This window comes from Saimiri boliviensis, chromosome 8 (assembly GCF_048565385.1).
Source record: "Saimiri boliviensis isolate mSaiBol1 chromosome 8, mSaiBol1.pri, whole genome shotgun sequence".
NCBI lineage: Eukaryota > Metazoa > Chordata > Mammalia > Primates > Cebidae > Saimiri > Saimiri boliviensis.
Genome location: NC_133456.1, coordinates 8,405,176 through 8,477,264, shown reverse-complemented (window position 1 = coordinate 8,477,264; position 72,089 = coordinate 8,405,176). Strand labels below are relative to the sequence as shown.

The following is a 72,089-nucleotide window of genomic DNA, read 5'->3' as shown; positions in this document are numbered from 1 at the left end:
TCCTGGTCAACATGGTGAAACCCCGTCTCTACTAAAAATACAAAACATTAACTGGGCATGGTGGTGCGTGCCTGTAATCCCAGCTACTCAGGAGGCTGAGGCAGGAGAATTGCCTGAACCCAGGAGGTGGAGGTTGCAGTGAGCTGAGATCACGCCATTGCACTCCAGCCTGGCTAACAAGAGCAAGACTCCGTCTCAAAAAAAAAAAAAAAAAAAAAAAAAAAAAAAAAAATAATAATAATAATAATAATAAATAAAATAAAATTAAATAAATAAATAAAAATCGTTTTTTTCAGCTGGGCACGATGGGTCATGCCTGTAATCCCAGCACTTTGGGAGGCCAAGGCGGGCAGATAATGAGCTCAAGAGATCAAGACCATCCTGGCCAACATGGTGAAATCCCATCTCTACTAAAAATACAAAAATTAGCTGGGTGTGGTGTCATGTACCTGTAGTCTCAGCTACTCAGGAGGCTGAGGTGGGAGAATCGCTTGAACCTGGGAGGTGGAGATTGCATTGAGCTGAGATGGTGCCACTGCACCCAGCCTGGAGACAGAGGGAGACTAGGTCTCAAAACAAAACAAAACAAAACAAAACAAAACACACACACACACACACAAACTTTTTTCTTTGAGATGGAGTCAGTCACCCACTGTCACCCGGGCTGGAGTGCAGTGGAGTGATTATGGCCCCCTGCATCGTCAGCCTCCTGGGCTCAAGTGATCCTTCTGCCTCAGCCTCAAAAGTAACTGTGACTATTGGTGCATACTACCACGCCCGCCTAATTTTTGTCTATTTTGTAGAGATGGGATCTCACCATGTTACTCAGGCAGGTCTGGAACTCCTAAGCTCAAGCCATCCGCCCACCTCTGCCTCCCAAAGTGTCTGGATTACAGGCATGAGCCCTGGTGCCCAGCCACTCTGGGCTTTAGAGACCTGCACAGGGGATGGGGATTATTGAAAATGAGAATGAGATAGTGGTAACAACAACAATGCCAGGTGGTGATAACTGAGAAATTACTAGGGAAGACCCTTTACAAATTATTAGGGCCTAGAAACACTGCCAACTCTTAGGGAGGTTATTGGGTTTGCTTCCAGGTCTGAAGGGACAGGGGCACCCACCACTACTGTTACCACACCGCATGGTCCCCAGAGGAATGAGGCTCCCCAGAGTGGGAATAGGGAGGGGCCTTTCGTCACAGACACCGTCTCACTCAATCCGCCCACCACACTTGGCCAGTAAGGTCCATACTGCCTACAATGCCTATTTTACAGAGGAAGAAGCTACATTTGACAGAGGAGAGATAAAGGCAAGACCCTCAATGGGTGGCTGGGCAGGGGGCTAAAACCCTGAGAGTGCCAAGAGGCACCAGTGCCAAGAGGACACCACCCTGTGTCCTCTGTGTCCTCCCTGCATTGCCCATACTCAGAGAGCTCTGGGTCATGAGACAATGGCCTGAATTTGAGTGAGTCCCCAGCTTGCCTCCAGGTGCTCGTCTGCTGGCCTGGCCCCCAGATGCCCAATCAGATCGTAAGTATGGCATCCCATAGTGCCTGGCTCCTGCTGGCCCAGCCTGCAGAGACTGCCCTATGGTGTCTGGCTGGTGAGGACTCTGGGCTACGATTGGAATGAGGAGGGCCCAAGGGTGTGCCACCCTCAGAGGCCTGGCAAGTGCCACCTCTGTCCTCAGTCTGCTCACTGGTAAAAGGGCAAACCCTTGAAATCTTTTGAAAGCCCTGTGCCTTCCAACTCTGTGGCCCTTAGGCCAGTGGCTCCCTAAGGGAGTGGCCTCAATTTCCCCACCTGCCTAAAGGGACTCATCCTTATCACTCTGCAACCCCTCTGGTCTCTGACAGTGGCACAGGGCTCACCATGGCTCTGGGCACCTAGAAGTAATGGAAAGAAAATTGTCCTCTCCCCACCACCTGAGGCTCCAGGGACCTCAGAGCAGCTTCCTCTCCTCTTGGGGTTCTACATGAATGGGGCCTGTGACATTATGATATACATATATAGGTTCCTGGCTTAGAAATCCGCCCCTCCCCCAGCCCTTGTTATACCATTGGGGTGCTTTAGGCATCAGAAGCAGACCTCAGAAACAGTCTCTCAAGCCTTCTCCTACCTGCTCTTTTCCCCATGGCAGGATCTCCTCCTGGCGGTCTGTCTTGGAGCTGGCCATAAATCAATTCTCTCACATACCTGGTGTAATTGTAGGTCATTAGATCCCCATGAGAAGGGGTTCTGTCCCATACCCATGTGGAGGGAAGACCAGAGTGGGTGCAGAGTGATAAGGATGAGTCCGGTTAGGCAGGTGGGGAAATTGAGGCCACTCCCTTAGGGAGCCACTGTTCTAAGGGCCACAGAGTTGGAAGGCACAGAGCTTTCAAAGGATTTCAAGGGTTTGCCCTTTTACCCGATAGTGAGCTTCCCAGAGAGGCCAAGAAGAGTCAGGACACGCAGGTCTTGCTGGGTTTCCCCACTCAGTCAATTAGTATTAGATCATATACTTTTGGTCTAATCACGTTTCCCCAAGATTGTCAATCATCTCTATCCAGGAGCTTCTGGACAGGGTTCAGCAGCTTCTGGACAGAACACGTGGAGGCTCACAGGAAGGTGAACAAGAACTCATCCATGTGCTGGGACAGTGCACATTCCAGCTCTGTGGAAACAATGGCTCCTTCACCAGGGACCTTCCCTATGTGTCTCTTTGCCTAGCTGTTTATTTGTATCTCTTTGCCTAGCTGTTTATTTTGTATCCTTTAAGATAGCCTTTGTAACTAACCCATAAATGTATCTCTGCCTATGTGTCTCTTTGCCTAGCTGTTTATTTGTATCTCTTTGCCTAGCTGTTTATTTTGTATCCTTTAAGATAGCCTTTGTAACTAACCCATAAATGTATCTCTGCCTATGTGTCTCTTTGCCTAGCTGTTTATTTGTATCTCTTTGCCTAGCTGTTTATTTTGTATCCTTTAAGATATCCTTTGTAACTAATCCATAAATGTATCTCTGCCTATGTGTCTCTTTGCCTAGCTGTTTATTTGTATCTCTTTGCCTAGCTGTTTATTTTGTATCCTTTAAGATAGCCTTTGTAACTAATCCATAAATGTATCTCTGCCTATGTGTCTCTTTGCCTAGCTGTTTATTTGTATCCTTTAAGATAGCCTTTGTAACTAACCAGTAAGCGGTGCTTTCCTGAGTTTTGAGAGCTGCTCTAGAAAATTAATTGAACACAAAGAGGGAGTGGTGGGAACCCCAACCTGAAGCTGGTCAGTCCCAATCTTGCGACTCATGCGCAGGAGGAGGTGGTATTGGGGGACTGAACCCACAAAACTGTGGCTTCTCAGACTATCTTCAGGTAATTTGCATCAGAATGGAATGGAGTTGGAGGGCACCCAGCTGGTGTCATTGCAGAATTGATTGCTTGCTGGGTGTGTGGGGAGAAACCCCCACGAATTTGATCACAGGAACCTTTTGTGTGGATTGTTGTGGTGTGAGCACAGAGGAAAAACAGAGTTTGAGGGTTTTCCCTTTCTCAGCGCCCAAGGGTTTAGCCTTATTTTAAGAACTCTTGGTCTACCTGAAGGTCAGCTTCAGAACCAGAATCCTGGGCTAGCTGGAGGTGTTACCAGCACCCAGTTTGATCAGGGTGGTTCTTTTGTCCCCATGTCCCAGGGTCTTTATTCAAACACACACACCTCAGAAGTCATATGGCACTTGGGAGAAAGCCCTGGGATCCTGTCTGGCTTCCAGCTAATATCTGGCTCCCTGCTGCCCTCATGCCCCATCTCCTCCCAGCCTCCTATTCGCCCTCCCCATGGCTGCCAGAGAACTGTTCCTCCCCAGCTTAACTCCCACATTGTTCTTCTTCCACCCTTTGAATAAAATTCAGGTTCCCCAGCCCCACTCATCTCAGCCACACTGACCTTGCATTCCTTACAAAACACCAAGCCCACTCCCTCCTAAAGGTGTTGCACAGGCTGCCCCCTGAGCCAGCAGAACCCTTCCTGAGGCTCCTCACGTGGCCTGGATGTAGAGCCATGCTTCCCGTCACACTGCCTGTCCTGGTCTCTGCAGGGCTATCTGCCTATCTACATGATCTGTCAGCTCCAGGAGAGCCAGGATGCAGTCTCTTGTCCCTGGCTCTATCCCCAGGGACTACAATTGGGTCTGATATACAATAGGTCCTCAATGAATGCCTGCAGAATGAAAGCATGAATGTCAAGTGGTGTGCCTGAGGACACACAGCCAGCAAGTGCTAGTGCCCTTCATTCTGGCCTTTCTAGAAACAGAGACACAAAGGTGCTCTGTTGGAGGGTAGGAAGTGGCACAAATGTCCCGCTGCCGGCATCAGGTGCCAGCAGAGGCCACAGTGACCTCAGAGCAGAGCCACATGCTGGAATCTGAGCTGTCCCCCAGGACCTGTGCAGCACTAGGCAGAAGGGCACCTTCAGAGGATCCGGGATAGTGCGAGTTCCCACAAAGAGTTACCCACAGCCACTCCCCAGAGATCTCCAGGATCACTAAAAGGGACCTGAGGGGGGTCGGGGTCCTGAGGGGTGCCATGCCACCCAGTATTGTTACTGGACGATGGCTTTGATCACTGAGACAGGGCTGATGGATTGTAGTGGCTGCCTAGAATGGAATGTGGAGCAGAGAGTTCTGAATTGCCTTTCAGCCTGAAATGCCCTGGCGTGGGAGACTGGCCGTGTCAGGAAGTCCTGTTCCACCTCTTCGTGTCCCCTGTGTTTTGGGAACCCAGAGGGGGCTGCACTAAAGTCAGGAAAGAGGAACCCCAGGTTGCAGGAACTGTTTGACACTCACACTCACAGACAATGCTCACACACCCCTCACATGTTTGTTGTTGTTAAGAGACCCGCTGACGGTCGACTTTTATAATCAGGAAAATAGCAAAGTAGGCTGGGCGTGGGCTCACGCCTGTAGGCTCAGCACTTTGGGAGGCCAAGGCAGGCGGATCACTTGAGGTCAGAAGTTCCAGACCAGCCTGGCCGACATGGTGAAACCCCGTCTCTACTAAAAATACAAAAATGAGCCTGGCGTTTCGGTGGGGTCCTGTAATCCCAGCTACTTGGGAGGCTGAGGCAGGAGAATCACTTGAACCTGGGAGGCGGAGGTTGCAGTGAGGCAAAATCACTCCACTGTGTTCCAACCTGGGAGACAAAACTAGACTCCGTCTCAAACAAACAAACAAAACAAAACAAAAAAAGAAAAAGAAAATTCTATCTTGAAAAAGTAGCTAGTGAAGTTGGGGCTGAGTTGCATTTTTTCTGGACACACATTTTCTTTTCGTTTCCTATGATTATGTAAAGCTGCTCCTGTGTTTCATAAGCCAGGCTGCTGCCCTGGATGTTTTTGGGTTGGGAGCAAAGCCCCAGGCGGTGGGAGCTTGATGGTGCCTCTTCTGTCCTTGCTTTGCTATCCACATAAAACTCAGGGCAAAGCCATCCTGATGTGCTCCTGCATGCTCACCAAGTGGTCACTGATGAGGCATGAATGGGCCCTGGGCAGCTGCGTTCCTGAGTGACAGCACTGGGCATTGCTTTGGCAGGGCTGGGCCCACGAGTGTGCTCCCGGGGCATGCCTGGGCCAGCCTCTGGAAGCCCCAAGCCAGCACAGGGCTTGCAAAGGAACCAACATCCAGCTCTGGGTCCTCAGGACACTGTCTTTGATTCATATCCAGGGTTGGCCTCCTGCAGGGGCCTGGGAGGAGTCCTCGTGGGGTGAGTGGCAAGCTCGTGCCCTCCTGTGCTGAGTAGACAGCCTTGCTCCTGAGTACCCAAAAGGGGCATGTAGGTTGACTGAGTTTTATTACATCTATCTCTCCTCTCAATGCCTGAAATTTTCTTCTGGAGATATTTTTGGGGAAATGCCTCTTTTGATAATGTTGCTCCCAGGAAGATGAGAACACAAATGGTTCAGTTCATCCACGGAATGTCTGATTTCTCTTGCACTCAATTAATTTTTGCTTTTTAAAAATTCTTAATTCTTCTTCTTCCTCCTCCGCCTCCTCCTCCTTCCTCTTCTTTTTTGAGACGGTCTAGCTCTGTCCTCCAGGCTATAGTTTAGTAGCTCCATCTCAGCTCACTAGAACCTCCACCTCCCGAGTTCACGTGATTTTCCTGCTTCAGCCTCCCAAGTAGCTGGGACTACAGGCATATGCCACTGGGCCCAGCTAATTTTTGTATTTTTTTTTTTTTTTCCCTTGTTTGAGACAGAGTCTCACTCTGTCTCCCAGGCTGGAGTGCAGTGGCATGATCTCAGCTCACTGCAACCTCTGCCTCCCAGGTTCAAGTGATTCTCCTGCCTCAGCCTCCCGAGTAGCTAGGATTACAGGTGCACACCACTGCACCCAGCCAATTTTTGTGTTTTTAGTAGAGACGGGGTTTCACCATGTTGGCCAGGCTGTTCTCCAACTCCTGACCTCAGGTGATCCACCCACCTTGGTCTCCCAAAGTGCTGGGATTATACCTGTGAGCCACCATGCCCAGCCTAAAAACATTTCTGATTATCGAAGTCGGAAAAACCTGAAAGTACAGATTTTTTTTTTTTTTTTTTCCCCCAGACTGAGTCTTGCTCTTTCATCTAGGTTAGAGTGCAGTGGCACAATCTCGGCTCACTGCAATCTCCATCTCCTGGGCTCAGAGGGATTCTCCCACCTCAGCCTCCTGAGTATCTGGGACTACAGGCACACATCACCATGCCCAGCTCATTTTTTTTGTATTTTTGGTAGAGATGGTGTTTTGCCATGTTGCCCAGGCTGGTCTCTAACTCCTGGGCTCAAGCAATCCTCCCACCTCAGTCTCCCAAAGTGCTGGTATTATAGGCATAAACCATCATGGTTGGTCCAGAAAATTTCAAAGTGAACTGAAATCATGCACTATTCCACTCAAAGGGGACTACTGTTAAAATTGCTTGCTCATGGCCAGGCGCAGTGGCTCACGCCTGTAATCCCAGCACTTTGAGAGGCTGAGGCAGGAGGATCACAAGGTCAGAAGTTCAAGACCAGCCTGACCAACATGATGAAACCCCATCTCTACTAAAAATACAAAAATTAGCTGGTGTGGTGGTGCGTGCCTGTAATCCCAGCTACTCAGGAGGCTGAGGCAGAAGAATCACTTCAACCTGGGAGGCAGAGGTTACAATGAGCTGAGAGCGCACCACTGCAGGCCAGCCTGGGTGACAAGAGCAAGACTCTGTCTCAAAAAAAAAAAAAAAAAAAAAAATTGCTTGCTCATTTGACAAATATTGATTTATATTTGTTATGAAGAAAATAGGCTGGGCACGGTGACTCATACACACCTGTAATCTCAGCACTTTGGGAGGCTAAGGCAGAAAGATTGCTTGAGGCCAGGAGCATGAGACCAGCCTGGACAACCCTGTCTCTACAAATTAAAAATTAAAACATTAGGCCAGGCGTGGTGGCTCACACCTGTAATCCCAGCACTCTGGGATTATTCTGGATCACCTGAGATCAGGATTTCCAGACCAGCCTAGTTAACATGGCAAAACCTCGTCTCTACTAAAACACAAAAATTAGCCGGGTGTGGTGGTGCACGCTTGTAGTCCCAGCTACTCAGGAGGCTGAGGCAGGAGAATTGCTTGAACCCAGGAGGCAGAGGTTGCAGTGAGCTGAGATCCTGCTACTGCACTCCAGCCTGGACAACAGAGCGAGACTCCAACTAAAAAAAAAAAAAAAAATTAAAAATTAGCCGGGCATGGTGGCATGTGCCTGTGGTCCCAGCTACATGGGAGGTTGAGGTTGGAGGCTTGGTTGAGTCCAGGAGTTTGAGGCTGCAGTGACCCATGATTGTGCCAGTGCATTCTTGCCTTGGTGACAGAGCCAGATCTTGTCTCAAAAAAATAAAATAAGGCCGGGCGTGGTGGCTCAAGCCTGTAATCCCAGCACTTTGGGAGGCCGAGGCGGGTGGATCACGAGGTCGAAAGATCGAGACCATCCTGGTCAACATGGTGAAACCCCGTCTCTACTAAAAATATAAAAAAACTAGCTGGGCGTGGTGGTGCATGCCTGTAATCCCAGCTACTTAGGAGGCTGAGGCAGGAGAATTGCCTGAGCCCAGGAGGCGGAGGTTGCGGTGAGCCGAGATCGCGCCATTGCACTCCAGCCTGGGTAACAAGAGCGAAACTCCGTCTCAAAAAAAAAAAAAAAATAAAATAAAATAAAATAAAATAAAATAAAATAAATAAATAAATAAAACCGGGTCGGTGTCAGGGGCTGGAGATGGGCTGCAAAGCAGGGGATGGATATGTACCTCAGGTTGTGAGACAAAGCTGAAACAGTCATTGCTCAGTAGGTTTGCTACTGTGAATTCCTTTTTTTTTTTTGAGACGGAGTTTCGCTCTTGTTACCCAGGCTGGAGTGCAATGGCACGATCTCGGCTCACCGCAACCTCCGCCTCCTGGGTTCAGGCAATTCTCCTGCCTCAGCCTCCTGAGTAGCTGGGATTACAGGCACGTGCCACCATGCCCAGCTGATTTTTTGTATTTTTAGTAGAGACGGGGTTTCACTATGTTGACCAGGATGGTCTCAATCTCTTTGACCTCATGATCCACCCGCCTTGGCCTCCCAAAGTGCTGGGATTACAGGCATGAGCCACCACGCCCGGCTGTGAATTCCTTTTTTTTTTTTTTTTTAAATGCATTGTTGGCCAGGTGCAGTGGCTCATGCCTGTAATCTTAGCATGTTGGGAGGCTGAGGCTAATGGGTAACTGAGGTCAGGAGTTCAAGACCAGCCTGGCCAACATGGAAACCCCACCTCTATTAAAAATACAAAAATTAACCAGTTGTGGTGGCGGGCACCTATAATCCCAGCTACTTGAGAAGGCGAGGCAGGAGAATTGCTTGAACCTGGAGGCAAAGGTTGCAGTGAGCTGAGATCTCACTGTTTCACTCCAGCCTTAAAGAAAGAGCAAAACTCCATCTCAAAAAAAAAAAAAAAAAAAAAGCATTGCCAGGATTATGTAAAACCATCTTCCTCCTATACTTTCTCATTAGCATTTCAAAATTCTTCCAAGACGTCCTTTTTACTAGCTGTGCATTGTCCCATCATAGGGCCGTGTCCTCATCTAACCATCCCTTAGGGCTGAGCGTTCAGGCCCTTCCGGCAGTTCATCATTGGGTATTGCCCCGCAGTTAACGTTTTGATGCCTAAACCCTTTTCCTCCTGGTGAGTTATCTCCTGAACCAGAGTCCTCAGCGGGCCTTGAGGAGGGTGGCAACTTTGCCAGAGCTCTGGATACATATTTGGCAGAGAGCTGGTCAGCAAGTCTGGTTCTGCCACTTATCACCTTTGCTTCCAACTGGCAAGGTCCCATTGTGGAATTGACAGAGTGGGAGGAGAGATGAGCCCACGACCTGCATGGCCTTCGGTGGAGCCCTTCCTCTGGGCCTGTTTCCTCACATCTGTAAAATAGGCTTATTCTTGCCGTACACAGAGGTTGAATTCTCTCCTTGTGCTGGGCCCCGTGTGCAAAGTCAGAGTTCCTTGGGGCCATTCTCTGTCTGGGAAAACAAATCCAACTAGGTTCAGTAGGGCTGGAGGACTGCCAATAGTTTTCAGGTCATAGACCCATAAACTTCTCTGGGCAATTGTGTGTAGGGGGTGGGAAGGTGTTGGGCCTCTCGGGCCAGTAGCAAAGGGAAGTGTAATGAGAGGAGAGAATGCTGACATGAGTTTTGCAAATCACTTTCTCCAGGATGTCTGCAAACTCCAGAGTTCTGGGACTGGGCAAGAGCCCTATGAAAGGGAGACAAAGGTGAGGAAAGGGAGCCTGGAGACGGGGGAAAAATGCACCGGCTCCTTGACTCTGCTGGGCGCCAGCCCAGCCAAGCACACATGACTTTCCCCTCTCTTTTCTTTCACATATATTGCCTCTTTTTTTTTTTTTTTTTTTTTTTTTGAGACAGGGTCTCACTCTATTACCCAGGCTGTTACCCAGGCGGGAGTGCAGTCATCTGATCTCAGCTCACTGGAACCTCCACCTCCCGGGTTCAAGTGATCCTCCTGCCTCAGCCTCCTGAGTAGCTGGGACCACAGGTGTGTGCCATTATGCTGTACTAATTTTTTTTGTAGAGACGGGGTTTTGCTGTGTTGCCCAGGCTGGTCTCAAACTCCTGGGCTCAAGCAATCCACCCACCTCAGACTCCCAAAGTGCTGGGATTACAGGTATGAGCTACTGTACCTAGTCGCTTTTTTTTTTTTTAATCACAGTTGTTTTTTCTTTTTCTTTTTTTTTGAGACGGAGTTTCACTCTTGTTACCCAGGCTGGAGTGCAATGGCGTGATCTCGGCTCACTGCAACCTCTGCCTCCCGAGTTCAGGCAATTCTCCTGCCTCAGCCTCCTGAGTAGCTGGGATTACAGGCACGTGCCACCATGCCCAGCTAATTTTTTTGTATTTTTAGTAGAGACGGGGTTTCACCATGTTGACCAGGATGGTCTCGATCTCTTGACCTCGTGATCCACCTGCCTCGGTCTCCCAAAGTGCTGGGATTACAGGCGTGAGACACCGCGCCCGGCCCTTATCACAGTTTTTAATCTCATTTTGAGATAAAATGAACATGCCCTGAAATCTATCCTCCCTTAAAATTGTATAATTCGATGATTTTGGTATTGAGGGATAGAGAAAAAAAAAAAATCAAAGTGTGTGTGTGTGTTTTTTTTTTGTTTGTTTTGTTTTGTTTTTTAATTCTCGGATAGTCACTACAGCACAGAACACTTCTGTGACCCCTGGTCAACAAAATGTGTAAGGATTTCTCCGCACTAAGCAATCCTGCAGTGGACACCAGCTGTGTGTCTTCTAACCCCACTCAATTCTGACACTGCCTATCTGGAGATAGTGTTAGATCCCACAGACTGAGAGCTCAGTCTCATAAGACTATCTACTTCAGATACCAATCACAAGTCTTGGCCTCGCAACTTCCAAGGAACTTACTATAAATTGAGATTCCCAAGATCCCTTCCCCAGGTTCAATTAACATGGTAGAGTGGCTCACAGAACTCAGGGAAACATTTTACTTATATTGACCAGCTTATTATAAAGGATATTACAAAGGAATCAGAGAAATAGCCAGATGAAGAGCTGGATAGGGTTAGGTATGTGGGGCGAGGGGGCTGAATGTTCCAGACCTCTAATCCTCTAATTACTTGGTCTTTCCAGGGACTGTCCCATCATGAGCCTACCTAGGGGCTCCACCTACGCAGGAGCTGAGGTGGGAGAATTGCTTGAGCCCAGCAGTCTGAGGCTGCAGTGAGCTATGACTGTACCACTGCATTCCAGCTTGGATAACAGATAGATCAAGTCACTGTTAGCACAAACTCAGGTGTGATCAAAGAGTGGCTTATGAGGAGCAAAAGACACTCCTTTTGCTAAGGAAATTCCAAGGGTTTTTAGCTCTGTGACAGGAACTAGGGGCAAAGGCCAAATATATTTCATCAAGATATGGAGGCAGGCTGGGTGTGGTGGCTCATGCCTGTAATCCCAGCAGGAGGCAGAGCCAGGCAGATCACTTGAGGTCAGGAGTTCAAGATCGGCCCAGCCAATAGGGCAAAATCCCATCTCTAAGAAAAATACAAAAAATCAGCTGGGTGTGGTGATGTGTGCCTGTAATCCTAGCTACCTGGGGGGCTGAGGCACAAGAATCCCTTGAGCCTGGGAGGCAGAGGTTGCAATGAGCCAAGATCATGCCACTATACTCCAGCCTGGGTGACAGAGCAAGACCCTCTTTCAAAAAAAAAAAAAAGAAAGAAAAAGAAAAAAAAAAAAAAAAAGATGTGGAAGTAACCTAAGCATCCTTCAATGAATGCAAAGATAAAGAAAATTTGATACATAACACAAATGGAGTACTATTCAGCCATAAAAAAGAATGAGAGCCTATCATTTGCAGCAGCACAGATGGAACTGGAGATCATTATGTTAAGTAAAATAAGCCAGGCACAGAAGGACAAATACCGAATGTTCTCACTGATATGGGAGAGCTAAAACAGTGGATCTCATGGAGGTAGAGTAGAATGGTAATTACCAGAAGCTGGGAAGGGTAGTGGGGGTGTGGTAGATAAAGAGGGGTTGGTTAAGGGGCACAAAACAGTTAGAATAAGGCCCAGTGTTCAGTAACACAATAGGGCAAATACAGTTAGCAATAATTTACTGTATATTTCAAAATAATTAGAAGAGTGGAATTTACTTTATTTTTTTTTGAGACAGGATCTTATTCTGTCACTCAGGCTGGAGCCCGGTGGCATGATCAGAGCTCACTGTTGCCTTGACCTCCTGGGCTCAAATGATCCTCCTACCTCAGCCTCCTGAGTAGCTGGGAGTGTGTGCCACCACACTGGGTTAATTTTAATATTTTTTTGTAGATAAGGGTTTGGCCATGTTGCCCAGGCTGGTCTCAAACTCCTGAGCTCAAGCAATCTGTCTGCTTCAGCCTCCCAAAGTGCTGCGATTACAGGCGTGAGCCACTGCGCCTGGCGGTGGCTCACACCTGTAATCTCAGCACTTTGGGAAGCCAAGGTAGGCGGATCACAAGGTCGGGAGTTCAAGACAAGCCTGGCCAACATGGTGAAATACCGTCTCTATTTAAAAAAACCCTCAGCTGGGTGCGGTGGCTCAAGCCTGTAATCCCAGCACTTTGGGAGGCCAAGGCGGGTGGATCACGAGGTCAATAGATCGAGACCATCCTGGTCAACATAGTGAAACCCCCGTCTCTACTAAAAATACAAAAAAATTAGCTGGGCATGGTGGCGCGTGCCTGTAATCCCAGCTAATCAGGAGGCTGAGGCAGGAGAATCGCCTGAACCCAGGAGGCGGAGGTTGCGGTGAGCCGAGATCGCGCCATTGCACTCTAGCCTGGGTAACAAGAGTAAAACTCCGTCTCAAAAAAAAAAAAAAAGAAAAGAAAAGAGATGGGGTTTCACCATGTTGGCTAGGCTGGTCTTGAACTCCTGACCTCAGGTGATCCACCCACCTCGGCCTCCCAGAGTGCTGGGATTACAGGCATGAACCACTGTGCCCGGCCAGAAATTCTGTTATTTCAAAACTGGCTGTCCATGGTCACCCTACCTTGGAGCCTTCCCTGATCTACAAACTCAGCAGGCAATTCTTTGTACAAATCACAGGACAGCATGGCATAAACGCTTGCTGCTGGGGCATCCAGCACTGTGCCTGGCACACACACCCTGGAAAATGAATTGATGAGTGTCAGAGGATCAGTGACGGCAAACACTTCCCTGCCCTGCTCAGGCGGCCAGCAGCAGCTCCACTTTTCTCTTTTGCACAGTGGCACAGAGTGAATGCTTTTTTAATGCCTGTCCAAGTCACTAGAACCGGATGTCTGACTGGGTGCCCTTGGTAATTCTGGAGGCAAGGATGGGAAGAGAGTGTGTAAAAGTCATGTGTTTGGGGCCAAGGAACCCTGGCTTGGGACTTCACATATCTCCTCAGTCACCTTCTCAGACCACCTTACAAGGGAGGCACCCTTGATGGTTTCGAGTTTTCCAGGAGGAGCCGTGGCTTGCAGTGCTTAAGCAACCCCTCTGTAAACCGCTCTTCGGAGCTTTTTAGTCCTACTCTAAGAAGCCAGTTTCACTCTCAGCTATTCAACAACCAGCCCAGGAGAAAATCCGCTTAATCTCCTCACAACACAAAATAAAAGCTTTAATCTTTGATACTCATCAGAACAAAATAGCTCCCTCCACCACCCCAGCCTTGCTCAGGGAAACCCAGGAGGTACCAGAAAGAGGGGACAAGGGGCTGGGCACGGTGGCTCATGCCTGTAATCCCAGCACTTTTGGGAGGCCAAGGCGGGTGGATCATGAGGTCACGAGATCGAGACTATCCTGGCCAACACGGTGAAACCTCATCTCTACTAAAAATACAAAAATTAGCTGGATGTGCCGGTGCATGCCTGTAATCCTGGCTACTCAGGAGGCTGAGGCAGGAGAATCACTTGAATCTGGGAGGCAGGGGTTGCAGTGAGCCGATATTGCACCACTGCACTCCAGCCTGATGACAGAGTGAGACTCCATCTCAAAAAAAAAAAAAAAAAAAAAAAGGAAGAAGAAGAAAAGGGGACAAGGATGAAGATCTCTCCCTGCTTCATCAGGAGGGGTCCCTAAGGGCATCCTGTCTGTCACCTGCACGGCCCCTGCCTAGCCCTGCCTGTCCAGTGCCCCTGGGCAGGAGTCAACAGGAGCTGTAGGGCGTTGCCGGAAAGCAGCTCCCTGCTCCTCACACTGGGAGGTACTGAGGGCCCGACCGCACTACTCAGAAAGTGCAAGTTGCAATGACTCGGCATCTTTTCTTTATGCATGAGGAAAGCAGGCCTGGCAGGGCCTGGCTGGCCTCACACTGGCACTTAGCTCCAAGGAGTTCCAGGCCTCTCCAGTCCCTGGCCTTCTAGAGTGAGTCAGAGGGCCGAAGATCCAGTCTGGCCCTGGGATTGGCCAAGGACGAGCAGGGTCATGTTGCCGGAGCGACCAGAAAAAAAGCCCTCTCTCCTTGAGGGACAGTGCTGGATGGAGGGAAAGCACAAGTATTGTTTGTTGCAGTATAATAGCAGAAGCATTGCAAACATCCAACCAAAGGCGAACAGTGGTTGACCCTCCTCTGTGCCAGTGGTAATCCCAGTGTAGGAAAGAATGTGGACTCACGTGGGGAAAGATGTGCAGCCTGTGGAGCATTAACATCTGTATTTAAAATATTGATGGAGACTGGTGCATCACCTGAGGCCAGGAGTTCAGACCAGCCTGGCCAACATGGCAAAAACCCCTTCTCTACTAAAAATACAAAAATCAGCTGGGCATGGTGGCAGGCACCTGTAATCCCAGCTACTTGGGAGGCTGAGGCAGGAGAATCACTTGAACCTGGGAGGTGGAGGTTGCAGTGAGCCAAGATCATGTCACTGCATTCCAAGCTAGGCAACAGAGTGAGACTCCATCTCCAAAATAAAATAAAATATTGATGGGCTGGGCGCAGTGGCTCACACCTGTAATCCCAGCACCTTGGGAGGTCGAGGCAGGTGGATCACTTGAGCTCAAGAGTTTGAGACCGGCCTGGGCAAAATAGCAAGAACCCCATCTCTACCAAAAATACAAAAAATTAGCCAGGCATAGTGGCACGTACCTGTAATCCCAGCTACTCGGGAGGCTGAGGCAGGAGAATTGCCTGAACCCAGGAGGCGGAGGTTGCGGTGAGCCGAGATTGTGCCATTGCATTCAAGCCTGGGTACAAGAGCCTCCATCTCAAAAAAAAAAAATTAAGTACCTGGGTGTGGCAAAACACGCCTGTAGTCCCAGCTACTCAGGAGGCTGAGACTGGAGGATGGCTTGAGTCCAGGAGTTTAAGGCTGTAGTAAGCTAGGGTTATACCACTGCACTCCAGCCAGGATGACAGAGTGAGACTCCATCTCAATCAATCAATCAAAAAACACTATCTACAAAACACTATCATAGAAACACCGCGCCCGGCCCTTTTTTTTTTTTTTTTTTTTTGGAGACAGAGTTTCGTTCTTGTTGCCCAGGCTGGAGTGCAGTGGCGTGATCTCGGCTCACCGCAACCTCCACCTCCTGGGTTCAAGTGATTCTCCTGCCTCGGCCTCCCAAGTAGCTGGAATTACAGGCATGTGCCACCATGCCCGGTGAATTTTGTATTTTTAGTAGAGATGGGGTTTCTCCATGTTAGTCAGACTGGTCTTGAACTCCTGACCTTAGGTGACCCACCAACTTTGGCCTCCCAAGATAACAGTTTTCTTTGTTTTTTGTGGGTCAGACAGGCAATGTCCCGACATTGTAACGTTTCAGGATGCCACGTCTCGTGTGTGTATATGTGTGTGTGTGTGTGTGTGTGTGTGTGAACACCTAATGGTCATGCTTATGAATTATAGAAGATCTGTTAACGGTTTTGTCAATTTTGTTTTTTCGCCTCATCCCATCTCACCAGTGTGGAGCTCTGCCAAAGTGTAGCAGCAACTCATTCAAAAGTCCCTATTCTTACAAATTAAATAAAAACACAATTAAATTTTAGTAGGTGCTAAAACTTGGTTTTGAAATTTTATTAAAAAAATATATTTGCAAACATATAAAATTTAGGATGAAAAACGATCATTTTAAAACATGTAATAACTTAATATTTGCAAACATACACAGATGGTATAAAATCCATACCATTAAAAATGTTAATGATACAGTATTGCGCTCATGAAACAAAAACGTTGCTGTAATTCCAGAGCTTCTCATCCCCACGTTTCAGGGAGCTGAGAATCTGGTACAATGAAAGTCATGAGAGCCACACGGCCAAAGCAGTAATACAGAATAAAAAACCATTTAGAACACATATACTTTGAAGTGACTGATATTGCATCTTAGCATTCTAAATGAAGATGTCAAATACAAAACCGAGGGAAAACATTGCACATACCTGCTGAACTTGCCGAAAAACGGGCTCCTCGAGGCCCTGATCCACTGGGAAGTGTTCTCAAGCACAGCTGTAAAAAAGCCTGGTGGAAGCTGCTTGACTTTGTTCAGATCTTAACATTTCAGACACTTGAAAACACAGGGCACTACGGTTCCAGAAGGTACAGTGAACACAACTGAAGAAAACCGAAGGGACGCAAGAAGGAAACACGTGCTCCGCAGCAAATGTGCAGCCAGGACGCGGGACGCGCGCCCTGTGATACCTCAGTTTCCCTCACTCACACGGGCCGAGCCCACTCGTGCCTCTGCCACCTCTCATGCCTCTCAGAGTTACAGTGTGATGGCTGATTTTGTTTTCTGAGCAGTTAGGCACCTTCATTTTCATGTTGCATTATTAGTAACACAATGGCAGTTAGGGCCTCTATTACCGAAATGAGAAAATTTCAAACTACATTCTTTGGGGGAGGAGAGTAATAAAGCTGCATGGTTTAAAAATTTACCTAGTAGTGGATTTGATAGGGTTTATATAATTTCTACAAGAAAAAATAGGCCAGGAAAAGAATAAATGCTTGACATGCAAATTCTGGTCAGACATATTCTAAACTAAGCCTGTGTATCCCCTGTAGGGAGGGGCTCAGCTTGACTTGGGCTTTTTTTTTTTTGGATATGGCGTCTCGCTCTGTCACCCAGGCTGGAGTGCAGTGGTACAATCTCAGCTCACTGCAACCTCCGCTTCCTGGGTTCAAGTGATTCTCTTGCCTCAGCCTCCTAAATAGCTGGGATTACAGGTGTGCACCACCATGCCCAGCTAATTTTTGTATTTTTAGTAGAGAAGGTGTTTTACCATGTTGGTCAGGCTGGGACTTGGGTTCTTAATAAAATACCACTCTCTGTGATGGCTACACCTAAGTCTTCGAAGGTGAGTTCTGGACATAATACAGGTGGACAGCATGAAATGCTTCTCCCAACACCGAGAGTCACTTGAAAAACTTGAGTTCAAAGTCAAGCAGGCCAAATCTCACACGTCACGAATCCCAGGAGGTACACAAAGAAGAGGAGCTTCTGCCTTAAAGGAACAAGGCTGTCTGGGAGGTGTGAGTCCATGCAAAGACATCACATTAACTACAACAAAACGAAGAGCAGCACCACCTCCAGTGGCCCCCCAGACACACCTTTCCTCCAAGCTCCAGGCTGCTTCTCTTGGAGCCTACACTTAGACCCTGGGGTAGGGGTGGGCACACAAATGGACAGAGTGGTCTAAATGCAGGTCTCCAGGGGTTCTTTGAAATCTAGCCAGAAGCATCTCCATCTCAGTGTCATTTTGATTCAACTAAGGTTCCAGTAAAGACACTGCAGCAATGTAAACATGCAACCTAAGCTAGCATGAGGTTCTAGATAGTAAGCCTGAACTAGGAATAAGGCAACTGAACCGTGACTTTCCGGCCAGGATCATCCAACTGCAATTATCCAGGCTTGGCCTGGTTTCTCTAGGGATTCATTCTGGCCTGAACTTCCTGGTAATCATGACATGAACTTCTGGCTTCTGAATTTTAAGTAAATGCTTTGAATATATAAATTTGGGAGGCGAAACAGGTTTACCCTTTTCAAGTCCCCATGACTCGGGCACTTAAGTTTACTTTCACACTAAGGAAGCCTTACCATAGATTCTCTTTACTGTCTATCATATCCATTCCTAGCATTAAAGGTGAAAATTAATATGATTACAGACTCTCTTTAGGATATTCTCTCTTAACTTTCTCATATTACATACTTAAAAGCATAATTTCAATTCAAGAATCCCTTGATTCGTCTGTTCACCAAAGCCCACTGAGACACACCTGGGGTGTGATCACACCTCTTGGTGCGTCCACTTTATGGAAGTCACGTGGCTCCCTAGACATCATCTCCTGGTGTCAGCAACACTCTGTATCCTACTATAACTTTCTCATTCCCAGATGATGCATAAGCAATTCATTTTTGGTTGCTTAATTTACACACTATCTGTGAAAACAAACTATTCATAATTGAGCATGAAAACTTATAAGCTTCCCTGAATTCTGCACAATTCACACATAATTAGGTAGACAGTGACAGAAGACACTAAAATGAGAAGCAGAAACCCTGTCCAGGAAGCATGTTTAGATCAACAAAAGCCAATCATTCTTTATGCTAAAAACTAAGACCAAACTAAAACAAATATGTCATTCACAAGTAATTTTCTAAAATTTCAGCTAGAAAAAAATAATCTATGGACTTATGATTGAGTTACCATTAAAGCTTAAATGATTGTTCCCAAGGAACCATCATATCTGTCAGCATTATTCACAGCTAATCCTTATGCTAGCTGGTTGAGCCAATTGGGTTTTTACCCCATCATTAAATAGTGCTCAGAAAAGTAAGCAGTGCATCTTAATTGGTTAAATACTACAAAATGACCTGTATCATAGAAACGAAGACACTTTCATTCAAAGAATATCTTAAAATTACTATTGCTGAAATAAATCAAAATCTACATTAAAATCTTACTAAACACCATTACATGCCATAAAAGAATAAATAGAAATCATGGCAGATCAATAGCAGCATAACAAAGCATCTTTACATATTTTCACACTTTGGGCTGGGAAAGTACTCACAGCCTAGGAATACACTGGTAGAGTTTGGAATCACATTTTCTTTTAACTCCATAATTCTACAACAAAATTAGGGCAGTGTGAATAACAGCTCCCTTTTCTGCATAGCTTTAAAACTATTCTCAGTACACTCAAGGAAAGGAACCAGAATGGTGTCGTCAGATTGGTCCACTGGTCCTTTTGTCAAAGTGTTAAGGAAAACAACCAACAGTGACAGAAGAGGAAAATAAGAATGTGCTCCACACACAAACTTAACGTTTTCACAACCACTGGAGAGCTTAACTTAAAATGAAGATTTGATAGGATGTGGGCACTCCCAGCCCCAGCCTTTCCTTCAAAGGTGTGACAAGCCTGCGTCCACACCACCAGAGCCTGACAGTGCCCTATTCAAATGGTAATGCTGCACTGGGGGCCTGCTGCGTGGCAGGACTGGGGCACTTAAAAACAAAACGCTATTAAGAAATTTCACAACTTTTAAGGCCCAAATGGGGCGTTCATATAAAATATACTTCACTCGGGCAAGTAATTCCTAATTTGCCAACTTAAATTCTGGTCCTAAAAACCTGAAGCTACTTTGCAGAGCTGCCTTCTACTCTGTTCAGAACTTGACTGTCAGCCCGATGCCCGTTTCTATGGGGTAGGTTGGGGGAAGGGGTGCTGGCCGGGCTGAACTTCTGCTGTGAGGCTGGTGACTACTGCTCTGTAAGTCCTTGAAAGTAAAGCGAGAATCAGACTCCTTATTCCACAGCCTTGCTCCTAACTGATGAAAAGACCCACATAACTTAACACAATGATTTTTTTTTTGTCAAAACAAAGGTCTGCTGGTGATGCTTCACAGTGAAACCTCCATTATCACTGAGAATGTCACTTGGAAAACATTCTTAAGAAATAAGTCTCTTTCTCATAGGCTCAATTTCAGGATTCTCAAACTCAATGTTCTGCTCAGAAGTTTCCATGATGAAGCCTATTTGTCTCTGAGGTTGGTGCTCTGCCTTTAGACTCATTCTGCTCCAGTCATAGGTTGTGGTTGTCTTTGTTCTTCGTCAGCACCTGCAAGTAGACTTCATGAAGTGTACTGAGGAAGCTGGAATCATTCTAGAAGAGATGGTAAAGAATATGAACGTCACTTTTACCTCATCAGATTTTACTTCCTTGATAACAGCTTAGGAAAAAAATTGTATAGATGATTTGTATAACTGATAATCCCACCACCCAGAGAAAATCATGATCAGTATTTTGAGTTCACTGAGGTATTTCTCCACCAGGACTGTATGCTCAAAAAAAGAGAAACAGGACTCCCAGCTAGTCTTTTTTTTTATTTTGGCCCACCTCGGCCTCCCAAAGTGCTGGGATTACAGGTGTGAGCCACTTTGCCCGACCTCCAGCTAGTCTTTTGAATTTACTTTATGAGCTGATTCTGTAGCAGGAATTTATAAAATTTCTTTCATTAAATAATGAAGACTCAAAGATACAATTGGTATCCTACATACCTTTATTAGATGTATTAATGTATCCTGGAGCTGAGACTTGCTGAGAATAATGGAAGGCTTTCTCTGATTTTCTGGCGTTCCAACAGTTAGAGGAGAAGGGGAGCTTGCTTTCCTCTCCAGGTCTGAAGATCTTGTAACTGTCTGCTGGAAAACACTTGGGGCTAGCAGGACTGAAGACACTGCAGTGGTCGTTGCAGTGACCAGTGGGGCACCTGCAACCTGGAGAGGAACAATGGTCATTCTGTACCAAAGTGCAGAAGCCAGTGGCCAGGCCCAGAATAGGGACCATGTGGAAACATGCATAAGCAGCAGAAGACTGGAGCTCAGAGACAGACTATTTTGGGTTCAGGTAAACATTCAGTAGGAGCATTTGACCATTTGACATCTGGTTATCATTTGACATCTGGTTATAAACTTCCATTAGCTTAAGGATGATGAGCCCATTTACATAAGAAAGTCCTAGAATCATTATGGGAAGCCATGTCCAACCACAGAAATCTGCATTTTTTTTTTTTTTTTTTTGACAAGTTCTCATTCTGTCACCCATGTGGGAGTGCAGTAGTGTGGTCATCACTCACTGCAGCTTCAACTTCCTGGGCTCAAGCAATCCTCCTGCCTCATTTTTTTTTTCCTTTTTTTTTAAAATAGCGACAAGGTCTCACTACATTACCCAGGCTGATCTTGAACTCCTGGGCTTAAGTGATCCTCCCACCTTGGCCTCCCAAAGTGCTGGTATTACAGGTGTGAGTCACCACACCTGGCCTCTAAAAATCTGTATTTTCGTGTATGTAAATCATACTACAATAAAAAAGAAGTTAAAAATCCAGTTATGGCACGGAACAGTGGCTCACATCTGTAATCCTAGCACTTTGGTAGGCTGAGGTGGGTGGATCACTTGAGGTCAGAAATTGGAGTGAGACCAGCTTGGCCAACATGGTGAAACCCCATCTCTACTAAAAATACAAAAACTTAGCTGAGTGTGGTGATGGGTGCCTTTAATTCCAGCCACTTGGGAGGCTGGGGTAGAAGAACTGCTTAAACCCAGGAAGTGGAGGTTGCAGTGAGCCGAGATAGCACCATTGCACTCCAGCCTGGGCAACAGAGCAAGACTCCATTCCAAAAAAACAAAAAACAAAATCCAGTTATGTTTAATCTATTTTTTATACCATTATAGGTATCAATGAGAAAATTTCTTAGAAATAAAGCCAACATCTACCTCTCTCCTCCATTTAGATGTGCTTCTAGGGTAATTCCAGCCAATTATCTGAATATATTAAACCAGTAATAATCAGTATTTTCAGTAATTCTCAGATTTGATATAATCAACAGAGATCTACATTCCTTTCTCTTATACACCACCTCCTCATTTACAGAGCACAGAGCTGGCCACAGTTTCAAGGGTGTGGTTTTTGGCGTCTGAGCTATTGACCTTTTATTTATTTATTTTTGGTGCAAAAGCAGGCTGAGAACTCCTGCAGACAGATCACCATGCAGAACGACGAGACACACAGGAAAGAGTCGTGTTTATAAGACCAGTCAGAATTTAAATTCCAAGGCTCAAGGAGGGGTACAACGGCTCAAAGGAAAACAAGAATGACTTTAAGGAACTAAAAAAAAACCTGTGTGCAAGGCAAGGTTGGTGGGTGCTAGAGAGTAAGGACAACACACAACGAAGCAAGAAGGGAAGACGAACAGGACAGAAGACATAGGCCCGGGAGGCTGTATTCTCAGAGCAATGGGAAACGAGAGGACTGTACCAGGATAGTGGCTTTGCCACCTGGGACATCACAGCTCTTCCGGGAAGTCCTCTTTAGAGAAGCCAGGCTACCACACTCTTAGCAGTCACCCATTCATAAATACTGAGTAATGGCCCACCCTGCCCTCTACACACACAGTCAGGGAAGACATCCATGCAGATATCTTGAGATCCACAGAGGCCACGGCAATGGACGCCACCAGGACGGGGGTGGGAGAGGGCCTGGTCTAGGAGATGCCTCTAAGATGGGCTTGGCTCCACAGCTAACTCTTTTCATTAAGCTGACAACCTTTTACTTCACATCCGGCAGAAGAATTTAAAAATATATAATGTGTTCTTCAGAAAAAAGGGGTCCTGATTGTTCACAGTAAGTTACAGCTCTAACTCCTTGTTCTACTCTTTCTACCTTCTCACTACGGCACCTGACTAGTCTTAAAAAAAAAAAAAAAAAAGAAAGAAAAAAAAAAAGAAAAAGCGAGTCCTTACCGGGATGGTATTGGATAACACCTTAGGCTGGACAAATACTTCAGGATCCTGGTTCTGCTGCATAGACTGAAATGTTTAAGAAAAGATAGATGGATATAAGTAAGTTTCTTTTGTATTTTTATTTTTGGTGATGAAGTCCTGCTCTTGTTGCTCCAGCTGGAGTGCAATGGTGCAATCTCAGCTCACTGCAAACTCTGCCTCCTGGGTTGAAGCGATTCTCCTGCCTCAGCCTCCTGAGTAGCTGGGATTACAGGCATTCACCACCATGCCCAGCCAATTTTTGTATTTTTAGTAGAGATGGGGTTTCTCCATGTTGGTCAGGTTGGTCTTGAACTCTTGACCTCAGGTGATCCACCTGCCTTGGCCTCCCACAGTACGGGGAATACAGGCATGAACCACTGGGCCTGGCCTAAGAAGTTCCAATTAAGGGCCAGGTGCGGTGGCTCACGCCTGTAATCCCAGCACTTTGGGAGGCCGAGGCGGGTGGATCACAAGGTCGAGAGATCAAGACCATCCTGGTCAACATGGTGAAACCCCGTCTCTACTAAAAATACAAAAAATTAGCTGGGCACGGTGGCACGTGCCTGTAATCCCAGCTACTCAGGAGGCTGAGGCAGGAGAATTGCCTGAACCCAGGAGGCGGAGGTTGCGGTGAGCCGAGATCGAGCCATTGCACTCCAGCCTGGGTAACAAGAGCGAAACTCCGTCTCAAAAAAAAAAAAAAAAAAAAAAAAAAGTTTCAATTAAGAAGACTTCTTAGTCTTAATTGAAGAAGACTTTTTTAGTGGAAAATCTAGGTTAGTAATAGAAAATGGTTCAGATGTTAACTAGTCCCTAGATTCCCAAGGGAAGAGGCTAACAGGAACTTGTAACTCTGCAGCCAACAAAACTACATGAGAGCTCTGGGGACAGCCTCTCTCCTCTTTAGCTCCTGAGGGAAGGAGTGTGCAGAGCCTTTTAGGCATCTTTAAGGAAAAACCTGAGCCAGGAGCAGTGGCTCACACCTGTAATCCCAGCTACTGAGGAGGCTGAGGCAGGAGAATCACTTGAACCCCAGAGGCGGACGCTGCAGTGAGCCAAGATTGCGTCATCGCACTCCAGCCTGGGTGATAGAGTCAGACTGTCTCAACAAAGTAAAAGTAAAACCTAAAACTTGTAACTCTTATAAGAGCCAGGGACAGCCCAGTAATATATATAATTTTTAATTTTTGTGGGTATATAGGTGTATATACTTATGAGGTATATGACATGTTTTGATATAGGCATGCAATGCATAATAATCATGGAAAATGGGGTATCCAATATGTTTTTTGTGTTACAATCTAATTATACTTTTATTTTAAAATGTACAATTAAATTATTATTGACTATAGTCACCCTGTGGTGTTACCAAATACTAGGTCTTATTTTTTTTTTGTATGTATTAACCATCCCCACCTCCTCCCACCTTCCCATCACCCCTCCCAGCCTCTGGTAACCATCCTTCTACTCTCTATTTCCATGAGTTCAAATAAAGTGAGAACATGTGATGTCTGTCCTTCAGCCTGGGCATATTTTTGCTGCTGAGTCTGTAGAGATGAGAGATCCAGGCAGCAAGACACTTCTTGATAAGGCAATGTGAAAAAAGGAACTTTATTTGAACTCATACCTCCAAGTCTAGGACGCTCTTATGGGACCTCTAGGTTACTTGGCACAAGGTAGGAAAGTAGAGTGGGAGCTGGGAAGGGAGCTAAGTTTTGGCATAATTTGGTCATGAGTCAATTGAGGACTCCTGGAACTGTTGCACAAAAGCAAAACATCTAACCCCAGCTAAAATGCATATCCAGATAAGAAAATATGTTACTTGGTTGTTCATGATAGGGCTTCTTACCTCACCTGTCTCCTAGCCACTGACATACTTTAAAGAGACAACGCTTTAAAACTGTCAGTGTCATGACAGTTAAAACCAAGGTCTTTGTAGTTTCATCCCATCCAATTAGTTACCCACCCTACCCACCCACACCCTCCTGCCATTACCTGAAGGGGAGCAAGCACCATGTTGCTCAGAGAGGCTGGGGCCGCTGCTCTCGCTGCTGCTGCCTTAGAGGGAGGCTCTATGAAGCTCTCAGGTGTGGCCAGCTGACCAGCTACCGGAGCAAAGCTGGCTACCATTGCACCTTTCCCAAGTGGTTGTGTCTGTATTTGGTCATGCTGTGGGGTCAACCTGAGTTTCTGGAGAAGATCAACGCTTGGGAGGGATGTGCCAGCTGTGTTTGTCACGTTCAATGGGGCCCTGAAGGGGCTCTGGTTGGCAATCAGACTGGCATGGCTTAGCTCAGGGACTGGCTGGTTCAGGAGTGGAGACCTCTGTCTAGGCGTGGTCTTCACTGCCTGCATCATGGTGCTGTTTCGAGGTAAGCTGGGGGGAACCTGTGTAGTAGGAGCTTCAGCTGGCAGAGTGGGACTGAGAACAGGGCTCAACGGGATTGTGTAGCTTGGGGCATGCTTTTCATTGGACTGTGTGATGGAGGCTGGAGTGATTAGCACCGGGGTAGTGATTTCAGGCTGGACTGAGTGGTGGGCAGAAGGGACACCCAGGGTTTCTGATTGAGGGGTTCCTCCTGATTGCTCAAAGGGAAATGGTAGAAATGAACTGGGCTCTTTCTGGGAGGCATCTCCTGGCAACCTCTCCACTTCTTCTGAATCCAGACCCATAATTGCTGGCTGCTCCTTTGGCAAAGAGGTTCCAAATAACTCTTCTACTGTCAGATGCTTGTGTCCAGATGGAGCAGACTGAAAAACAAATCAAACCACCCAGTGATAAAAGGTCTCTCATACATCAGCATAACCGAACTTCTTTTCCAGAAACCAAAAGATTTTGCACAATCGGTCGGGCACAGTAGCTCAAGCCTGTAATCCCAGCACTTTGGGAGGCCGAGGCGGGTGGATCACGAGGTCAAGAGATCGAGACCATCCTGGTCAACATGGTGAAACCCTGTCTCTACTAAAAACACAAAAAATTAGCTGGACATGGTGGCACATGCCTGTAATCCCAGCTACTCAGGAGGCTGAGGCAGGAGAATTGCCTGAACCCGGGAGGTGGAGGTTGCGGTGAGCCGAGATCGTGCCATTGCACTCCAGCCTGGGTAACAAGAGCGAAACTCCGCCTTAAAAAAAAAAAAAAAAAAGATTTTGCACAATAAAGGATGGATGGAGTATAAAAATAAGGAATGGAAAAAAAAAAAAAATCAAGATGTACTAAGGATTAAGGCCCAGGCTCATCTAGTGTCCCCAGAGTGGTGGCTGGAAATTTGCATTAGTAATATAATTCGAATTTTTAGGGTCCCTGGGTAGCAGCAACAGAATTCACCATTCCTTTTCTTGGCAAAGCTAATTGTGCCCAGTTGCCTCATGTCAGCAACATACGTAGGGAAATGACACTAGAGGAGACACAGGGACCAAATGCTGATGAGGCGAGTCGATGTTTCCTTTCACTGTTCTGGATGAAAAGCTAGGTGCTGGACCTCAGAGACTGGGTCCCAAATATCAGAAAATAAATCTAACCATTTAACAGTGGGCCACTCCCCGCTCCTTATTCCCTAGTCACAGAATTCTTAAGAAAAAGCAAAGCATTTAAGCCTGACAATTTAAAATTTACATTTATTTTAGTAAGTTGGTTGACTGACACCATTACAACCATTCAAAGGAAAAATATTCACGCTTTCCTGTACCTTTAAGCAGTACTGCCATAGTCAATAACCTTTATTTCCTGAGAACTAATAGGGCGTCAGGTGCTGCGCTAACCCAGGCCCACGGCATGTAGCAAGGGAGTAACAGTTCTCACAGAGCTTACATTTTAGTGAGAGACATACCAAAGCACTTTGAAAACACAGGCGGCCTCGAATTTTTATTCCTAAAATGAGTGAATTACTTAGTTGTTTAGATCTGTTTACAGTGAAAAAATTAGTTCACTGAAACACATGATTTTCAAGGTCTCAGAAAGTCTCTAAGGCCTCAAAGTCCACTACAAATTAGTATAATATTGATAGGACTATGGTATGATCATATTTCTACAGGAAAACAAACCCAGTGTTGTCTAGGTGAATGTTTGTTTTATCCATTTGACAAAAATTCTTGAATTTATCAGGTGCCAGGCATTGTGTTGTGACTGTGATGTGAAAAAAGCGGCCAGGAAAACTGGTGATAAGGCCCCTGCAGGGCAGAGCTGCAGGACTCGGCAGGACAGAAGGCTGAGTGGGGAGGGATAAGGCCAGCTGGCTGGGAGCATAGTCACTGAGACAGCTACACGTGCTTCAGCACAGCTGGGTCAGAGGCTGGGTAGGAGGGTGACGGGGAAAGAGAGAAGCAGTGGGCAGACTGCAGAGTGTCTGAGACACATTAGAGGATCTGGACTTTATCCACAGGGCAATGGGGACATGTTCGGAGAATGAGCCATCAAGCTTTACATTTTAGGATGTGCACTTGCTCAGCCACGTAAAGGACAAATTGGAGGGGTGAGACTGAGGAGAGTCTAAGATACTGGCAGGGAAGAGGATGAGAACTGGAGCTGGAATAAAAGGAGTTGGTGGCTGGCCAGGTAGGAGCATGGAGCCGAGAGGGCACCCTGCTATCTGGGTATTGGGTAGTGGTGCCACTGCGTGGGCAGGCAGCCCTGGAAAAGCCCCTAGGTTGAGGGAGAGGGGGATGCTCAAGTTAGTTGTGAACATGTCTGGAGGTCTCTGTGGGACATCTAGAACATGGAGGTACTGACTCAGAACACAAAATGGTAATGTTATTTTGTGTTCTTAAAACACAAAACTGGCCGGCCGCGGTGGCTCAAGCCTGTAATCCCAGCACTTTGGGAGGCCGAGGCGGGTGGATCACGAGGTCGAGAGATCGAGACCATCCTGGTCAACGTGGTGAAACCCCATCTCTACTAAAAATTCAAAAAATTAGCTGGGCATGGTGGCGCGTGCCTGTAGTCCCAGCTACTCAGGAGGCCGAGGCAGGAGAATTGCTTGAACCCAGAAGGCGGAGGTTGCGGTGAGCCGAGATCGCGCCATTGCACTCCAGCCTGGGTAACAAGAGCGACACTCTGTCTCAAAAAAAAAAAAAACAAAAAACACACACAAAACTGGTAATACAAGTCTAGGGAACAAAGGCATCCACTCAGGATGCTGCAGTGCCAGAGCTGTGATGTCCTATTAAATGCCCAGATTCAGGGCCTGGAGCCGACCGCTGCTGCCTGCTCCTTTCCAGCTGTATGGATGGAGGAGTGCTGTCCACTCTGAGTCTCAGGCCTCTATAAAGTAGGGAGGGCTGGTGGGAGGCTGAAACGTATGGAAGCCAGCACATAGGAAGTGTGTGTTTAATGTCAGCACTCCTAACAACATGGAAAGCAAGTGTGCCAAGGCAGGCTCTCTTTTGGGTAAGATTCCCCAATCCTTACCTTTCTTGCTCCTGGACTTGCCTACCCAAGCAATGGCACTGCCACCCAGGACCACAGATCCAATCAGTACATAGCAGACACTCCACAGTGCTCTCTTCCAAAGTCCTCTCGGGGAGGAGGGGGAGGTCAGTATGAGGAGAGAGGGAGCTTAAGGGGCAGGTGCAAGAGATCTTGTGTCAGGAGGAGATCATGACAGACAAGAAAAAAGAGGGCCAGCAGTGATGAGCACGCAGGCAAGTCTGCATGTCAAGGACAGAAGTTAAGGAAGTGCCATTCTGTCTTCTCTCCTTGGTATGAGGACAGCATCACCTGCTAGGTAAGAGGAACAAGGCAGGTCTGAAAAAATTCAGTTGGTAAAAAGTAACTCTTGTGGAGGAAGAGGCAAGAACCTCCCACAGCTGTAAAAAGTTGTAGCTTCATATTAAACCATTTTGCCTTCAAAAATATTAAATAAAGAGATTCCACTAATGTTAGAATCTCACTTCAAATATAAGGCAGCATCAATATTTGTAGATACAAAAAAAATACTAAAGATCTTACATGGTTCAATTTCTTCGTATTTTTACTTCTGAAAAAAACTGCAGAGTTTAGGGTCTGAAATCAAAAATACCTCAGCTGTTGATTGGGAAAATTACATAATCTTTCTTTTTCTTTCTGTTTTTCTGAGACAGGGTCTCACTCTGTCAGTAAGACTGGAGCGTAGTAGTGTGATCAGAGCTCACTGCAGCCTGGACCTCCCGGACTCAAGCAATCCTTTCACGTAGCTGGGACCACAGGTGCATGCCACTGTACTTGGTTTATTTTTAAATTTTTTTGTAGTGAGCCATTGAGCCCAGCATAATCTTTTTAATCTAGTTCCTTATCTGAAAAGTGTGGACATTGTGGCAATGATCTTAGAACACTGTTGTGAAAATTAAATTCTCAGTATCATGTCTGGTGCCCAAAAAGCATTCAATAAATTGAAGTTGGCTTAAACTATAATCACATAAACACCATGTGATCTTTTTTTTGTTTGTTTGTTTTTTGAGATGGAGTCTTGCCCTATTGCCCAGGCTGAAGTGCAGTGGCACGATCTCAGCTCACTGCAACCTCTGCCTCCCAGGTTCAAGTGATTCTCATGCCTCAGCCTCTCAAGTAGCTGGGATTACAGGTGTGCGCCACTATGGTCAGCTAATTTTTATATTTTTAGTAGAGACGGGTTTCATCATATTGCCCAGGCTGGTCTCAAACTTCTGACCTCAGGTAATCTGCACACCTTGGCCTCCCAAAGTACTGGGATTACAGGGGTGAGCCACCGCACCCGGCCCACCATGTGGTCTTAATAGCAAGCGTGGAGTACCAAACAAAAGTTCATCAAATGCTTCTGGAATATCATATCCCCATAATGCAAGACAACACCAACAACACGCCTGGTAAGATGACCACGGCTAGGCTACTATAAACCTCCTGGTCACTCCCGATGCAAAGAATCATCAAGAACACAGCTGTTTGTTTGAAACTCCTTGGCAACATTTCAAATCCACTCAACAAAAGTCAAAATAGACAACAAATTCTGTAATATGCAGCACAATGATGTGCTGTACAAGTCTGTAGCCTAGGAGACACGGCTATGCCATTGAGCCTAGGTGTTAGTACGCAATGCCATTTAGGTTTGTGAAAGTACAAGTACACTCTATGATGTTCGGAGAATGAACTAACGACACATTTTTCAGAACATATTCCCATTGTTAAGTGACATACAGCTGTACCTAACTGGTTGAATTTGTCACAGGAGCCTGGGTGAGCAGAACATTCCTCGTCACACAAATCCCCAGAAGCTTGACTGTCCCTGCATTCTTTTCTGTTTCTTTCTTTCTTTTTTTTTTTTTTTAAAGATGAGGTTTCACCATGTTGGTCAGTCTGGTCTTGAACTCCTGACTTCAGGTGATCCACCCACCTCGGCCTCCCAAAGTGTTGGGATTATAAGTGTGAGCCACCATGCCTGGCTTCTTTTCTGTTTCTGATAAGAAAAGCTGGTTGCCCTCCTCTAGTAGCTGTGTTTATTTATTAATGAATTAACCTTCCAGCATCCACTGAAAAGGTAAAATGTTATTCTTTCCTCATGCTTGAATATGCTTAAAGTCTGGATTCTGAGCTGGATATGGTGGCTCATGCCTGTAATCCCAGCACTTTGGGAGGCTGAGGTGGGCAGACCACCTGAAGTCAGGAGTTCGAGACCAGCATGATCAACATGGAGAAACCCCATCTCTACTAAAAATACAAAATTAGCCAGGCATGACGGTGCATGCCTGTAATCCTAGCTACTCGCAAGGCCGAGATGGGAGAATCGCTTGAACCTGGGAGGTGGAGGTTGTGGTGAGCCGGAAAACAAAAAAAGAGTCTGGATTATGAGTTTTTTAATACTTCACATAGTTCACATAGATCAAGTGTTAGTCTGACCATTTTAGCTTGGGAAATGGGATTCAGTGAGCAACAGCATGTATGGTGAAGGATAAAATTCTTACATACAGCATCAGGTTCATTCCTCATCCCACAGAAAATTGATGTTAGAGAATTTCGCATTTCTGTTTGGAGCTAGTGGTCACTGCAGTGGGCACACTATAAGGCAAACATTATTCTTGAATACAGGAAGCAAGTAAAACCAAAATACACTAGAGAAACATTCCCAAGGAAAGTTTAATAAGTGAATTATGCGGCCGGGCGCGGTAGCTCAAGCCTGTAATCCCAGCACTTTGGGAGGCCAAGGCGGGTGGATCACGAGGTCAAGAGATCGAGACCATCCTGGTCAACATGGTGAAACCCCGTCTTTCTAAAAATACAAAAAAATTAGCTGGGCATGGTGGCACGTGCCTGTAATCCCAGCTACTCAGGAGGCTGAGGCAGGAGAATTGCCTGAACCCAGGAGGCGGAGGTTGCGGTGAGCCGAGATCGCGCCATTGCACTCCAACTTGGGTAACAAGAGCGAAACTCCGTCTCAAAAAAAAAAAAAAAAAAAAAAAAAAAAAAAAAATAAGTGAATTATGCAACTGAAATGGAATGTAATACTATTAAGGATTGATAGAAGTACTTGCTCCTCAGCACTAGATGGCAGTGTTAGTAAACAAATGTAGTAACTGTGCGTGGGGCTGATTACAAATTTAAGCTAATTTTAGCCAATCACATAGCTTCCAACAATATCCAGATCTCAGTATTTCATAAAATTTTGTCACTATAACCTAAAAAGTGGAGGCTCCCCAACCCCTGAGATGGAGTCTTGCTCTGTCACTCAGGCTGGAGTGCAGTGGCACAATCTTGGCTCACTGCAACCTCTGCCTCTTGGGTTCAAGCAATTCTCCTGCCTAAGCCTCCTCAGTAGCTGTGATTATAGGCATGTGCCACCACACTTGGCTAATTTTTGTATTTTTAGTAGAGACGGGGTTTCACCATGTTGGCCAGGTTGGTCTCAAATTTCTGGCCTCAAGCAATCCACCTGCCTCTACTTCCCAAAGTCCTAGGATTACATGTGTGAGTCACTGTGCCTGACCTTACAATTCTTAAGGCATTTTTTTTCTGGTCCATTCCTTTCTTAGGGTCTTACAGTAACTCTGGGCTAGGTGGTACAAGATCCCTTAACCTCATGATTCACAAAAGGAAGGCGGAGTGACTCATGATTTATAAAGGGGAAGTAGAAAGCCCACTGCACACTTCCGATGACCCTTAATCCAGATACAGTAAAAACGTGGCACAAGAAGGTAGAATACAAAATTTGGTTTAAATTAATTATCATCTAAATATCTAAAAACATTACGGATACATTGCTGATGTGAATGTAAAACTGTACAGACTTCCTAGAAAACAGTTTGGTGGGTTTTTTTTTTGAGATGCAGTTTCACTTGTTGCCCAGGCTACAGTGAAATGGCATGATCTCGGCTCACTGCAATCTTTGCCTCCTGGGTTGAAGCGATTCTCATGCCTCAGTCTACTTAGTAGCTGGGATAACAGGTGCTACCACCACCATGCCTGTCTAATTTTTGTATTTTTAGTAGATATGGGTTTCACCATGTTGGTCAGCCTGGTCTTGAACTCCTGACCTCAGGTGATCTACGCCTCAGCATCCCAAGGCTGTTTCTTATTAAACTAAAACACATAATATCAAATGACCTGACATTTGCATTCTTGGGCATTTATACCAGAGAAATGAAAATTTATGTTTACACAAAAACCTGTACATAAATGTTTATAGAAGCTTTATTTGTAATAACCCAAAACTGAAAACAATCTAAATATTCTTCAACAGATGAGTGGTCAAACAGTTAAATTTTGGTACTACTATATCACGTAATACTCTCAGTAATAAAAGGGAACAAACTTGATACATGTAACTTCAGTGAAATGTTCAGGAATTACACTGAGTGAAGAAAGACAATCTCAAGGGGTTATATATAAGATTCCATTTATATCACATTCTTCTTTTTTCTTTTTCTTATTTTATTTTTTATAAAGATGGGGTTTCACCATGATGGCCAGGCTGGTCTTGAACTCCTGACCTCAGGTGATCCACCCACCTTAAGCCTCCCAAAGTGCTAGGATTACAGGCGTGGGCCACCGCACCCGGCCATTTATATCATATTTTTAAAATGACATTATAGAACTGGAAAATAGATTAATAGTTGCCAGGGCTAAACGATGGCAGGGTCAGGGAGGCAGAGGCAGAAGAGGGTATGACAGGGAAGTCAGTGTGTTTATGAGAGGGCAACATAAAACATCCTTGTGGTGATGAAAATATTTAGTATCTTGACTGCGGTAGTGCATATACAAAGCTCGCAGAACTGAATATACACACAAATAACAAAGGAAATCTGAACGAGATGTGTGGATTGTGTCAATATCCTGGTTGTGATAGCATACCATATTTTGCAAAATGTTATCAATGGGAAAATGGGTAATGGGTACATAGGATCTCTCTGCATTATTTCTTACAATTGCATATAAATTTGTAATTATCTCAAAACAAAAAGCCTACTTAAAAAACTATGGATTTTACTTGATATCTGTTCTTTTATCAGACTATCAGTTACAAATATTTATAGTGCTACATGCTAAGGATACAGCAACGAACAAGGCTCATAAAACTGCCCTTCTTCCCTGTAAGAGATAGCTTAAAACCAAAACAAAATAAAAAACCAAAACTACTTTACATGGAGCTTATATTTTGGTGGGAAGGAGACAGACAAAGAAGAAGAAAAAGAGAAACCACGTTAGCTGGTTAGAAATCTTATTGAGAAAATAAGTACAACAAGATGAAGGTGAGGGAGGGTTGTTTTATTTTACTTATTTATTTATTTACTTTTGAGCCGGAGTCTGGCTGTGTCACCCAGGCTGGAGTGCAATGGCGCAATCACAGCTCACTGCAACTTCCACCTCCTGGGTTCAAGTGAGTCTCCTGGCTCAGTCTCCCAAATAGTTGGGCTTACTGCTGCCTACCACTACACCCAGCAAATTTTGTATTTTTTAGTGAGACAGCATTCTGCCATGTCGGCCAGGCTGGTCTCGAACTCCTGACCTCAGGTGATCCGCCTGCCTTGGCCTCCTGAAGTGCTGGGATTACAGGCATGAGAAGTACTGTGCCCGGCTGTTTTATTTTTAAATTAAATTAACTTTTTGAGATAGGGCCTTGCTTTGTTACCCAGGCTGGAGTGCAGTGGTGTGATCATGGTTCACTGCAATCTCAAACCTCCTGGGTTCCAGCAAGACTCCTACCTCCCAATTAACTGGGACCACAGGTGCATGACACCATGTCTGGCTAATTTTAAAATTTTTTCTAGAGAAGGGGTGGGTTTCGCTATGGCCTTGGTCTTCCAAAGTGCTGAGATTACAGGTGTGAGCCACTGTGCCTGGCCAAGGGTTGTTACTTTTTTTTTCTTCCTTGAGACAGAGTTTTGCTCTGTCTCCCAGACTGAAGTGCACTGGTGCAATCTCGGCTCACTGCAACCTCTGCCTCTTGGGTTCAAGCCATTCTGGTGCCTCAGCCTCCTGAGTAGCTACGATTACAGGCACGGGCCACCATGCCCAGCTAATTTTTGTATTTTTCCAAAGTGCTGGCATTATAGGTGTTATTTTAAATAGGGTAGAGTCAGAGAAGGCCTGACTTACAGAGGACATATGACACTTGAAGGAGGAAAGGGAGCAAATCATTATCAGGGAGGAAAGTATTAAAGGCCTGTCCTGAGGCAGGAACATATCTGGCACATTTGGGGAAAGCCAGGACAGCCAATGGGCCTGGGGCCAGGTGAGCAATGCAGAGTGACACATGAGGCCTGGGGTAGAGGGACCAGATAAGGTAGAGCCTCATGGGCCAATGTCATGATCCTGGATATTATATGAGTGAGCTGGAACACTGCTGGAGAGTTTTAAGCAGAGGAATACCATGATCTAGTTTGTTTTGCAAGGATTACTCTGGCTGTTGGGTTAAGAATAGGTAAGAAGCAACCAGGGGGCAAAAGATGGGAAACTAGATAGGAGGCTACTGCAAAATCCAAATGAAAGATAGTGATTCAGATCCTAATGACCCAGGAGGATGTCATTATGTTGCTGCACATATGAACCTTGAAACAGGTGACAAATCAAACTTGCACTGCATTAGAACCCTTACTGAATGTTACTCTTTGTTACATAAGACAAAGCTGGAGCTTTAGCTGTACAAACCTTATCTTGTGACCCGGAGGGTGTCTCTTCTAGAGTCTCGGTGCTTCCCAGATTGGAGAGATGAGTGCTTGGCTGTAACCCAGGGCTGGAGATATTTGAGTCACCCATCTGATTCTTTAAAAAGTTAAAGAAAAAATAAATCATGTGAAAAAAATTTGCTATTATTTGGCTCACAAAACGGCATTTAAGGTTATCAGAAATACTATTAAAAAAAAAAAAAAGCAAGAAAACAACAAAAAACCCCCAACCTCAAAATGTTTGCTCTGCACTCCAATGTAAATAACATACAATAAAATTTCTATAACACTAAGCACCTAATTTTAGACAAATGTTGTTGGCCACAACTGTTACTTTAATCACCTTTTTAAGAAAAAGATAATGATATTACTTTATCACATATTCTTGTAATCTTATTTATTTATTTATTTTTCTGAGATGAAGTCTTGCTCTGTCACCCAGGCTGGAGTGCAGTGGTGTGATCTTGGCTCACTGCAACCTCTGCTGCCTGGGTTTAACCAATTCTCCTGCCTCAGCCTCCTGAGTAGCTGGGATTACAGGCACGAGCCACCATGCCTGGTTATTTTATTTTTTAAAAATTTTTAGTAGAGATGGGGTTTCACCATGTTGGCCAGGGTGGTCTGGAACTCCTGACCTCATGATCTGTCTGCCTTGGCCTCCCAAAGTGCTGAGATTACAGGCATGAGCCACAGGGCCGGGTTGGGAGCATTCATTCTTACAATATTATGCTCACTGCAGCCTCTGGCTAATTAAAAAAATATTTTTGGCTGGGTGCGGTGGCTCAAGCCTGTAATCCCAGCACTTTGGGAGGCCGAGGCGGGTGGATCACGAGGTCAAGAGATCGAGACCATCCTGGTCAATATGGTGAAACCCCGTCTCTACTACAAATACAAAAAATTAGCTGGGCATGGTGGCGCGTGCCTGTAATCCCAGCTACTCAGGAGGCTGAGACAGGAGAATTGCCTGAACCCAGGAGGCGGAGGTTGTGGTGAGCCGAGATCGCGCCATTGCACTCCAGCCTGGGTAACAAGAGCAAAACTCCGTCTCAAAAAAAAAAAAAAAAAAATTATAAGACATATCTGTTTGAAAAAAATAATAAAAAAAATAGACAAGGTCTCATTGTTGCCCAGACTGGAGTGCAGTGGCACAATCATATCTCACTGCAGGCTCCAACTCCTGGGCTCAAGTGATCTTCCTGCCTCAGGCTCCCAAGTAGCTGGGACTGACTACAGCATGCTAACATGCTCTCTTTTTGAACTTACATTTCTGCTGGCCCTGGAGTCCAGCTTCCCTAGTAAAAGAGTCTCCTGCACACCTCCTTCTCCCCTTCTGGTCTTCCCTGGTCAGCACCCAAGCACCCAGAGAGCCTCACCCTCTCATACTCATCCTTGGCTCTGCTCAGCATCTCCAGGATGTCGATGGGCCTATGGTCGCTGCAGCCATTGGCCTGGCTGGGACTCTGTTTATCCCGAGCAGCTTGTTGTGATCGCCGTGTCTCCTCTTCTACCACACTAGAGGAGAAGAACTAGGTTTTAGAAAGGCCTCTTGAAACAAAATCTGACCCAAGATTTCTTCCGGTGTTATTCTTCCAAGGATACACTAAAAGTGTCACATGATGACATTATTCTTGCAATATATAACACAGAACCTCAGTTACCTCATTCCAGGAATACATGACTTACTATTTCATTGTCTCATTAACAACAGTGCCAATATTTACCCTTCAGAAGGACAAAAATACAGAATTCCTTCCTAGAGTTGGTGGAGGTACATTAAAAACTTCACTAAGTATCTCCCTTTTTCCCTAGAAGTATTTCAAAATCAATCAAACTAATTGGTAAAGTAAATTTGAAAACGGACAATGCCACCAAGACACAGGAAGGCTGCATAGTTGAACAAATCCTCTGTGGAAAGTCTGGATTGACACTGGGCTAGTAAGGACAAAGTCATTTCCTAAAAGTAGAGGTCTTGGTGAAACCTGAAAAGTTAATAACACTATGAGCAAATAAAAGGTTTCCCTTATTCTCCCTTTTACAAACCACTAACTGAGCCTGGGCAACTTGACAAAACCCTGCCTCTACAAAAAATATAAAAATTAGCTGGGTTTAGTGTTATGAGCCTGTAGTCCCAGCTATTTGGGAGGCTAAGGTGGGAGGATCGTTTGGGTCTAGGAGGTAGAGGCTGCAATGAGCTGAGATCACACCATTGCACTCCAGCCTGGGCGACAGAGTGAGACCTTGACTCGGAAAAAAAAAAAAATCACTAAGTGGGCTTCTGGTTTTTAAGAACACCCCCTTCTCTCTTGTACAGAAGGATCTAAAGCAATTACAGCAAAATGCTAGGAACTGAGAGCTAGGTGGTAAGCACATGCATATTTTATCATTTCCTATATTTTTCTTCAAGCTTTCAAGCTTGAACAATACATTTTAATAAGGCAACTATTTATTTATTTATTTTTTAAGATTCACTCAGGCCAGGCACAGTGCCTATGCCTATGATCCTAGCACTCTGCAAGGCTGAGGCAGGAAGATCACTTGAACCCAGGAGTTTGAGACCATCCTGGGCAACATAGTGAAATTCTGTTTTAAAAAACAAAAAACCCAGCCTGCCCAGGAGCTCTCATTAGAGTGTAGTGAAGAGGTGAAGAGAGACTGCTTTTTTATTTAAAAATACTGGGTTAAACAATATTAAACAGACTTAAGAAAAAAGAAAAAACAGAATCCCCGAGTTTTATTATTGTTTTTGTAGAGATGGGATTTGACATGTTGCTGAGGCTGGTCTCAAACCTCCTAGCCTCAAGCGATCCTCCTGCCTCAGCCTCCCAAAATACTGGGATTAGAAATATGAACTACTGCAACCCACCCATTGAGTTTTGTTTGTTTCACTTATTTTTTTAATTGTACAGACAAGGTTCCACCATGTTGCTCAGGTTAATCTCAAACTCCAGGCCTCAAGCATCCTCCCATCTCATCCTCCAAAAGTGCCAGGATTATAGACATGAGCTACCACACCTGGCCAGCTGAGTTTTTAAGAATGCTAAAATTTACTGTGATTCTCCAAGAACAGCAGGACTACAGAATTTCTCAAATTTTATTTGACTACAGAATTTTACTCTGAGGCAGAATTCCTGTTTGGGAAATGTGGCTTTAAGGTAAAATGTAGTTTCTCTATCTAGATTCTTACAGGACTTAATAAGACTATTAGTTCTAAAACAAATGTAGAATCATGAGCTTCATGGCAGACTGAAAGACTGGTATGGGATATGAGAATCAAACCAAATATAAATTCTTTATTTAATGTTCAGATATAGGCCACATCAGCCTGAATCCATCTTCATAAAGGACTCTGTCACACAGCCTGTTTTCTACCTACCTCCTGACATGTTGCCTGACTTGGCCATGCTGGTATTTAACTCTTCCCTGACCCAGACTAGTGATTCTATGATTATTTTGGTTTAAGAGAATAATATTTCTTTTCTTTTTTTGAGGCAGAGCCTCACTCTGTTACCCAGACTAGAGTGCAGTGGTGCTATCTTGGCTCACTGCAACCTCCACCTCCTGGGTTCGGGATTCTTGTGCCTCAGCCTCCCTAATAGCTGGGATTACAGGTGTGTACCACCATGTCTGGCTAATTTTTGTACTTTTAGTAGAGACAGTGTTTTCCCATGTTGACTAGGCTGGTCTTGAACTCCTGACCTCAAGTGATCCAACCACCTTGGCCTCCCTAAGTGCTGGGGTTGCAGGCATGAACCACTGTACTGAGCCAGAATTTTATAAAGCTCACCACTGCTGAAAGCAGAAGCTGTCAGGGTGGTATGGAAGGGACTCTCACATGAATGAGGCTTAGACTCTAAGGTCTCTTCGAATCCAGACTTCTTATGAATAGCACCCATGCCACTCTCCTTTCCTTTCAAACACCAAAACATGCCCCTAAGATATCTGTAAGATCAGGATAAAGCTTACTTCCAGGAGTTCTCCAACGTTTACATAGTCTATGTGGCCAAACATTCAAACAACTTTTTATTGTTAAAAAGAGTTTCTGGTGACTAGATTTCCTCTTTAGGAGAGTCAACATCTTCCAAGTTTAGTGGGTTTTCAACTCTGCCACCACTGACCAGAGAATATCCAAATTTAGACAATATAGGTCTAGACGCTCACTTATTTTCCTACCTAGCTTCTAGTTTTTATAAACATTGTTTGGAGTAAATCAGTTTTTTACTTGGAGAATCTTTATTATATTGTGGCTGTCAAATAGTGATGGGAAGAATTGTATTTAAAAGAATGGGCACTGATAGACACATTTATTTAAATGCACAACATGCTAACAAGAATTGTATTAGTATTTTTGGTTGGTAGAGGTGGTATTCTCAAACATGTAGCAAGCAAACAAACAAAAAATATGTAGCAAACAGGCATATGCAGGCAGATTTAGAACAAAGACAGATAGCTTTTTTTAGTTCTGGTGACCTGAAAGGCATTTATCACAAAGTTAATGGTAACATACAGTATTCTCTTCAGCCATAAATAGGCCAGACACTTAAAACTCCCTGTCTCAGGACTTCTAATACTATGTTGATAGAAAAAAAAAAAAACAAAAAAACTCACTATCAACAGTTTCACCAGGGTATTCTCTAATCTTGCTTTTTTTTTTTTTTTTTTTTTTTTTTGAGATGGGATCTCACTATGTAGCCCAGGTTGATCTTGAACTCCTGGGGCCCATGTGATCTGCCCATATGAGCCTCACAAGTATTATAGCTGGGATGACAGGTACACACCACTGTGCCTGGCCTCTCTAATCACTTTCTTTTCTTCTTTTTTTTTCTTAAACAGAGGTGGGTCTTGCTATGTCAGGCCAAGCTGGTCTTGGAACTCCTGGCCTCAAGCAACCCTCCCAGCCGTGACCTCCCAAAGTGCTGAGACTACAGGCATCAGCCACTGTGCCCAAGCTCTAATCAGTTTTAATACCATACCTGCTTCTAGTCAAACAAGCTGAAAATTTAAGCAATTGTCCCTCTTTTGGGCATTTCTGGTGAAAGAAGACCCAGTGCTCTTCTTTTCCCTTCCAGCTTCCCATTTCTACTCCTCATCCTAATTTTGGGTTCAATAAAATATTTTTAGATAGGCCTTCAGTCTTCAACTTCATTTACCATTTGAAGTCTTGCATTAGGGGTGACACTTGGCCTGACAGATAAATGGTTTTCTTTCAATAGTAGTTAGAGCTAAAAGAGCCAGACCATTTCACTCAGGATCCAAATGCCCTCATTCTGCAGGAGAAAGTGTTTATATATTAATACATTCCAAAGTTTAGAAAAAATTCTGGATTTCTGGATAACCATGAATCAACAACCCTGTGTCTTCTAAGTAACCAGAAGTAAGCTACCTTTTCTGTCACTTTCAAAGCTAAAACAAGTGATAATCAAATAAATGGCTTTGTTGAAAAATAGTTTTAGCTGGGTAATGGTGGCTTGTGCCTATAGTCCCAATTACTTGGGAGGCTGAGGCAGGAGGATCCCTTAAGCCCAGGAGTTTGAGACTAGCCTTGGCAATATGGTGACATCCCATCTCAATAAAATAAATAAATAAATTTTAAAAAGAAAAGGTTTTATTTTTTCAAGAGAAAAAAATGTTCTAAAAACAAACTGTGGTTCTAGGGAGTCAACATTTTTTCAAGTACAGTGACTACAAGTTGATAAAGAACCATGTCCTCAGGGTGAACACAAGTAATAAAGATGAGCCTGCCCTGCAAGCTCACAGCCACAACAGACAACAAAGCAGGGGGCTTGTAATTTCCCATCAGGACATGTTAGTAGTCCTGGATCGTAACCTGCCTTAGCCACATCTGCCTTCTTTTACAATGTAAATATACCCTGAACTGAGATTTGGGTTAATTACTTATTTATACTTTCATGAGTTTAAAATCAGGCTGTTGGCATGGCACAGTGGCTCATACCTATAATCCCAGCACTTTGGGAGGCCAAGGTAGAAGACTCGCTTGAGCCTAGGACTTCAAGACCAGTTTAGGCAACATAGTGAGACCCTGTCTCTACCCAATCTCCCCCAAAATTAGCTGATGGTGGTGCATGCCTGTGGTACCAGTTACTCGGGAGGCTGAGATGGGACGATCACTTGAGCCCAAGAGTTTGAGGCTGCACTGAGCTGTGACTGCCCCACTGAACTCCAGCCTTGGTGACAGAGCAAGACTCTGTCTAAAAAAAAAAAAAGTAAAATAAAATAAAAAGAAAATAAGATTAGACTGTTAAAAAATTTAAGATTATTTTATTTTAAACATGTAGATTAAAAACTGCAAGAGAAGGCCGGGCGCGGTGGCTCAAGCCTGTAATCCCAGCACTTTGGAAGGCCGAGGCGGGTGGATCACGAGGTCGAGAGATCAAGACCATCCTGGTCAACATGGTGAAACCCCGTCTCTACTAAAAATACAAAAAATTAGCTGGGCATGGTGGCGCGTGCCTGTAATCCCAGCTACTGAGGAGGCTGAGGCAGGAGAATTCCTTGAACCCAGGAGGCGGAGGTTGCGGTGAGCCGAGATCGCGCCATTGCACTCCAGCCTGGGTAACAAGAGCAAAACTCCATCTCAAAAAAAAAAAAAAAAAAAAAAAAAAAAAAAAAAAACTGCAAGAGAGGAAAGGGAATTCTGATTTGACAGATGGGGATGGCGGAGTGGGGAGAGAGGTCCACATTTCTAAGAAGAGTCAGGCAAAAACTGAAAAAAAGCAGAAGCGCACCAGAACACACCCATCTACCTATTATAGCATTTGGCCAAGAGTTCTGTAGTCCCTCAGGCCCCCTGCAGCCCCATGTCATGGACTTCCAGAATGAACTGCCCTTTAGAACATTAATTCAAGGAAGTTAATTTTCCAAATTTCAAGGTTCCGAGTCACCAAAATATCTTCTGGAACACAAACCATGAGTGGATTGGGGCCTGCTAAGCTTAGTGTCTGTGTCAAAAACAAGTTCACTTAAAAGAATTAAATACAGATGTGTGTGTGAGTTCTTTATCGGGCTATCACATACAGTACCACTTGTAACAATGGAAATTTGGACAGAATCTAAATCAGAGCCACTGTATGTGGTCAGGCTGTACACCTGATGCAGATATCCTCTGGAGCCGGGCAGTCTGGCAGCCCTAACCTACAGGTCCAACAGCAAGATTCTGGTTAAATCATCATCTGTCTACAGAGCTAGATACAAGGCAGCCGTTATAAATGCTACAGAGAAAAATTTAATGCCCTGGAAAAATGCTGTTGACATGAAAAGCAGTATATACGGTATGATCCTATTTTTGTAAAAAACAATCACACATATCTACTTAATATACACGTAAAGAAAGAGTAGAAGGAAACTGAAATGTACACTGGGAGTTGTAAGATAATAATTAGATATATTTTAAAGCTTTTCTGCCAAGTTTTTCGTGTAAAAAGAAATTGGAGAAATACATGAGTTAGTAGATTTTAGTAATAAAAAGAACTGGAAGGGGATTATTTTTCATTTCTTACATACCATTAGTTAAATTTATGCAGTAATATACTTACTTAGCCATGAGTTTTGCTATGCGGTGACAGTCATTCTTGTCATAAAACCAGATACTGTATATCGACACTTGAAAAACAAAAGGAAAAAAGAGAAGAGGAAATAAGTTTTTATCATTTGGGTGTATGTTAATAATATATTATTACCATAGAATGTCACTAAATATACTGTCATACCCTCAAATTGTTAATAGTCTAGCTAAAGGAAACAAGTATCTCCTCCCCAAATTCTGTTTAATAAAATCAGAACAGGTAAAACATTCAGATAAAAACTGCACAAAATAGTTTTAGACATTATTACCAGATCTCAGTGAACCTAAGATGTTACTAAGTGTAAGATGCAACCATTATTTATGTACTATCAAGCTTTCAAGAGAAAGGCTGCCAATTAAACTAAGACTCATTTATATTGATTGTAAGATGCATTCTAAATTGGTATTAAAATTGTTGCCAGGTGCGGTGGCTCACACCTGTAATCCCAGCACTTTGGAAGGTGAGGTGGGCGGATCACTTGAGGACATGAGTTCAAGACCAGCTTGGCCAACATGGTAAAACCCCATCTCTACTAAAAATGCAAAAATTAGCCAGGTGTGGTAGTGTGCCTGTAATCCCAGCTACTCAGGAGGCTGAGGCAGGAGAACTGCTTGAGCCTGGGAGGAAGAGGTTGTAGTGAGCTGAGATCATGCCACTGTACTCTAGCCTAGGCAACAGAGTGAAACTCTATCTTTAAAAAATATATACATATATATATATATAAATTTTTTACAATACAAAGCTTTCAATGCCAGCTCTATATCCATCCCATGACTGACTTGTTTACATGTGAAACAGACTGAGTTCAGTCTATTGCACTACTTATCCCATTCTTTTTATTCCCAATATGGTGATCAGTTCAAAGAAAGCCCTAAAAAATTTTGCTGCAAGATAAATAAAGTTTATGAAAGATGGCAATATATAAAAGCTACTGTAAATGCTTTTTGGATAAGGTACAATAGAAAGAAATACTAAACATACAAACTGAAACAGAAACATGGATGGATAAGACCAATAGCTACCATGTGTACCCATATGATGACACTCACAGCTTGGCACAGCTTGTACCTCCTTAAATGCTTACAATGAGTCTGGGCGTGGTGGCTCATGCCTGTAATCCCAGCACTTTGGGTGCTCCTGAGGTCAGGAGTTCGAGACCTGCCTGGCCAACATGGTGAAACCCTGTCTCTACTAAAAATACAAAAATTAGCCGGGTGTGGTGGTGGCACCTGTAATCGCAGCTACTCAGGAGGCTGAGGCAGGAGAATTGCTTGAATTCAGGAGGCGGAGGTTGCAGTGAGCCAAGAGCATACCACTGCACTCCAGCCTGGGCAACAGAGTGAGACTCTGTCTCAAAAACAAAAAACAGAAAACCTACAATGATTCCCTGGCACCAAAATGGCAGGTACCATTACCATTATGCATTTTTTAAAGAAACCATTAAAACTTTTTATTTTGAAATAATTGTACCTTCACATGCAATTGTAAAGAACAGAAAGATCTTGGTGCCCTATAAATTGTTTCTGCCAATGGTAAGATTTTACAAAATTATGGTATACTATCACAGCCAGGATACTGACATTAGTCAAGATATAGAAATTTCCATGGCCACTAGGATCCCTGGTGCCCTTTTACAGCCCACATCCACACTACTCTGGCTTCTCCCCCATCCTTGACTCTTGGCAAATAAGAATCTGTTCCCTGTTTCTACAATGTTGTAATTTCAAGTGTATTAGATTATAGAAGTGAAACGACAGAAGTCATAGAAGACTGCTATCCATTCCAAGCCGGCTGTAATGAGACAGAAGTCATAGAAGACTGCTATCCATTCCAAGCCGGCTGTAATGAGATGTTCTTTGCTATTTCTGCTCTGTTGCCTTCATGAAAAGGAGACACAGAAGTCCCCTGGTGGCCAATTATTATTAGCAGGGCTTCCAATCCTTGCCAGTTTTGCTGGGCGGGCCTAGTACTGCTGGCAGGACTCTCGTTCAGCTTAGGGGAGGAATGAGCCTACCCGGGCCACCTTCTGTTGCTGCTAGGTTGAAGGGAAAGAAACTCCAGGCCCAGGCCCACTTCTTATGCTCAGTGGGGGTTTATAAGACACTTTGCTGCTGCTGTTATGCCAGTTCTGGGTTCCTGACCAGATCTTCCTCTTTTTACCTTTGAGAGTTCTCCAGATTGTCTCTTGTGTCATTTCCAGGTTTTATAGTTGTAAGTAGCAGGGAGAGACAAGTTTATGCTACTTGGTTTAACTGAGAGTCTCATTTTCCATTTTTATGGATGGGTATAGGGGCTAACAGAGAGACTAAGTAACTTATTAACAAATGAGAGAAAAAAAAAATCAGTCTCAGAACTATAAGTAAAACTTGGGTCAGGCCGGGCATGGTGGCTCACGCCTGAAATCCTAGCATTTTAGGAGGCCGAGGTGGCTGCACTAACTGAAGGAAGTCCAGGCTTCCCAGTCTCTGAGGTCAGGAGTTTGAGACCAGCCTGGCCAACATGGTGAAACCCCATCTCTACTAAAAATAGAAAATTAGCTGGGCATGGTGGTGCATGCCTTTAGTCCCAGCTGCTCAAGAAGCTGAGACAGGAGAATTGCTTGAACCTGGGAGGCAGAGGTTGCAGGGAGCTGAGATCACACCACTGCACTCCACCCTGGACGAGCAAAATTCCATCTCAAAACAAACAAGCAAACAAAAAACAAAACAAAAAAACAAAAAAACACCCCAAACAAACCAAACACCACCAAACAAACAAAAAAACCCCAGAAAACAAACTTGGGTCTTCTCACTCCTAGACCAGTTATCTTGTTACTTTATTTTCGTTGCTGAAATCTCATTGCATTGAGCCTGGGTGCGGTGGCTCACACCTGTAATCTCAGCACTTTGGGAAGCCAAGGTAGGCGGATCACAAGGTCGGGAGTTCAAGACAAGCCTGGCCAACATGGTGAAATACCGTCTCTATTTAAAAAAACCCTCAGCTGGGCGCGGTGGCTCAAGCCTGTAATCCCAGCACTTTGGGAGGCTGAGGCGGGTGGATCACGAGGTCGAGAGATCGAGACCATCCTGGTCAACATGGTGAAACCCCGTCTCTACTAAAGATACAAAAAATTAGCTGGGCATGGTGGCACGTGCCTGTAATCCCAGCTACTCAGGAGGCTGAGGCAGGAGAATTGCCTGAGCCCAGGAGGCGGAGGTTGCGGTGAGCCGAGATCGCGCCATTGCACTCCAGCCTGGGTAACAAGAGCGAAACTCCGTCTCAAAAAAAAAAAAAAAAAAAAAACCCTCAAATCTCATTGCATTGAAATAACATTGCAGTGTTTTATAGGAACAAAAAGTTGGTAAGCTTCAGTTATGCTCAATGATTAAAGTGACACATAAAAGAAAGTCTACACATAATTAAGTTAAAATGCACACTAAGAGGGTGCCATAGAATACAGGAAATAGAAGTCCTAGCACAAGAGACTTTATATATATCAAAAAATCATTTTTAAAACTATTATTTGAATTCTATAAAGATATTATCAGTATATACCAATTTAGAAAACCACTGCTCTTAAAAATTATTTTAATGGTAAATTATTTGTTTCACCCTGAATTAAGGTCATGATTCCACAAAAGACTTTATGCCAAATCATAATTTTAAAAGCTCCCTTCTCAACAGAAATATAATTGAGTCTATTATTATTGTAGAGTTAATTGAAACATTATTGATACACAGAGCAAGTGAGTGGCTTTATATTAATGAAGATCAATGGACAAGATTTTTTTTTCCTACCCTGTTTACAAAGGGCTTCTCTGGCAGGGAAAAACCTGTGATTATACTAAAATTGCCCTAAATCTTTGGAACCTGTGTCTGGCCATGTGTCCAGCAGGTGGCTGCACTACCTGCCGAAGTTCAGGCTCGCCAGTCTCTGAGCCTTCAACCAGCTAAGAAGAGCTTTCCATGTTTGGAATCCATTTTCACAGTGCCTCTTTTGTTCACAGAATTTCAAAGCACTCTGAGTGCTCCAAACAGAATCAAACTCCAGTAAATAACAAGTAATTTTGGAATGTTTTACATGACAGTAAGACAAATTCACTCAGCTTTAACATCTCAATGGAAGGAGCACAGAAGCAGCCTTGTTACAGAGATAATTATTAAGCGTTATCTACTGCAGGGTCTTGGTTATGCTCTTCGCAGCTAAGGCTTGCTCTAGCTACAGTAAATCAGATCAGGGCTTTAAAAAGACTCCATATATGGCAATTACACATGACCACCTTTCTTGAAATATGCATCTTCCAAGCTTGGCTAATGAACACCCCAACCACCAAAGTCCAAATAAAAAAATTTGTTTTCCTCCAATAAGCTATATAAATCTGGACACATCAAAACAATTCACAGTGATAAGAAGTTTATGATACGCGGCTGGGCACGGTGGCTCATGCCTGTAATCCCAGGACTTTGGGACGCTGAGGCAAGTGGATCACCTGAGGTCAGGAGTTAGAGACCAGCTTGGCCACCATGGTGAAACCCTGGCTCTACCAAAAATAGAGAAATTAGCTGGGTGTGGCGATGTCCATCTGTAATCCTAGCTACTCCGGAGGCTGAGGCAGGAGAATCACTTGAACCCGGAAGGTAGAGGTTGCAGTGAGCCAAGATTGCGCCACTGCACTCTAGTCTGGGTGACAGAATGAGACTCAATTTCAAAAGAAAAGAAAAGTTTATGATATACAACACATCAGGCTCAGAGAGGCACACACTATTTTTTTCTGTGCTAAACAGAGGTAATTGTATTTTCACAGGGGCTTCTAAATCGAACTCTTAGAAAAGAACTCCTTATCAATAATCAAAATAAGTCTATCAAAGCCGTCAACTTATTTTGAAAAACCTTCATTTAAGATGCCCCCTTGTCCTTTGAAGTACAATATAATTTCGAAATAAGACACATGCCTCTGCTTTTGTGTATTATCAAATAAACTGCCTAAAAAGAGCCAAACACTTTCAAAGGCATGTTTGCAAAAGAAATAAAGATAAGGAAGCCATATTGATAGCTTAATGGGTAAGGGATAAGAGTCACACTCCATTCTGCCAAAAGCAGACCTGTAGAGGTTCAGACACGCATCCAAGAATCAGCTCTGTCTGCCAACATATCAAACGGTCAGTGTGTGCAACTGGCAAGAAAGCCCAGGGAGCTGCCACGGAGCCTGTCACTGTCACTCATGAGGAAAGACAGACAAGTTCACCAGATAGCTAAAACTGCAGAGGACCTCCTCTGCAAACCGAAGCTAAGTATTCTTTCCTCAAAAGAACCTATACTCTAAGGCCCAATACATTCTGCCAACAATTCACTTGCTGAAATAAATTTCCCTGACTATGTATGCCACAGAGAATTTAGGCTTTTGGCAAAGCAGTATTGCTTTGTTATGGCAAATGGTGACACACTGTTTTACAAATGGCCTTTCTCAAGATGAAAGAAACTATTTTGTTAATGGATACCTTCTACACATTGTGACCATTAACAACTATCTTAAGTCAGTCATGCTGTATAGGTTGGCTGGGTGTGATGGCTCATACCTCTAATTCTAACATTTTGGGAGGCTGAGGCAGGAGGTTAACTTGAGCCCAGGAGTTCAAGACCAGCCTGGGCAACATAGTGGGACCTTGTTTATTTAAAAAAAAAAAAAAAAACAACTTTTTTTTTTTTAGATGAAGTTTTTCACTCTTGTTGTCCAGGCTGGAGTGCAATGGCACAATCTTGGCTCGCTGCAACCTCCATCTCCTGGGTTTAAGTGATTCTGTCGCCTCAGCCTCCCAAATAGCCTGGATTACAGGCATATGCCACCACGCTCAGCAATTTTTTGTATTTAGTAGAGACAAGGTTTCACCATGTTGGTCAGGCTGGTCTTCAACTCCTGACCTCAGGTGATCTACCCGCCTTGGCCTCCCAAAGTGCTGGGATTACAGGCATGAACCAACACACCCAGCTAAAAAAATTTTTTTAATTAAAAAAAAAGAAAAAAGGAGATGTGATAGAACATTTCATTGCCTTTAGGTTGTAGTTCCACAAAAAATATCGAGATGCAAGTAAGAATATGAAAAATTAAATGTTTCATTCGCTTTTCAAATGAAGGCCCCTTTCTTTTGAAGATGTGAAAAAAATAAAACTATTTACAAAAATAAAAGGTATTTGAACTATTTTGTATTGAGAAATTTTAAAAAGAGTTTTGAGTAAGAGTTTTCTATTTCCTTAGACATGTTTAAAAATCCAGCAACTTTATGATTTCATGTAATACTTCACAGTTCTCGTCTAGAGAGAGGTACATGGCTCACACAAGATCTAGAAAAGCCAAATTAATTTGGTGTCTTCGTAAAATCCCTTGAGTCTTCTAGAGATGCTGTGAAATGTCACAAAAACAGAGCTGGGAATCACTCTCATACATACGTTGTCTTTGTGATTCATTTATTATTTAGATCTGACCTACTTTCTAAAAGTATCTGAGGAGGATAGAGATTTTCTCAGTATGGTGCCAAGGAGAAAAGGGGGTTTGATAAGAAGCTTTTTGGTGGTGATGTTAAGAGTTATAAAATTCCTTTTTCCTGAAACTTTGTGCTTGAGAAAATACAGAAAAAAAGTTATACAATTTATAAAGATGATACTGACAAAGATCTCTTACATCAGGAAACAAAAACAAGGAAATGGGCTTTGGGTATAGACAAATGCATTTTTTATATATAAAAATGGAATAGGTATATAAACATAAGTCAGCCCTGGCAAGTGAAAAAGCAAATGCCTCTGCCTTGGCAGTTCATTTCTTTTAAGACAAGAATAAGCCTGGAGGTGCTCCAGGAACATCAAAAGGTTAGGAAAGAGTGAGAAGAGCAGAAAGGCTCTAGGGTAGAGGGGCAGAAAACACACACACAGGGAAAAGGATATGGAGCCTAAGACTGACTGACGGGGGATCGTAACAGTGTCTGACATGCTACAAACACTTAGGTGGGTGAGATGCTGTGTATCTGCAAGTAATGCTGGAAAATGTGACTTAATTATCTTTGCAGCTTAACCCTTTTGGCCAAAAAAGCCACTCATTTCAGACCACCATAGAACACTAATATGGTAGAGAAAGAGTCCAATTTCTAAAATTTAAATTGTAATATCTACTTATTGAATATTGAACACTGATGAAAAGATTTAGGCCAGGTAATTTAAAAATGCTACTCTTCAAGGTCTTCAGTTTATCATCTAAAACTTCGGTGCCTCTGTCTAAAGTAAAACAAATCTGAATATATTAACCAGAAATACTTCTTTCACAATCCCATTAACATTATAATCTCAGTACAGAATTCAGATACAAAGAAATGACCAATGAACTTTTTTAGGGATTAGGGAAATAAATCCAACAATAACACAACTGATTAAGTTTTACTCTTTTTTTTTTTTTTTGAGACAGAGTTCCACTCTTGTTACCCAGGCTGGAGTGTAGTGGCGCGATCTTGGCTCACCACAACCTCCGCCTCCCGGGTTCAGGCAATTCTCCTGCCTCAGCCTCCCGAAGAGCTGGGATCACAGGCACACACCACCATGCCCAGCTAATTTTTTGTTTAGTAGAGACAGGGTTTCACCATGTTGACCAGGATGGTCTCAATCTCTTGACCTCGTGATCCGCCCGCCTTGGCCTCCCAAAGTGCTGGGATTACAGGTGTGAGCCACCGTGCCCAGCCAAGTTTTACCTTAAACAATGGGCAACCCTAAATAAAATAGTGAATCACATTAGGGTTTTAACTTTGTTGTTAGGATTTATATCTGCTATTGCCACACAGTACACACGACTCCTTGGTACTGGTCTGTGGCCTTTTAGGAACCAGGCCTGAATCAGGCACAGCAGGAAGTAGGTGGCAGACAGTAGAGCATTACCGACTGAGCTCTGCCTCCTGTCAGATCAGCTTAGGCATCAGATTCTCATAGGAGCTCCAGCCCTACCGTGAATAGAGCACTGAGCACTCGAGGGATCTAGGTTGTGGCTCCTTATGAGAATCTAATGCTTGATGATCTGTCATTGTCTTCCATCATCCCCAGATGAGACCATTTAGTTGCAGGAAGACAAGCTCAGGGCTCCCACTGATTCTACATGATGGTGAGCTGCATAATTATTTCATTATATATTACAATGTAATACTAATAGAAATAAAGTACACAATAAACGTAATGTGCCTGAATCATCCTGAAACGATCCCCCAATCCCTGTCCATTGAAAAACAGTCTTCCACAAAACTGGTCCCTGGTGCCAAAAAGGTTGGGGAATGCTAGTGTAAATAATTATGGTTCTGCCAAATGTTAGACCTATCTGACACTCCCACTGGTAGTCTAGTCACTCTAGCACCCCACACAAATATTATTTTTATCTATCATATGGGAGAGACAAAGGCAGGAAGAAGCCCTCGACCTCCATGGAGTTGAATTTCTATTTCCTAGGTGTCCAAAAATCTACAGTTAGAGAACTGGGAAATAGGTCAGATGGGGTGTTAAGTAAGGAAAAACGAGGGAGGAACTTTTTCTCTCTCCTTTCCCTAACTTCTACTCTTCTACATATCTTTCTACCAATTTGCTAATCGATCATCCTCAGCAGGGTTGTAAGCACAAATGCTCGTGGAGTATAAGAGATCTCACGGTGTGGCAGGATCAGTGATGAATGTGTCTTACCTACAATTCTGGCTGACTGTAGTACTTGCAGAAATCCAAGTGCTGTGTGGCCACATACGTCATTTTGTCACAAGAAAAATCAGAAATCCAGGTATGGATGGATAAAATATGCTGACTTATAAATGTTGGTAGCAAATGCTTAGCCTGTGCTTTCCTTTTATTAAAAAGAAAAAGCTGGCTGGGTGCCGTGGCTCAGGCTTGTAATCCCAGCACTTTGGGAGGCTGAGGCAGCAGGATCACTTGAGGCCAGGAGTTCGAGCCCAGCCAGGCCAATGTAGTGAAACCTTGTCTCTATTAAAAATACAAAAAATTGGCCGGGCGCGGTGGCTCAAGCCTGTAATCCCAGCACTTTGGGAGGCCGAGGCGGGTGGATCACGAGGTCGAGAGATTGAGACCATCCTGGTCAACATAGTGAAACCCCGTCTCTACTAAAAATACAAAAAACTAGCTGGGCGTGGTGGTGCGTGCCTGTAATCCCAGCTACTCAGGAGGCTGAGGCAGGAGAATTGCCTGAGCCCAGGAGGCGGAGGTTGCGGTGAGCCGAGATCGCGCCATTGCACTCCAGCCTGGGTAACAAGAGCGAAACTCCGTCTCAAAAAAAAAAAAAAAAAACAAATACAAAAAATTAGTCAGGCTTGGTAGCATGTGCCTGTAATCCCAGCTACTCGGGAGGCTGAGGCAAAATAATCACTTGAGCCTGGGAGGCAGAGGTTACAGTTGAGTCGAGACAGTACCAGTGCACTCCAGCCTGGGCAACAGAGCAAGACTCCACCTCAAAAAGATGAGGGGAGGGGAGGGGAGGGGAGGGGAGAGAAAAAGCTGAGCATGCCTGGAAACAGTAATTTTGTAAGTAACTCAGACCTGCTTGGATCCTCCAGGGCACTGAATCCGAAAGGCCCAGTCTGGAGGTTTATTCTGCACACTCCAGAGGAGCTTCCATCTTCTTAGACTAGTGGCTACTCTGTGTTTCAATTTTGATATACACAGGTAACTTCACCATTTAACACAAGGTGAAAACATACATATTACACATTAACATCATTTTGGCACTTAGGTATAAATAATGATTTCCCTTATGAGTTCTCAAAAGAAAAAAACACATGAAAAGTATTGAATACTTGACATGATAATTATCTAAAAGGGATAAATTGTTAACTTTACAAATCTTTACAATTAAGAACACAATAAAAAAGAGATAAAAAGGGCTTTTATCTGACAACACTACCTGAGGGGGGAAAAACCAGTAATTAGTGAATCATAACGAAAATAACCTGCTTTAGGCCGGGCGCGGTGGCTCAGGCCTGTAATCCCAGCACTTTGAGAGGCTGAGGCGGGTGGATCACGAGGTCGAGAGACCGAGACCATCCTGGTCAACATGGTGAAACCCCCTCTCTACTAAAAATACAAAAAATTAGCTGGGCATGGTGGCACATGCCTGTAATCCCAGCTACTCAGGAGGCTGAGGCAGGAGAATTGCTTGAACCCAGGAGGCGGAGGTTGCGGTGAGCCGAGATCGTGCCATTGCACTCCAGCCTGGGTAACAAGAGTGAAACTCCGTCTCAAAAAAAAAAAAAGAAAAAAAAAAAAAGAAAATAACCTGCTTTGGAAATTCTGAAACGTACATGGATTTGCAAAGTTAAGAAGAAGGCACTTGGTAGAGGCTCTATCAGAATACTAAGCAGTGCCTACAATGAGACAGAAAGCAATATATGTATTTTTAAAACATTTGAACTGAGTCAGACTCAGCCACTGTGTCTTACGTCCCCCTATGTTTTTGTGGTGTTTTTACCTCTTCAATCTACAAATGTGGCAACAGCAAGGCTCTTTCCTTATCTTGGTCCAGAAGGCCAGACTAATGCAGTTGCCACAGACTCTTTCTCCTTCACTGATTACAGAATCATACCAACCACAGCAGTGCGCAGCTGATGGTGGAAGACTGCCTGTCTTTCTTCAGACTAAGAAAGAAGTACTGCACTGAATTCAAAGATCTCAAAGAATGAACCACGGAAATTTTCTTGTTGTTTATGAATTCCTCTTTCAGTTTGGAGGTAGAACTCACATCTTTTGACAGGACAAATGATAAACTTATCTTCTAAGGAAATTTCTTGTGCTGTGCTTTAAAAGTCTGAAGATTTGCTCCACATGCCAACAGCCACCTACCATCTCTACTGTTCTGAGTCTTGCCCTTGAACTGAGAAAGGACAAGCAGAGAGACAAAAAAAGCACATACTGCAGCATTTCTTCTACTAAAACTTTCCATTTGGCAGCGGCATTTTCAACACTATGGAAATGAATCTCCCTACTTTTTCTAGTGATCTAATTTTAATTAAAAACGCTCTGTATCAAGAGATTGATGCCCGATATAAAGGAAAAGTGATAAGTGAAGCAGAAATGAAGGGGTACTTCTCTCTGGCTTTTGAAGGTAAGTTCTTAAAAATATTAAATAGCAGTAACATTTAACATTTCAAATTATACTTACTAGGTAATTATATTTTTTGGCTAAGCAGACTAAAGAGCAACATACTAGACTAGTAGCTATATGACATTAATGCTTTTTTAAGGAAATTTCAGACTAGCTTTTACTCACATATGACCACTTTGAAAGTGTTTCATACAAACCACAAACTTTTAATTGTTTAAACCTGTCAAGGTAAAATAAAATACAGGATATATCTGTGTTCTTTTGAAAAACTGAAATGCGCTTTGTTCATTTTCCCAAAACTGCTTTTGGATTTATAGAAAACATTAAAAAATACAAAAAGTGGCATTAAGTGGGAGACACATGCCTTAGGGTGTTGCGTGAAGAAAACATGGAAACCTGTTCTTAAATGATTACCTTCCAGTAAAAAAATGCCGTATTTAACATGCACATAAAGTGAAATGATCATTGTTTTTGGTTAAAACTACCATTTTACACTGGTCTATGGAGAGAATAAGGTTGGGTTTTGGAAGAGAAAATCAGGACTATATACTCTTTCCAAACAATGGATGAGTACTGCTGCTGAAAATGACTAAGAAAAAATATGTACATGCCCTTGCTGTCTCTCTGGTAGATCAGATTCTCACTATTACTAGCCCAGTCATTCAAATTTACAACCAATAACTCTCAAATCACAGATCCTTTTTTTTTTTTGAGACGGAGTTTCGCTCTTGTTACCCAGGCTGGAGTGCAATGGCACGATCTCGGCTCACCGCAACCTCCGCCTCCTGAGTTCAGGCAATTCTCCTGCCTCAGCCTCCTGAGTAGCTGGGATTATAGGCACGCGCCACCATGCCCAGCTAATTTTTTGTATTTTTAGTAGAGACAGGGTTTCACCGTGTTGACCAGGATGGTCTCGATCTCTTGACCTCGTGATCCACCCGCCTCGGCCTCCCAAAGTGCTGGGATTACAGGCTTGAGCCACCGCGCCCAGCCAAATCACAGATCTTAAATCATTAATTTTTATCATTAATCCACAGGAGGTTGTTTTCAGAATAAATGTGCATAGCTGTGGGCTTAATGTAGTAGCATATTTCATTAAGTATCCTGATCCAGCTGGGTGCAGTGGTTAATCTAATCCTAGCACTTTGGGAGGCTGAGGTAGGAAGATCACTTGAGGCCAGGAGTTGGAGACCAGGTTGGTCAACATAGCAAGACCCTATCACCACAAAAAATTTGTAGAGACGCTATCTCTATTTAAAAGAAAAAAATTTACCTGGCATGGTACTTTATACCTACAGTCCTAGCTACTCAGGGCAGGGGCTGAGAAGGGAGGATCATTTGAGCGCTATAGCCTGGGCAACAGAGTGAGGCCATTTCTCAGAAAAAAAAAAAAAAAAAAAAAAAAAAAAAAAGGATCTTGATCCTTACCAAGAAGGCAGAGTTCTGACACAGGAAGCTCTAATGCACTTTAGTAACTTCAACTTATAATTTTCAAAGAAAATACAATAGAACCTAAGGATTAAAAAATAAATAAAATTCTTTAAAAGTGCACAATAGTTTTAATCTGTCTGGTATAGCAGCTGGTAAAGTGCCTGACAAATGACAAATTCAATAAATGTCACTGAATTAAGGTAGTTATCTGAGTTAAATTATCACCTTGGTTAAAAACAAAGTAAAACGCAATATTGAAACAGTTTTTGCTAAAGAAAATCATTAAATGCCAGAACTAATTTTATAGAGCTTGATGGTACCACAAACATATTATTATTATTATTATTTTTGAGACGGAGTTTCGCTCTTGTTACCCAGGCTGGAGTGCAACCTCCGTCTCCTGGGTTCAAGCAATTCTCCTGCCTCAGCCCCCCGAGTAGCTGGGACTACAGGGCGTGCGCCACCATGCCCAGCTAATTTTTCTTTTTTTTTGGTATTTTTAGTAGAGACGGGGTTTCACCATGTTGACCAGGATGGTCTCAATTTCTTGACCTTGTGATCCACCCGTCTCGGCCTCTCAAAGTGCTGAGGATTATAGGCGTGAGCCACCACACCTGGCCAAACCTATATTATTAATACTTTCAATGAACCAGGTTATACTGTAGACTGTCTAGCTGTAAGAAAGAGAAAAATCAGTTCTGTTTGCTTTTACAAGTCATGCGCCACAAATGATGCTTTAGTCAGTGACAGACTGCATACATAACAGTGGTCCCTTAAGGTTATAATACCACATTTTCACTGTACATTTTCTCTTAAGATATATTTAGATGTACAAATTTTTATCAACATGTTACAACTGCCTATCATATTCAGTACAGTAACACGTCATATGGGTTTGTAACCTTAAAGCAATACCACATATTCTAGGTGTTTAAGTTATGTCATTTAGGTTGAAATCACGGTGAAATTTATGTCATTGAGGTTGAAATCACAGTGAAAATCAAAAGACCTTTGACACTGGTCTTGGGGAAAAACATCTTCTAATAGACGTATTACTCAGTGAGGTATGCTGCTTGGAGCAGGTATGTATTGGGTTGGTGCAAAATATTTGTGGTTCTTGACATTAACTGCAAAAACCACAATTACTTTTGCACCAACCTAACAGTGAGGTTGTCAATAGTTATGTCAAATAGTTATTACATTGTGTAAGTACATTCTATGATATTCACACAACAAAATCGCCTAATGATGTATCTCTTAGGACATATCCCCATTGTTAAGTAACTCATGACTGTACTTTGTTATTGATTCACATGCCAGGTTTAGATTCTTAAAAAATTGCTCAGAACACATTTAGAGAATATTCTTGGGGCATTTTGCAATCAATTGATCAATAAGCATACAGATATTTTAAAAAGATTCCCCATTACTACTTTTAAGAGGTGCCCACAGTGAAAATCAAAAGACCTTTGATACTGGTCTCAGGGGAAAAACATCTTCTAAGAGAAGTATTACTCAGTGAGGTGTGCTGCTTGGAGCAGGTATATATTGGGTTGGTGCAAAATATTTGTGGTTCTTGCCATTACTTTAACTGCAAAAACCACAATTACTTTTGCACCAACCTAATAGTGAAGTATGTTGCTTGTAGCAGGTATGTATAATAGGGAGGCATGTTGCTCACCGCCATGCTGAGGGAGTAGTGAATCACATAAGCATGATTTCTTCATCACAGAAGAGTGGAGACAAGTTGCCCTTGAAGATTAGAACAAATGGGTATGAACCCTATAGCTGCCTTTTCAGAGGCTGGTCTCTATGGAGAACTAACTGTCCTAGTACCATTTACTGAATAGAACACTCTTCTCAGCATTTTCTTTAGATGTGATGGGAGAGGTTTTTAGTTTGTTGGCCCAATTATTTTATTTTATTTTATTTTATTTTTTTTTTTTTGAGACGGAGTTTCACTTGTTACCCAGGCTGGAGTGCAATGGCACGATCTCGGCTCACCACAACCTCTGCCTCCTGGGTTCAGGCAATTCTCCTGCCTCAGCCTCCTGAGTAGCTGGGATTATAGGCACGCACCACCATGTACAGCTTATTTTTTGTATTTTTAGTAGAGACGGGGTTTCACCATGTTGACCAGGATGGTCTCGATCTCTTGACCTCGTGATCCACCCGCCTTGGCCTCCCAAAGTGCTGGGATTACAGGCTTGAGCCACTGCGCCCGGCCCAATTATTTTATTTATGAGTCCATTTGAATCTATGTATTCCTAAGTAATTTTTATTAAACTGTGTTTTTCTAGGAAACTGTCTTAATCATCCAAGTTTTAAATTTATAGGCAAGAATTCTTCACCGTGGCTTGTTTTTAAAAACGCTGCGTTCTCTGGCTTTAGTTGCAACACATCTGTATTTTTATTCCCAATACTGCATATTGTGCCTCCCCTTGTTCTTTTTATGGTTGTTGCTGGATCATGTTATAGAGAAGTCTTTTGTTTTGTCGATCTGCTCTATTCTATTGAAATTTCTACTTTCCAAAATTAATTTCTACTCTATTATTTTCCTTCAACTTTACTCAGATTTCCCTATTTTCTTCCGTAACTTCTTTGGCTGAATGGCCTATATGTGGTAATTTTTACAAACTTCTAATACATACTTGAAAAAAATGCAAATTCTCTAATCACTAGAAGTAGGATTTTCCTTTTTCTCCTCAGACATACTTTATCATCACTTAATGTCAGTAGCAGAACTAGACAAAATTTTCATCACTGAGAGTGGCAGGTATTTTTTTGAGATGGAATCTCGCTTTGTTGCCCAGGTTGGAGTGCAGTGGAGATCTTGGCTCACTGCAACCTCCACCTCCAGGGTTCAAGCAATTCTCTGCCTCAGCCTCCTGAGTAGCTGGGATTACAGGTGCCCATCACCACACCAGGCTAATTTTTTTTTTTTTTTGTATTTTTAGTAGAGATGGGGTTTTACCGTGTTGACCAGGCTGGTCTCAAACTCCTGACCTCAGTTGATCCACCTGCCTCATTCTTCCAAAGTGTTGAAATTACAGGCGTGAGCCACCATGCCCAGACTTCATTCTTTTCTTACATTTGCTGTTCTTTCTTTTTATTTTATTTTATAATCTCTATCTGGTAGTTACATCCATTAGAGTCTCTAGTTTCCATTAACTAAAGTCTTTGGGGAGGGCTACATAATCCTGCTGTTTGTTGTATGCTACCTTTCATTCACTGCGGAGTATTTCCTTGTATATTTAGTAATTTTAGACCATGAGACATATCTGATATTCCTGGGCAACCTGTACTAAGGAGGTATCTTGTCAGAAGGGTTCTGCATTTGCTTCTCCCAGGCGCCCTAGACCAGCTGATAATTTCTCGACCTGGGTAAGAAATGATACCAAATGAATGGTACAGCTTGAACCTTAAATTTTTATGAGGAAAGGTCCATGGTTATTTTTCAGAAAGACATGTTCCTTCTAACCCAAAATCCAATTTTATTTTATTTATTTTTAAAATTGAGATGGAGTCTCACTCTGTCTCCCAAGCTGGAGTGCACCGGCATGCTCTCGGCTCGCTGCAACCTCAGCTGCCCAGGTTCAAGCAGTTCTCTTACCTCAGTCCATGTAGCTGGGACTACAGGCACGCACCACCACGCCTGGCGAATTTTTTTGGTATTTTCAGCAGAGACAGGGTTTCACCACATTGGACAGATTGGTCTTGAACTCCTGACCTCAGGTGATCCACCCGCCTCAGCCTCCCAAAGCACTGGGATGACAGGTGTGAGCCACCATGCCTGGCCAAGACTTCCCATTTTTAATATATGTATATTTTCTTTTTTTTTTTTTTTTTTGAGACGGAGTTTCGCTCTTGTTACCCAGGCTGGAGTGCAATGGCGCGATCTCGGCTCACCGCAACCTCCGCCTCCTGGGCTCAGGCAATTCTCCTGCCTCAGCCTCCTAAGTAGCTGGGATTACAGGCACGCGCCACCACGCCCAGCTAGTTTTTTGTATTTTTAGTAGAGACGAGGTTTCACCATGTTGACCAGGATGGTCTCGATCTCTCGACCTCGTGATCCACCCGCCTCGGCCTCCCAAAGTGCTGGGATTACAGGCTTGAGCCACCGCGCCCGGCAATATACGTATATTTTCTAATGTACACCTCAGCCTTTCTAGTAATGGCCTTACAACATTTGAAAATAATACTTGTTAAGAGAAACAAAGAGTCTGCAGCTTGTGCATGGTGCTATCAGAAGGGATAGGAAGAAGCATATCACAGGCCTGCATTATAAGAGAACTTGGATAACACTGCCGTCCCTAGGACTTGTTCACTAATGAGATCATTTGTTGAGTGTAGGATGAAGCCACAGTCTACGATATTTTCTATTTGTAAATGCCTAACAAAATATCTTACTTTTATGATGGCCTTTTAAGATAAATAGGTCAAATCAGTGGTTTAAATGATTTAGCCAAGGTGGTAGTCAGTAAAATGGCAAAGCCCAGAGCAGAATTCTTATCTGCAAACTAAATTCCATGCCAAAAGAGTGTTACCATGGCAAAGCCACCCTCAGGGATATATTCTGCAGCTTTTGTATCTAGAAATCATTTGTAAGTTTCAAAATGAAATGACTAAATAGGAGGCATAAAAATCTAATCCAAAGCTTCCCAAGTAGTTGTTTGATTAAGGTATGGCGCAATGAAGAGTATGTGAGAACATGAAGTCACGCTTTAGACTTCCACTCTTCAGAATACAGCTGCCAGCACATACAGCCATGTAAATCCAAACTGATTAAATTAAAATAAACTACAAAGAAGTGTTCTGCATTTGCACTAGCCTCATTTCAGGCTACTATATTGGACAGTGCTTATACAGAACTATCATTTTACCTGACTGCAAAGTTCTAGTGGATAGCACTGCTCTAGAATATGGACTGAAGAAGTAATTTTATTGTTACGGTAGAGTGGAAAGAACATTAGCCTTGAAGCCTAGAAGACCTACTCTTGAATTCTTCATCTGTCATTTACTACCTTTGCAAATCTTGAGCAGGTGCCTAAACTCTGTGCCTCTTGTTTTCTCAATCTGTAAGTTGAGGATCAGAAATAAGGTGCTAGAAATACCACTACCACTCAATAACTCCAGAATTTATAAACTCTCCATTCCTCACTGCAGTCCCACTGGGGTCTTGTGGCTGCGAAAAGGCCCTTGCACAGAATAAAAATATCATTTCCAAAAGATTCGAGAGCTTGGACATGGTGGCTCATGCCAGTACTTTGGGAGGCCAAGGCAGGAGGATTGCTTGAGCCCAGAAATTTAAGAACAGCCTGGGCAACATAGTGAGACCCTGTCTTTTGAAAACCACCACCACTCCACAAATATTTAAGAGACTCACCAAACCTAAGTCCTTAGTCAGTGTATGCATTTTCTTTGTTATGATTTTATCTTTAGAAATTTAAAAAAAAAAAAAAAAAAAGATTTTATCTTTTTCTTGAGGGGTAGGGTGGGTGTAGGTAGACATGTTGTATAAAGAAAAACTTTTAAAAACAAATAAAACAAATAACTTAGAACTGAAAAGAAGTTATGGTTCACTATTCTAGTACATTAACTCCAAAAATTAATTTGAATGAAAGAAGTTGGATTTGAAGGTGTAATTTGAGTTAAATGGGTCAGGTGTCTTGGTGGTATTTCCCACAAGAGAATGGCAGAAGAGCAGCTACAGAATCAGGTATAATTACCTATATGCATAATCAGATACTAACTAACTTTTTACTTAAAGAACAAATCCCTAAACAACTTAATTGCTTGCTGACCTGGCAAGACTATTTTCTACTTTTAAGACTTTGTGGACAAAACACACACTCAACAGAGGCCTTAACACTCACAAGATTATTTTCTGCTGTCTTATCACTCACTTCTCCTCAATACAGCTATTTCTTTACATACTTTCCCTAGTGAAATGACCTTAAGTGAGTTCAACTAAGAAAACTTTTGTTTCAATCAGTTGAAAATTTTCTAACGTAAAATGCATTAGTTCACTTTCTCCCCAAGAATGTTCTAATTAACATAATAAATACTCTTGATAATTTTAGGTCTCATTATAACAATTTACTATGATACTACAGTAGAGTTAAAGTTATAAAATACTGACATGTTAATGGTGACCCCAGGTTACTCTCTGGATATCTGCTTGACTTTTAGAAAATAAAACCTAGTATTAGCTTGTTTTCTTATAATTTGCCCTCATTTCTTCCACATATGAATTATAAAAATATTTTCAGACAACTCAAGTTCTGATTAGTTAGCTTCTGGTTACTCATGGTTGAATTATATTTGTGTTATGTCACACTTTCAATTTCACAGGCCTTTTGCCTTGTGAAAGAAATAAAATACAATTCACCTCAGGTTTATGCTAAGTGGTAAGTGAGTTCAGATAATTTTCTCTACTGACTAACAATCAAACCACTTAGGAGTGATGGCTAGATTAAGTTTCCAGGTAGTAAAGAACAGAATTAAGCCTATTTCACTTAAAACAAAACAAAACAAAACTGGATCTGTATTGCTTTGCAGAATTTCTCCCATCCTCTTTTCATTTTTTGAGACAGGGTCTTGCTGTGTTGCCCAGGCCGGAGTGCAGAGGCGCAATCATGGCTCACTGCAGCCTCGACCTCCTGGGTTCAAGTGATCCTCCCACCTCAGCCTCCTGGGTAGCTGGGACTACAAGTGTGTGCCACCACGCTCAGCTAATTTTTCTATTTTTTTGTGGAGACAGAGTTTCCACATGTTGCCCAGACTGATCTTGAACTCCTGGGCTCAAGCAATCCACTTGCCTTGGCGTCCCAAAGTGCTGGGATTACAGGTGTGAGCCACCATGCCCAGCCGAGCTTTCCCTTTAATGGAATATTCAGTACAAATAAAAGAGCAATCTGAAATAATTACATTGTTAATATTAGTTTAAATAAATCCATCTGAACTTACAGCTATTATAAAGCATGTCTAATATGTCCACAGAATTTAAAATCCGAGAGTTAATTACTTGGAAAAATAGTTTACTGTAAAGTCTAAAGATAGATCCTGTTTCACTTATACTTAAAAATGAGCTATGGAAAAGAACTTGGGGATTACTAGCTTTAAAATAGTCCTTGTTACTTCTCATTCAGGGAATTAAGAGGTATATAATTTCTAGTAACTTTTTCTATTTTATACTGAAGACATCCTCCACCCAGAACAATTGCCTCCTGGCCAAGTGAAATTCAAACACTTTAACTTTAACTTTTTAAGTCAGAAGCAACATTTCTCCAACAATATCCTTAAGATGATAATTAGAGCACAATCATTGTTACCACAACTAATTTTGATCACTATAGTCAATGTCAAACAATTTGTCCTCAAACACCCATACTTTCAATATCCATACTAAAATACTGGAAACAAATATATTTTTTCTTACTGTACTTTCTTAGGAAGGCCAGTCTAGCTTTGCTGAATGCATCCAATCATTACTAGAGACTGTAAAAATGCCTGAAAGAACCCTGGACTAGAAAGCAGAAGAAGAGTTGTAATCCTAACTCTCCAGAGAGATTCAGAGTATCTGTTTTGCGTCTCTGAATCTCTTTTTTTATTTTTTAATTTTATTTATCTTTTTTTTTTTTTGAGATGGAGTCTTGCTCCGTCACCCAGGCTGGAGTGTAAAGGTAAGATCTCAGCTCACTGCAACCTCTACCTCCAGGGTTCAAGCGATTCTCTTGGCTCAGCCTCCCAAGTAACTAGGACTACAGGCGTGCAGCACCACACCCAGCTAATTTTTATATTTTTTAGTAGAGAGGGGGTTTTACCACATTGGCCAGGCTGGTCTTGAACTTCTGACCTCAGGTGATCTGCCCTCCTCAGCCTCCCAAAGTGCTAGGACTACAGGTGTGAGCCACCACACCTGGCCTCAGAGCCCAGTTTAAAAGGTCTGATCAGCCGGGCGCGGTGGCTCAGGCCTGTAATCCCAGCACTTTGGGAGGCCGAGGCGGGTGGATCACGAGGTCAAGAGATCGAGACCATCCTGGTCAACATGGTGAAACCCCGTCTCTACTAAAAATACAAAAAAATTAGCTGGGCATGGTGGCGTGTGCCTGTAATCCCAGCTACTCAGGAGGCTGAGGCAGGAGAATTGCCTGAACCCAGGAGGCGGAGGTTGCGGTGAGCCGAGATCGCGCCATTGCACTCCAGCCTGGGTAACAAGAGTGAAACTCCGTCTCAAAAAAAAAAAAAAAAAAAAAAAAAAGGTCTGATCTTCCTAACAGACTCATTTATAAAGTATAGACCATATTTTGTTTTGTAATTTGAAACTTCCTAAATAATGGATTGATAGAAACTAAGGTCACTCAATTTTAAATGTAATAATCACAATAAAACAGATATACTTACAGCTTGCATTTCTATACAGAAGAAATGGTTCATGGAGCTGAAATTCCAAATCTTTATTCACTGGTTCAACTAGATTGTGCATATTTAGTCGATTCACAATGGTAAAACCATGATAAGGGGAAGCTGACCTTAGATTTAATAAAAGAAAAAAAAATACTTAGTTACCATTTAATCTGTAGAAATGTTATCTACTATGTACTTTATTTTCATCTCAAAAAAGAATAAATAAGTTAGAACACTATACAATATTATCAGCACTTAAACCTGGAAACAAAACAATTAAGTCATATCATACTCCTCTTCTGATGAGAAGTCTCCAAAGACAGTTTCTCAGAGTAAAGGCCGAAGTCTTTATTGAGGCCACCAAGGTTCCACTTGAGATACTCCCTTCTCTGACTTCGTTTCCTATGGCTCTTCCCCAGCTCCTCCTCTCTGGCCACACTGGGCTCCTTGCCACTCTCTCTACATGTGTACTTCTACCTAAAGACCTCTGCCTGCATCACTGCTCCAGAATCTGCACAGCTATCTCATCTCCTACAAGCTTTTGTTCAGATATCATCTTCTTAATGAGGCCTACATGAACTACCCTTTTTAATGTTCCCAAGCTCAATGTCTCTAATCTTCCTCTTTTATCCATACCACTTATTTTTAATATTTATTGTCCTCTCCCCACTAGGATGTAGGCCCCATGCAAATGAAGCTTTTGTCTTAAGTTTTTCTTTCTTTTTTTTTTTTTTAAATTTTTTTATTTTTTATTTTTATTTTTTTTTATTTTTATTTATTTATTTTTTTTTCTGAGACTGAGTTTCGCCCTTGTTACCCAGGCTGGAGTGCAATGGCGCGATCTCGGCTCACCGCAACCTCCGCCTCCTGGGTTCAGGCAATTCTCCTGCCTCAGCCTCCTGAGTAGCTGGGATTACAGGCACGCGCCACCATGCCCAGCTAATTTTTTGCACTTTTAGTAGAGACGGGGTTTCACCATGTTGACCAGGATGGTCTCGATCTCTCGACCTCGTGATCCACCCGCCTCGGCCTCCCAAAGTGCTGGGATTACAGGCTTGAGCCACCGCGCCCGGCTTGTCTTAAGTTTTTCACACATATTTCCCAAGATAGACACACCACTGCTGAATGAAATATCAATTCAATTGGATTGGCTATAATGACTGCCCATTATTACAATAATGGCTTTTCTTGCACCAAATTGATCTTTACATAGTGCTCCCTGAGTTAGATGGAAAATGCCTTGAATCCTACAATAGGAAACATCCTTGGTTCCCGTATCAGAGGGATTCAGTACATGATCCCTTAGATACTCTTCACATGTACCTAACACTTCACAGATTTTCATTTGTTTATCTAGGATATACATGGAGAAATAACAGAACACTATTCTATAGATTAGGAGACAAGCTTTGAATGATTAAGGCCTGTGCCTGAGGTCACACAAATAATGTAACTAGGATTCAGTTTCAGGTTTTTGACTCCAAATCCAGGCTTCTTCTATATGAAGAAATCTTTGCAAAGTGATATTCGGACATCCAGGTATACCTTTATCCAAGGTATACAAAATAGTCTCACATTTTCCAAACAAAGTTTCTTCGGTCTCCTTTAATTAGAATCAGTACCATATAAGCCTCCGCGAATTGTATTAAATCCATCCACTCACTACACTAAATCTCCCACTTTCTACAATCAGTGCTTCTGTACTATAACAATGAAGCCAGTAAAGTAATTTTTCCAAATGTCATAGAAACCAAGATTCTAATAACAGAGTTTCTAGAGATTTGTATTGCTAATGAAGAGCAATAAAGAGAGGAGGGTAAAGATCCCTGCCTATTTAAAAGGAGAAAGATGAATAGCAGGGAACAAAGTGTCTAAGAAAGAAGAGCTTGGTGTACAAATATCAAAGAATTATACTTAAAAGAAGAAAAAAATGAGGGAGTTTAGACAAGATCTCAAAGCTTTGTATCAAAATTTAGAAGACTATTTGACAAATTCTTTTAAATTAGCATCAATGAAGAAAGGCAATCTGTAAAAGGTAACTTAATACAAAAAAAAAAAAAAAAAAAAAGGGAAAAGACCAGATGTCAGTAATAACTCCTACCGACTCCCTAAGCTTTAGAAAACGAGGGAAGGAACCTGCCCCTGTCACAGTAAGACCTTAGAGGAATATCCCGGAAAGCCAAGTACCCCATGACTATCATATACTGTCAGTTGTCTTTAGGGCCCAAAAGCTGCGTAACAAAAAAGTTGCAATGTGCAAATCAATCACATTTAAGATGTGATTATCTTAAAAACAAAGTTAATCAGTTTTTGAAGAAGTTGAAAACAAAAAATATGCTATCAAGAATAATCCAAGCTTTCTAAAGAACTCTCAAACAAGATACGGCACATAATCTAGAACTTCTGGGGGTTGGGAAAGAGGACAGAACCAGGCACAGAAGAAAACTGCCCATGACCAAAGAACAGAGGGATCGACTTCTCAACTACATTATTTTATAGAGCTAGTCTATGTATTCTTTTCCCCAAATACATGTCTTTTTTTCTAATATGGGGGAAAGGGGAGAGAGGCAGGCATCTGTTTTAGACTCAATCATTTGAAATTGCTTTGCTAGGCTGCTTATATAAATTCTAGTTCAGTTTATTTTGAATCACAGAAAGGCTCAGAGAAAAGAAAGAACTTGGTTAAGATTTCACAGCTAGAAAGCTAGGATAAAAACTTGAAGGGGACTAGCAGAAAGGTTCCAAAGACAAATGTACAACAGAATTGAACTGTTTGACATTGTTCACCATTAGACTGTTAAAAACAAATATACGTATTTTAAAAACTTACCTTCGATATACAAATAAGGTCCCTTCTATATCAGTCTTCTCCTATGATAGACAATGAGTCAATTAGTTTTTTTTTCCCCATAATCCAACCCCAAATAGTCCCAATGGAGAAGTGATGCGTCATGTTTAAGATCTACTTGTTTCATTTCATTTATTATAAAATTAACCACTTTTGAGGTAAAGTCTCCCTCTCATTCTACAAATTGTGGTTACCATTTCTAATGTATCCTTTCAGTGCTACTGATACATATATAAGCATATGGATTGTTTAATCCAGCAACATGTCTGTATCTGCAGCATTTTTTTTTAATTAGTAAAGGAGAAAAATCATAGAATAAACCTTCACTTTTTAAAGCTAAAATGTTTTAGCCAGATTTCTTTAAAGCTAAGTTCCTGTATACTGCAATTTCTTCTTTTTTAAAGTTTATACAAGTTAATTTTAAAAAAAGAAAGAAAGGGGCCAGGCGCAGTGGCTCACACCTGTAATCCTACCACTTTGGGACACAGAGGTGGGCGGATCATGAGGTCAGGAGATCGGAACCACTCTGGTCAACACGGTGAAACCCCATCAATACTAAAAACACAAAAATTGGCAGGGCATGGTGGCGCGTGCCTGTAATCCCAGCTACTCGGTAGGCAGAGGCAGGAGAATCGCTTGAATCAGGGAGTTGGAGATTGCAGTGAACTGAGATGGCGCCATTGCACCCCAGCCTGGGGACAGAATCCATCTCAAAAAAACAAAAACAAAAACAAACAAACAAAAAAACCACAAAAAAATTAGGCAGGCATGGTGGCACATGCCTGTAGTCCCAGCTACCTGGGAGGCTGAGGCAGAAGAATCGCCTGAACCTGGAAGGCAGAGGTTGCAGTGAGCTGGGATCATGCCATTGCACTCCAGCCTGGCAACAGAGCAAGACTCTGTCTCAAAAACAAAAAAAGAAAGAAAGAAAGAAAGAAAAATTTTCTTATAGGATACTTTGTCTCATCACTGGGAAGTTTTGGTACATTTTTGCAACTAGCAGATTTTGTGGTTAAGAATTACTACCAAACAGAATCAGCTTGTTATTTTTAGAACTTACTAAAAAATCATGAATACTGAAAGTATACCTTGCCTCAGCATAATTATTGGAGGCCTTTAGGCCTTTAGAGTGTATTTAGGTTTTAACCACAGTTCAATGTTTTTTTAAAAAATAAATAACCTTAACCTGCAATTTACAGCCTACAATGGACCTAAATATTTTACTGTAATCAACATACTACTAAAATTTTAAATGTTAGTCATATCATATTGAATTTGTTGGGATTTAAAAATTTAGAAAATTGATCATCTTGATTTCTTCCAGAAGTACTACCCTAGCTTAAATATCATTATTTTCCTTCCTAAGGATTCAGAGGCTTTTTCTTACCTTTAAAATGTTAGGTTATTCTGTAAGACACTGGTAATCAACTGTCTTACAGTAAAAGAAAATTTGCCCACCAAAAACCAAAATGCAAAGTTACAACTCATTGTAAAATAATAAATAGAGAAAAGATTTTGTTGTGCTGTATGTGCCAGGATCCTTATAAACAGTAGCAGCTTATTTTTCAATTCAGGTTATCATAGCTTGTATTTCATATTTAAAACAGAATTCCGCAACATAAAATTTTAAAATGTTGAAAGCCTTTGTGAAAAACTGGAAAAACTTTTTAATAAAAAGTCCTAGCCTCAAGTCTTCACCATTTGTCTGCAATCTATATTTCACAAATTTATATATAGGCCAAGAAAAGAAAAAGATTCATAAAAATTTCAAACTAAGGCAATGTCTAAAATAGCTACAATTCAAAAAAATCTACAATTTTATTCTTTGTCGCCTCCTGTACCTCCTTCTCTTCCAGGAGGCAAAGGAAAGATAAACAATGTGATTATAAAAACTCTCTTGGGCCGGGCGTGGTGGCTCAAGCCTGTAATCCCAGCACTTTGGGAGGCCGAGGCGGGTGGATTACGAGGTCGAGAGATCGAGACCATCCTGGTCAACATGGTGAAACCCCGTCTCTACTAAAAGTGCAAAAAATTAGCTGGGCATGGTGGCGCGTGCCTGTAATCCCAGCTACTCAGGAGGCTGAGGCAGGAGAATTGCCTGAGCCCAGGAGGCGGAGGTTGCGGTGAGCCGAGATCGCGCCATTGCACTCCAGCCTGGGTAACAAGGGCGAAACTCCGTCTCAAAAAAAGAGAGAAAAAAAAAAAAAAAACTCTCTTGATCGGAATTAACTGTTTTATAAATGCCAAATGATTTTCAAAAAATTAGTGATAAATAAATATAATCTAGGCATCTGTATTATAGGGTAAACGACATACTACGATCATCTTCCAGAGTCAAAGTTTAAGGATTTCATATCTTATTGAAATGTGAACTCCAGCCATTGGTGAATTCGACCCAACAAACATCTACGGATTGTCTTCTAAGTGTAGAGGCTGTTTAACTGAATGAGTTTATTAGGAAGGATCAATTACAAGAAAGTAGGAAATTATGCTATTTAAACAAGTAACAAAGCTTCAAGCAGGGGCTAAAAAGAGTCAGTGAATAGACTAAATGTAACTTTTCGGACCCTCTCAGCCAAAAAGTACTGAGTCTGAGGGGAGCATTCAGAAATGACATCACCAGCATCATAGGTGGAACAAAACACATTTACAGGGTCTCTCTTGCCTGTAAAAAGGTCTTCAGGGATCCAGTGAACATGGAAGCCCTTTTCCTAAATGCCTTGAATTTTTTTCCGAAACTCTGTGTAGTTCGATTAAAGCCGGACCCACCCCACCCGCCTCTCTTCCAAGAATCGAAACTAATTGGATTTTAAGCTTTAAATCCAAATGACCTCTGCGAAAGGGGCTCTCATTTACGTTTGCTGGCGGGAGAGGAGGAGTGTTTATTTTATAGATCATGTACATATAATTTATCTAATAATCCGCAAAGCCTCAAACACAAGCTTTTAGGCACCTTTCCGACCCCACCGGTCTCTTAACCCCCAATGTGACTGCAAAGAAGGCAGGTCGCCCACGTCCCCAGACCCGACACCACGGGACTGATCCTGCTCCAATCCTCCCCTCCATCGGCTTTTCCTTGGGATGTCTCGAGCCACTTCTCTCACTCCTATCCCCCAATCCCAGGAGGACCCGACACCTCAGGCTCTGGTTCGGCTCTTCGTCAGTCCCTGGCCTCGACTCCGCCGCCCTGGCCTCTTGCTTTGCCCCCAACCCCACAGCAACCCGCGCGGGCCCTTTAAGAGGCGGCAGCGGCCAGGTGGGCGTCCTCAGAGGCCAGGCGGCACTTACCCACTGGTTGGCCTTGGGGCAGAAGGTGTACAGAGCGACCTGGCCCGTGAGGTCTGCGATGCTGGTGATGTAGGGGTCGTGTTGCTTCAGGGCCGCCAGGCTCATCTCCTGCCCAGCCCGACTCAGCGACTCCATCTTGAATCCCGGAGCCTAGCCCCTCTGGCGGGGGAGGAGTCGCAGACAGGAAAGTGTCGTCGAGGCAAACTTCCCCCGTCTGCGTCAGTCCCTTCAATTTCCGCCTCTACGCCGGTCTCGCGGCAGGGCGGTACGTTAGCCTTTCGGCTCCGCCGCGCGCACGCTCCCGGCGCCGGGTTCCGGCGTTGTCAGGTCTCACAGCCCAACGTTGCGGGGCGGTGGAGCTTGCAGGCTGGAGCCCCGGCCGGCTTCCTTTTCCTGAGCTACAACGCTTGGGGCCTGGGATCTGGGCTGTGTAGCTCCGTTGCCCAGCTCCTTCCAGGCTAAGGCTGGAGACCGCCCAGGCGCCGGCCCAGAGCTTGTGTGGCACGGCCCGGGGCCACAGAACGAAAACACCTCTGTGGAATGTGGAAATGCAGGACTCTACCGGGCCGCTTTAGAAAGCGCAGAAAAGCCTGGGGGAAAACGGGAGGCGAGGAAGCCCGAAGATGACTCTAGATCTCAGATATGGATATGTCGACCTAAAAGGAAGAAGATGGGGGGCAAAATTAATGCAGGCAGAGTTTATTTGGGCCGAGCTTGAGGATTGCAAACCAGGAGCATAGAGTCAAGTTGTCTTGAATATACACTGATTAGCAGCAGGTACAAGTGGATTTTTGTTGTTGTTGTTGAGACGTAGTTTTGCTCTTGTCGCCCAGGCTGGAGGGCAGTGGCGCTAACTCGGCTCACTACAACCTCTGCCTTCTGGTGCAAACGGTTCTCCTGCCTCAGCCTCCTGAGTAGATGGGATTACAAGGGCGCGCCACCATGCCCGGCTAATTTTTTGTGTTTTTAGTAGAGTCGGGGTTTCTCCATGTGGGCCGGACTGGTTTTGAACTCCTGACCTCAGGTGATCCACCTGGTTAGGCCTCCCAAAGTGCTGGGATTAGAGGCGTGAGTCACCGCGCCTGGCCCTTTTCTTTCCTTTTTTTCTTTTTGAGACGGAGTCTTGCTCTGTCGCCCAGGCAGGAGTGCAGTGGCGCGATCCCAGCACACCGAAACCTCCTCCTCCCGGGGTCAAGCGATTCTCCTGCCTCAGCCTCTCGAGTAGCTGGGATTACAGGCGCGTCCCACCACACCTGGCTAATTTTTGCTTTTTTTTTTTTTTCTTCTGTAGACACGGGGTTTCATAATGTTGGCCAGGCAGGTCTTGAACTCTTGACCTCAGGTGATCCTCCCACCTCGGCCTCCCTAAGCGCTCTTTTCCTTTTTTCTTTTCTTTTTTTTTTTTGAAATGGAGTTTCGCTCTTGTCACCCAGGCTGGAGTGCAATGCCGTGATCTCAGCTCACTGCAACCTCCACCTTTCCAGTTCAAGCGATTCTACTGCCTCTGCTTCCTGAGTAGATGAGATTACAGGGTCCCACCACGCCCAGCTAATTCTCTCTTTTTTTTTTTTTTTTTTTTTTTTGTAGAAATAGGGATTCACCAGGCAGGTCTCAAACTTTTTTTTTTTTTTTTTTTTTTTTTTTTTTTTGAGACGGAGTTTCGCTCTTGTTACCCAGGCTGGAGTGCAATGGCGTGATCTCGGCTCACCGCAACCTCCGCCTCCTGGGCTCAGGCAATTCTCCTGCCTCAGCCTCCTGAGTAGCTGGGATTACAGGCACGCGCCACCACGCCCAGCTAGTTTTTTGTATTTTTAGTAGAGACGGGGTTTCACTATGTTGACCAGGATGGTCTCGATCTCTCGACCTCATGATCCACCCGCCTCAGCCTCCCAAAGTGCTGGGATTACAGGCTTGAGCCACCGCGCCCGGCTTTTTTTTTTTTTTTTTTTGAGACGGAGTTTCGCTCTTGTTACCCAGGCTGGAGTGCAATGGCGCGATCTCGGCTCACCGCAACCTCCGCCTCCTAGGTTCAGGCAATTCTCCTGCCTCAGCCTCTTGAGTAGCTGGGATTACAGGCACGCGCCACCATGCCCAGCTAATTTTTTGTATCTTTAGTAGAGATGGGGTTTCACCCTGTTGACCAGGTTGGTCTCGATCTCTCGACCTCGTGATCCACCCGCCTCGGCCTCCCAAAGTGCTGGGATTACAGGCTTGAGCCACCGCGCCCGGCCTTTTTTTTTTTTTTTTTTGTATTTTTGAGGTCTCAAACTCTTGACCTCAGGTGATCGCCCTTCCAAAGTGCTGGGATTACAGGTGCCCTTGGCCCACATAAATGTTTTTGTTGAGTCCTGGAAAGAGGCCACGAAGGGTTGAATTTGTCTTCCTTCATTTAAAGCATTAAGCAGATCACTCATTCCTTTGGCAAATGTCTTTTAAGCATTTTAAGGCATTTTAAAGAGCCAGGTACTAGCTAATAAGTAAAACAAATCACAG

The 72,089-nt window shown here is 43.4% G+C and overlaps 1 protein-coding gene and 1 non-coding gene across 2 annotated transcripts; both read right to left on the bottom strand.

Moving 5' to 3' along the window:
- Positions 1–16,068: 16,068 nt before the first annotated feature.
- On the bottom strand, positions 16,069–69,789 carry DCP1A (decapping mRNA 1A). The gene is made up of 10 exons (XM_039477423.2): positions 69,597–69,789; positions 66,291–66,331; positions 63,458–63,585; positions 42,489–42,555; positions 36,312–36,450; positions 34,922–35,035; positions 24,826–25,581; positions 22,810–22,875; positions 20,568–20,786; positions 16,069–20,172 (listed from the first exon to the last, which is right to left on the bottom strand). Exons 1-10 carry the CDS (start codon positions 69,729–69,731, stop codon positions 20,092–20,094), a joined length of 1,746 nt encoding a protein of 581 aa, XP_039333357.1. The 5' UTR covers positions 69,732–69,789; the 3' UTR covers positions 16,069–20,091.
- On the bottom strand, positions 57,752–57,820 carry LOC120367257 (small nucleolar RNA SNORD38). The gene has a single exon (XR_005581675.1). It is a non-coding gene; the product is annotated as a small nucleolar RNA SNORD38 (small nucleolar RNA).
- Positions 69,790–72,089: the final 2,300 nt, after the last annotated feature.

Excerpts from the sequence above, each read along its gene's own strand:
- DCP1A (XM_039477423.2), bottom strand. The coding sequence starts at position 69,731 with ATGGAGTCGCTGAGTCGGGCTGGGCAGGAGATGAGCCTGGCGGCCCTG. Across the intron at positions 66,332-69,596 it reads GCCCCAAGGCCAACCAGTGG|GAGAAGACTGATATAGAAGG; the intron begins GTAAGTGCCGCC and ends TGTCTATCATAG. Across the intron at positions 25,582-34,921 it reads CCTCCGGGTCACAAGATAAG|TCTGCTCCATCTGGACACAA; the intron begins GTTTGTACAGCT and ends TTTGTTTTTCAG.